This window comes from Monodelphis domestica, chromosome 2, assembly GCF_027887165.1.
Source record: "Monodelphis domestica isolate mMonDom1 chromosome 2, mMonDom1.pri, whole genome shotgun sequence".
NCBI lineage: Eukaryota > Metazoa > Chordata > Mammalia > Didelphimorphia > Didelphidae > Monodelphis > Monodelphis domestica.
In genome coordinates, this window is record NC_077228.1 from 39,166,147 (window position 1) to 39,238,235 (window position 72,089).

Here is a 72,089-nt window from a genome sequence, read left to right on the forward strand (position 1 = left end):
CAGGAAAAGTAATAAATCTCATAATTTGCTAGGAGGTAGATGCCACTATTATCCCTGTTTTACAGATGAGGAAACTGAGACAGGTAGAGGTTGAATCACTTGCTCAGGGTCACACGACCAGGAAGTGTCTCAGGCAGGATTTGAACTCATCTACCAGATTCCAAGTCTAGTGATCTATTGACTGCACCACCTAACTGGCTATGGATATGCTTATGCCTGGAGAAATACAGATACTCTGTACTGCCTTTACCAGACATACAAAAATGAGAGAGACAGACAGACAGAGACAGAGAGACAGAGACAGCTGTATAAACCTCAGCAGTAGTTATGAGGAAAGCATTTTGCAAACTCCTAAGTGTTAACAGTAACCAGATCTAGTTATTGTTTTCATTAGCAATGAAAAATTCTTCTGCCAGAGATTCCCTCTTGATGCAAAGGGACTGAGTGAATTTTGAGGGATCTATCAATTTTCTACTGTGGAGAAGAGAGAAATTATAAGAAAATGCATGCAAAGGACAGAAGCTGGTGATGGGTCATCTGTCAGTCAAATGAAGATTCCATTTGGAATGTGACTGGGAAAGAGTTGGAGGCAAGAGTTAACTGCTTGACTGAAGCTGAAGGTCTTTGGTCTTTGCCTGATGGTGGTGACTGAAGCAAGAAGCTGATTTTATCTCTGGGACTAGGGATAATCAAGTTGGAAGTGGCCTGGCTGATTTGAAGGCAGAAAAGAAAAGGACAATAGTTCTGATATCTCTATCTGACTGGCTCTGTTTGATGCTAGTGACTAGATTGCCATTTCTCTCAATATCCTCCAACCTAACACTCATTGTAGATAACAAGGAAAACCCTATCCCTCTTACCTCCATCCTCCACCCTTGTCCTGTCTTCCCCAAATAAACCCCTTGTTTGACAAGATGTAGAACTATTTCACTGAAACCTCACAGCTCACACTGAGTGACTTAAAGGAGACTGAAGAAGGGTGAAGGGGAGGCTTAAAAGCTTCTGAAGAGGGAGGTACAGAAGGGAGGAGGTTAGGCAAAAAGAAGATAACTACCTGATCCATTAGTTATCTAGTATCCATCAAAATACACCCTCAAAATATCAGCTATTACACTACTTTATATTCCCCATTTGGATAATGGGACTATTCATTCATGGAGCTGTCCAGTGTGGCGACTAGCACCTCTTATAATCACACAAATTCAGCTGGCTTGAGTTATAAACAATTTCATTTGCAAAGTTAATAAAAAGGGAGTTCAAACCTGAGTCCATCAAAAGTATCCCTCCACTGCCTTTTCTTGCTCTGTATATTATATCTGTAACTTATATTATCTGGGCAGGCTCTGAGCAGGTCCATTCTGCTTGTCCCACACCACCTTGAGCAGGGCTTCTTCTATTCCACCTGACTCCCATTGCCTGCCCTCCTGTACTTCTCAGCTGGAGGCAGATGTCTTTGGTTATTACTTTTCATCAGTGTTTAAGTCAGCTGATCTGCATTCTTCTCTGTAGTTGCCTCTGTTCCCAGGTGGGGCAGCCTCCTTAACACAATCACTACACATCATCTCAGCACTCAGCATCACGGTTCTCTATAAATGGTATCTGTCACCCTTTCCTACTAAACCAGGATCTTCCATCTCCAGAGACAAACTTTTCATCTCATTTGAAAGAGACCAGCTCAATAACTTGGCCCAAGAGTCACAACTTCTGGAGGTTTCTTTTTACACCCCTAAAAATGATTATTCAACATAGCCTTCAGCTTTTCCTTATACCTGCCTGACCTCTGGTACTACAAGGCTCATCTATTTAGCCTATGGAGATGTTGGATTGGGAGCTTTTCCTTGCACTTCAAAACTGTCTATGTCTCCAATCACTATGTAAAGCTTTGCTGAGTTCCACCCACTTGGCTCTTCCCTTCTCAGCGGTAAAACAGCTGCCACTGTCTCCTGCAGAGTCTTGGGATTAAAAGAAATTCCAACTCTTTACAATCATCTTTCATCTCCTGGGACAGGTAATTTATCTCTTGTTAATCAGTCAATGAATATTTGTTAAGAACCTACTATGTGCTAGGCATTGTGCTAAGCTCTAAGGACAGTAAAAAACCATTTCGAGCTCACTATCTGATGGAGGAAATAATGAGCAAGTTTTGTTTAACCCTTATCTTCTGGTATTGGAACCAGTACACAGTATTGGTTCCAAGAAAGAAGAGCAGTAAGGGCTACACAATGGGGATTAAGTGACTTGCTCAGGCTCACACATCTGGGAAGTGTCTGACCCCAGATTTGAACCTAGGACCTCCCATCTCTAGACCTGAGTCTCAATCCACTGAGCCACCCAGCTGCCCCCTTTTTTCCTAGTTTTAAATAGCAGTATGGTATAGTAGTAAGAGGCTCCCATCCCTTGCAAGCACTGAAGGTAAAAATGTACTTTAAATACAAGACTTCTAATACACTATATACTGAGAATATAATATCCAGAGAGGATTCCCAGTTATCCATAAACCATCTGTAGTTAGAACATACCACCACCACCCTCAAGCTACTCCTACAACTTACTCTAGAATTCACAGAGAACCCACTGGCTTACCTAGGATTTAAGCCATAACCTGAAGAGGTATCTCTTCCTACTACTATAGCTCATGAGCATTCTTTTATGCTTCTCATTAACAATTATGCTAATGTATGCAAATGCATTTTATCTTCCTATCAAATGCATTTATCTTACTTATCAAATGCATTTACCTTAAAAGCATAGTAAAAAGAGTTTCAAAATATTCCTCATATAAATATGAGGCATATTTTCCCACAATTATACAAAACATTTAGTTCTTAGGAACTAAAATGAAAAGCACGCTGGGAAGGAGTGAATAAACATCCACATAATGTCTCCTATGTGCCATACATTGTGCTAGAAATTTTACAAATATTATTTCTTTTGATTTTCACAACAACACCAAGAGGTGGTTGCTATTAATTATCTCCTTTTTACAATTGGGAAAACAGTTGTTTTTTACTTCATTTTAGCAATTGTTAATATATTGAGTTACTTAGAATTGGTTATCTGGGTTCCATTAATAAGTGGAGTTAATTTCAAAATATTGTCACATTAAAATCAGCACTGAATGTGGTCTTATTAAGGAGTTGACTTTCATTTTCAAAGTCATATTAGGTCACTATAATTATAGAATATTTATTTGATTTGTTTTTTTATTCTTTCTATTTACATTGTAGGAGCTATTGTATATATTGTTCTCTAGCTCAGTTTACTTGACTCTAAATCAGATAAATAGATATCTAAATTATATATCATTTTTCAAGAAATTACCAAAGAAAACTACCCCAATATCTTAGAATGAGAGAGAATAGAAATTGAAATAATCTCCCAATCACATCCTAAAAGAGACTGAAAAACTGAAAAAAAAAAAGCAGGAATTTTATAGTCAATTTTGATAGCTCCCAGATCAAGGAGAAAATGTCACGAACAGAAAAAAACCATTCAAATCCTGAGTCACAGTTAGGACCACAAAATATTTTAGTGGATACTACATTAAAGGAGCAGAGGACTTGGAACATGATATTCTGGTAGACAAACATGCTAAGATTACAACTGAAAATCGGCAGTCCTGGTATAATCCTCTTTTTTTTTTATTGGGGGAGGGAGGGAAGAATATTTAATAGTATAGGACTTTCAAGTATTCCTGATGAAAAGATCAGAGTTCAAAAAATGACATTCAAACCCAAGACTCAGTAGGAGAATAAAAAAGTAAAACCAAAGACGAAATCATGAAGAAATTAATGAGGCTATACTGTTTATACTCATGGAAGGAAAGATGATACATGTATCCTAAAAACTCTATCAATACCAGGGCAGTTGAAAGAGTCTATACAGACATGGGGCACATATGTGAATCAGTTATGTTGGAGTTATCTCCAAAATTAAGGGAGGAAAGGGATGAAAAGAGGAATGCACTGGGAGTAGGGGAAAATTAGAAAAAGAATGGGGGAAACTAATATAAAAGAAGCATGCAAGGTAAATCTTTTATAAAGGAGTGGAAAATGAATGGAAAGTGATGTGGAGAATACTTAAACCTGACTCTCATCTGAACTGGTTCAAAGATGGAAAACGATATTTGTGTGTATGTGTTTCTATATCAATTGATATAGAAATCAATCTCACTCAACAGAAAAGTGGGAGAGAAAGAAGAAAAAGAGAAAAAGGGGAATGATAAGAAGGAGGACAGATTAAGGTCAGACTCTCAAAAGTAGACATTTGACAATAGACAGAGAAAAAAAAGAGAAGGCAAACAGAAGAAAATAGGATGCAGGGAAAGTCACAGTTAGTAATCACACTGTAAAGGTGAATGGAATGAATTCACGCATAAAACAGAAAAGGTTAGCATAATGGATTAGAAACCAGAATTCAACAAAATATTATTTAGATGAAACACACAGAATTAGGATGAGGTAACAGAGTAGAATCTATTGTACTTCAACTAAAAAAATTTTTTAACGATAGAGATCACAATCATGATCTCAGACATGAGATCTCAGAAAATGAATAGAATCTTAGAAAAGCTAACTATAATAGACCTCTAGAGAAAATGAAATGGTAATAGAAAGGAGACCTTTTTATTAGTGGTACATAGTACTTTCACAAAAATTGACCATGTTATAGGGCATTAAAATCTTCACAGCCAAATGCAGAAGAGTAGAAATATGTAATGTACTCCTTTCAAATAATAACATAATAAAATTCAATTTAATAAAGCGGTGTGGCAACATAGATGAAAGTTAATTGGAAACTAAATAATCTAGTCATAAAGAATGAAGGGGTCAGAGAAAAAACCATAGAAATTATCAATAATTTTATAAAAGAGAATGGCAAAAATGAGATGACATTCCAAAATTTGTGAGATGCATCCAAGGCTATATGTGGAGAAAAATCTATATTTTTAAATATGTACATTGATTAAACATATTCCCCAATAAAAGTGAGAAGGCAGAGATAGAGGAATTGGGCGTGCAACTGAAAAAAATATAAAAAGAATAACTTAAAAATCCCCAATTAAAAACCAGAATGGAAATACTGAAAATCAAAGGAGACATTAATAAAATTGAAAGTAAGAAAAGCATTAAGCTAATAAATAAGACTAGGAAATGGTCTGATATTAAAAATAAAACAGTAAAATAGATAAAACATTATTTGATTTTCTTTTTTAAAAGAAAGAAAAAATGTATGTATAGGTATATGATTTGGGGTTTAGGCTTTAAAAGATCACTCTATAGCAAAAATGAATATGGAAATGGGTATCAAGTGGATAGCATTTGTACAACCAAGTGGAATTGCTTATTGCCTTTGAAAGGTGGGAGGGAAGAGAGGAGGGGAAAGAAAATGAATCATGTAAACATGGGGAAATATTTAAAAAGAAAAGAAAGAAAAAATCAATTTACTAACATCAAAACTAAGAAAGGTGAATGCATGATGAGTGAAGATGGAATTTAAAAATTATGAGGAAATATTTTGCTCAATTATATGCCAATACAACTGAAAATCTAAGTGAAGTGAATGAATATTTATAAAAATTGGAAATTGGTTAGATTAACAGAATACGAAAGGGAATTCTTCAATAACACTATCTTTAAAAAAAGAAAGAAAAGTTAAACAAGGTACAAATGAGCTCCCTAAGAAAAAATACCTAGGATGAAATGGATTTACCAGTGAATTCTTCCAAATATCTAAAAAAATTATCCCAATACTACATAAACTATTTGAAAAAATAGGTAAAGGGAATCTATTTTATAATACAAATATAGTTTTGATGTCTAAACCCTGGAAAACAAAAACTCAGAAAGAAAACTATAGCAAGTATCCCTAATGAGTTGATATAAAAATTTTAAATAAATTCTAGCAAAGACATTGCAATATATTACAATGTCAAGCATGATACCAAGTTAAGATTTCTACCAGGAACATAGAGCTAGTTCAGTATTGGGAAACCTATGACTATAATTGTTTATATCAATAACAAAAAAACAAGAAAAATCATAAGATTATATCAATACATGCATTAAAAGCTCTTGACAAACTGAAACACCTATGTGCATATATGCAGTTTTCAGGATAGCTTTGTAAATTGTGAAGTGGTGAAAAATCCTTAGAAATAATAATTGCATTTACAAATGATCTGTATTAGAATATAATAAATCTCTTGTATAGTCAACTACTAACCATGTTGTACAACAGATATTTTCTAGTTAAGTTGCTAATCAAGGGCTATACAACTCAAAAAAAATAAAAACAAAATCATGGAACATAACATAAAACTCCTCGGAGTCTACCAACCAAACAAACCTAGGGACTATATGAGCCCAATTACAAAACACTTTTCTCACAGATAATGACAAATATACAAAGCAACTAGAGAAATATTCATTGCTTGCCAGGAAACATCAAAGACCATGCTGTTTGACAAAGTCCACATGGAAACCATGGACTGCAAAGCAGCCCCCAGGAAGGATGGAAACTCCCACTGAAACCCCCTAAGTGACTTTCCTTATTAACATCCCCTTATTATTAGAATTGCTATGATTATTATTCTTACTTAGCCCCAGGAAAAATAGATGGGAGCAACATGCTTACAGGGTTAATACAGATGTCCCAGATATTACCAGGAGATCCCACTTATAAAATTAAACCTAAACATTCTTATATACCCACTTAGATAGAATTCTCTTTTCTAGGCATGAAAACTTCTGGCAAATCTGTGCTCTGAATTCCCTAACCTATGTCTGAGTCATGTTGATTCTACCCTCTTGATCCTGCAACAATGTTTTGTTGACTTTCTCTCTAGGCTTCCTGTCTGTTGTTAGGATCCATGGAAACTGTATGTTGAGAATGAAACTGTGTGCCAAGTAGATGTGTGATCATGAGAGTATAAAATAAAGCCAGGCCTCCGCTAAGACAGAGCAGTTTATCCTGTGAAACCTGTACTGTGGATTGAATGTGAAATCTGTGTCCCATCCATCATTTTGCCAACACGGTCCCACCTCCAAGACCCCATCCCCTGTGGGAGACTGGCCCATCCCACAACTCATAGGTAGGCTCATTGCTCATAGGTAGGCTAAGCCAACATGATTTTTAAAATGACAACTCTGCCCAAATTCATATATTTAGTCAATATCATACCAAAGTATCAGAAAATTATTTTATGGAATTGGAAAAATAATAGCAAAATTCTTTTTTAAAAAATGTAAAGAATATAAAGGAAATTAATGGGGGAAATATTAAAGAAGGAAGCCTAGTAGCAGTGAATTTCAAACTATATTATCATGCACTAATCGCCAAAATGATCTAAGAAATAGAGTATTGAATTACTGGAATAGATTAGGTACATAATACAAGGTAGAAAATTAATAAAATAATCTAACATTTTAAAAACCTAAAATACAAACTTTAGAGGCAAGAGCTTACCATCTGACAAATATTTCTGAAATGGAAAGCAGTTTGGAAGAAACTAGGTATAGATTAACATCTCACATTGTGTATCAAAATAATGTCAAAATAGGGGCATGATTTAGACCAAAAGGGTAATATCATAAGTAAATTAGAGGAGCATGTAAAAATTTAAATGCCAGATCTATAGATAAACAAGGAATTTGAAACCAAACAAGGCATAGAGAGGCTCACAGGAAGTAAAATGCATAATTTTGATTACATGAAATTAAAACATTTCTACAAACAATACCCATACATCCAAAATTAAAAGGAAAGTGGGAAACTGGGGAAAAAATGTTTACAGCAAGTTCCCCTTTAAAGGTCTCATTTTGGGGGGCAGCTGGGTAGCTCAGTGGATTGAGAGCCAGGCCTAGAGACCGTAGGGCCTAGGTTCAAATCTGGCCTCAGACACTTCCCAGCTGTGTGACCCTGGGCAAGTCACTTGACCCCCATTGCCTAGCCCTTACCACTCTTCAGGCTTGGAGCCAATACACAGTATTGACTCCAAGATGGAAGGGAAGGGTTTAAAAAGAAAAGGAAAGAAAAGAAAAACCTATGAAGACTTTCATGGATACTTCAAAGTGAAGTGAGCAAAATCAAGAGAATACTATACACATTAACAGTAATATCCTATTGTTCTCTGTTGTTAAAGACTAGCTATTCTGATCAATGCAATGATTCAAGACAATTCCAAAGGACTCATGTAAAATGCTGTCCACCTCCAAAAAGAGAACCTATGAATTCTAAATACAAAAGGAAACATATTTTTTCCTTTTTTTTCTTGCCTTTTTTGCAACATGGATAATATAGCCATTGTTGTTATTCAGTCATTTCATTTGTGTCTGACTCTTAATAGGTCTTGTGACCCCATCTGTGATTTTTTGGCAAAGATACAAGAGTGGTTTGCCACTTCCTTCTCTAGCTCATTTTTCAGATGAGAAAATTGAGGCAAATAGGGTTATGTGTCTTGCCCAGTGTTTCACAGCTAATAAGTAATTGACACAGGATTTGAACTCAAGTCTTCCTGACTCCAGGCCCAGTGCTCTATACCCTGTGCTACCTGCCTACCCAATATGGAAATATGTTTTGCATAATTGCATATATTATTATCTTACTTGAATTCCTAATGGGTAGGGTAGAGACTAGGGGGAAACCAAGAATTTAAAAGTCAAACTATTCTTTAAAGTATGTTAAAAATAAAAATAAAAATATTATTTTTCTCTAAAAAGAATAATTTGGGAGCAGCTGGGTGGTTCAGTGGATCAAGGGCCAGATCTGGAGACAGGAAGTCCTAGGTTCAAAACTGGTATCAGACACTTTCTAGCTATGTGACCCTTGGCAAGTCACTTAACCTCTCTTCTGCCTTGGAGCCAGAATATAGTATTGATTCTAAGGTGGAAGGTAAGGGTTGTAAAAAATAAAATAAAAAGAACAATTTATTCATAAATGTTGTCTAATTTTTTAAATTAGGAATTGGCCCTTGGCAATACATATTTGTGTTAGTTCTCTATATATCTTCATCAGCTATATAAAGACTTTATCAGAGAATTTTGTAGCAAGGTCTTCTTCCCCATTTAAAATCTTTACTTTTTCTGCTAACTGTATTGATTTTATAGATGAAAAATTTTCATTTCAGGAAAATTAAATTATTTCTTTTACCCGTTGTTATCACTGTAGCACTTAATGGGGTATGAATGTTTCCCATCACTTCCAATTTATTTTCCTTGCTCATCTCCATTTTTCCTTATTGGAGAAAAAAGTCCAAGGCGTCAACCTAAATTGGGCCTATTCTTAGCTCTGGGGCACTTCCCTTTCTCTGACTGGACAAATCTTCAGAGAAGACTCCCTGTTCCCCTTTAGGGGCTTCTGGAACACAGCAGATGATTAATACATTCCAAAGGACTGTCTAAGGGACCCTGTGAAGGAGGGCTGGTTGGGAGGCTTGAAGCATCAGAAAGAGGAGCCCTCTTGGCTGGAGAATAAGCAAACACTTGCCTCATTTCTCAAACAGCAAACCCACAGATCTGCATGAGTGTCCAATTTTAGACCAAGGGAGTTAGAAACAGCGAGAGTTGCTTTTGGTTTCAGTTTCTCTTGTCCCTCCCACCCCTGCCTTTTTACTATAAGTAAGAGAAACATATTGAAAAACGACCCAGAAAAGCAAGGAGAAGAGAAAGAAGAGGGAAGAGAAAGGGAACCTGGGAGAACATCCCTGAACTGTTTAGGTTGAAGCCTCGGGAAACAGGTATGAGCTATTTCCAAGTTTTCTTTTTTCCTTCCTACATCTTTCCCCCGGGGTTCTAAGTTGTTTCTCAGGATTAAAGCCCAGGGGGAAGAGATAAGGAATTGGCTTGAACAAAACATGCTCATTTTCCTGGGTTTATCCAAACCCCTCCCTCTGGTCTCACGTAATTATTTGGAAGCCCAACATTGGCCCTTGGTTGTGTGTTCTGGACGTAGCATGACTCGCCCTCCTTCAGGAAGAGGAATTGCTGAGGTTGACAGGTTATTCTATTGAATATGGTGCCATTCCTCAGAAGACAGAGGACAAGCTTCTAAAAAGGACTTGACTCTGGGGAGCCATATGGGAGAACTGGTTCTGGTTCTGGTCCCTCCTCTTCTAATTGTCTGATCCTTTCCCCATTTTCTCTTCAATAAAAGGATAGACAATACATTAGTGGTGTCCAGGCGGGGGATGAAATCACATGATCTCTTAAGGTTTCATATAGATGTTAAGTTAGTGATTCTCAGCTGAGTGATGCAGAAACCACATGTGAATTAGATTTCCTGCATTCGGGCTCTGTTCTTCTATCACCGGGCAATCATAGTGGCAGGGAGATCAGTTGATGCTCAGAGAAGGCAGAAACTATGAAGGCTGCAAAGGTGCCTGAGTTTATATCACCTGGGAATCAGGAGCAGCACAGCTTGAGTTCCCAGATCACACTAGGTGGGCTGTAGATGGGACAGGAGCAGAGGGAGTGCCAGCAAATCCTCTTTAGCCCCAATGCTGGAAGGACCACTGGGAGGCTGGCCCTGCTCCTTCCTGGAGACTCTTTGGGGCATGGGCAGCAGAGATGCCCCTTGGACTCTGTGGATTCAGCCTTGTTCAGCAGGGTGCTGGGAGAATGCTGGGAGAATTGCCAGAGCACAAGGTTGGATTCCACATGGGAAAATGTCTGGCTAAGGCAGAGTAGATTAAGCTAATGCCAGCAGCAGCTGAATGACCTTTCAGGCTTGCTAAGTGCTTTAGAGAAATTATCTCATTTGAGCCTCACAGCAACCCAGTGAAGGAGATGCTTTGCTCTTGTGCCCACTGCACAGGAACCTGAGGGTCAGAGATGTTAAGTCCATTGACACAGAGCTGACAGGCTCTGAGTCCAGCTTCTCCAGACTCCAAGTCTACTCCTACATCCAAGCGGCCACATGGCCACGAGTCCCATTTTAGGGGATGGCATGTCTTGTCACTTTTCCTTGTCCTTTGATGGCCCAGAATGTGCAGATTCTATTTCAAGAGACAGGCAAAAAGTCTCCTTGCACTTTCCCCCATCATCTAACATGAGCTCTATCTAAGAAGGTTAGGGTTCACACAGAGAACAGTCTGTCCTCCAGGGTTGACAGTTTTGGCTGCCATGTACGGGTTGTGGGATGTCCCCAGCAGTAAAGCTCCACTTTGGACCAAAAGTCCTGGGTAAACAGCTACAAACCAGGCAGGAAGAATCCCTGGTCACCTGGGGAGCAGGGAGGATGACCATCGCCATTCTTGGCCTCATTTCCTCACTCCCAGAAAGATTTCAAAAGGTCTTCACAGGTCAACCATTTATGTAAGGTTTGGATTCAACTGGGGCTCTGGGCCTGGAGTCTGGCTGCACAGGCCCAGAGCCCTCACGCAGAGGGAAGAGGGGTGGCCTGAGTCTCAGTTATTATCAGATCAGTCACTAAGGGGATGTTTCTGGATTCCTCCCATGAGATTCTTGTTCTCTACTGGGAAAGGTATGAGGGGCAGCCAAGTATCACAGTGGATAGAGCACAAGGTCTGGAATCAGGAGGACATGGGTTCAAATCTGGCTCCAGACACTTCTTAGCTTTGTGACCCTAGTGAGTCTCTTAACCCCTAGCCCTTATCACTCTTCTCCCTTAGGACAGATATTTCATAATGATAGTCATATTAATACTTAGTATCAGTTCTAAAGCAGAAGGTAAGTGTTTAAAGAAAAGTATGACATCCACCAATTGTTATTATGTATGTTTGGAATGTTATTATGTATGTATGGAATGTTTCGGTAAGGATCTGATTCTTTTGGAGTAATAATATTCTAGGAATGAAAATCCTCCCCTATCAATGTAGATCTAAAATTGTTCTGCATTGAATAGTTTAGAGAGATGCATTGGTCATTGGCAGGGTAAGGGACTTCCCTAGGGTCCCACAGCCAGTTGGAGTCAAAGATAGTATTTAATCTGTGTCTTCCTAACTCTCAAACCAACTCTCTATCTACTCTACCATGGTGCCAATGATTAAGGACAGTACAGTGCCAGAAACAAACCCAAGAGCTTCTTGGTGCTGACACATTCTGAGACAAAGTAGCGGTCAGAAAACAGGAACTCGAGCAGTGCTCAGAAACTTCAGGGTGGGATCGACGGATGTATCATCTCAAAGTCATTCAGGCAACATTAAGAAGAGACTAGAACCAGACACTAAAAAAAACAAAACTTAAAATAAAATTCTCTCTCAAAGGATTTGCCCCAGACAGTGTCCCATATTACCCATCCTTCCTACCTACTCATGGCCACGGTCACTGTGGCCTTCTACCAGCATATGCAAGGGTATATGATTGTGATTACTGCCAGGTAGAAATTTCAAGGGTGGGACATTCGAGATTGGCACTAAGGATCAAGAATGAAGTGATGGGAGAGCTACTCAAGGCAGCCAAGAGATAAAATGGTTAGAGTGTTGGGCCAGGAGTCAGAAGGACTTTCGTTTAAATCCTAGAAATTGTCTGCCTCAGTTTTAGCATGTGTAAGAATGGATATTATTTATGATGTGCTTTGTAACTCTTAATGTACTATATACAAGTTATTATTATCATCATCATAATTATCTGCCATTGCCAGTTCTTTGTTCCTCAAAAAAAGAATTCTACAAATGCAGAGCATCCTCTCTTCTGCTATTATTAATTTCTCACTCACCCAGGCAGCCCCAATTGGGAATTAAGTGAATTCTTCATTTTGCCTTTTGTCTAAATGGCTCCTCTACATTTATAGGTGACCATGCCATCAGCTGAATCCATGCAGGCACCCGTATGTCTGGTAGAAAACAGCAATGGAGAGCTGATAGTAAACCAGGAAGCCCTACGGATTCTTACTTCCATCACCAAGCCCGTGGTGGTGGTAGCTATTGTTGGCCTATATCGTACTGGAAAATCCTACCTGATGAACAGACTAGCAGGAAAGAACAAAGGTGAGTGGAGCCTCTGGCCTCTGGGAGTCTGCTTTTGGAGGATTTTGTGCCACAAGTTACAGTTGCAACATGGCATGTCCAAGACCTAATGAAGGTTTAAAAGTTGGCTCTTGGTTTACTGTTGCCTTCCAGTCGATAAGTATTTATTAAGTGATTACTGTGTACTAGAATGGCAGCTATGTGTTCAGTAGATGGAGTACTGGGCTTGGAATCAAGAAGACTCATCTTCATTAGTTCAAGTCTGGCCTCAGATATTTAATATCTGTGTGACCCTATGTATGTCATTTAACCCTGTTTGACTCAGTTCTGTACCAGTTAAAAAAATGAGTTGAAAAAAGAAATGACAAACCACTCCAATAACTTTGCCAAGAAAACACCAAAATGAGGTCACAGGGAATCAAACATGAGTCTAACAATTGAACTACAATAATTGTGCTGGAAACTATGCTATGTGCAGAAGATACAGAGAGAGTAAAATTCATTCCCTTCTCTCAAGGAACTCATAGTCTAATCAGGGACACAATGTTCAAAGAAAACTATACAACAGAGATAAATATGAGGCAGATTAGAGATGATCATTAGAGGAATGGCATTAGCATTCAAATGATCAAGAAAGGTTTCTCATTTCATTCTAGCTGGAAACTGAACGAAGCCAAAGAAGCCAAAAGGCTGAGATGAAGAAGGGAAATATTCCAGACAAGAGAGATAGATTTGGGAAATTTATGGTCTCCCAAAGATTTAGAACTTATACTGTAATATCTCTGAATTAAATTTCCATAGAATGAATATTTTTGTGGCACAGAGACTCAAATGGTCTGGCCTTAAAAATCTATGAATTTATTTAAAAATCAAAAAGTGTCCCTGGTTGCCATCCCTGGCCACTTTTCTCCTAGTGGCTGTCTATCTTGCCTACTTGTTATCCCTACTTTCACTCAGGATTATTGCCTCCACTTTATATTATGTTAATCTAAGAATCTGATTGTCATTTACTCTCATGATGAATCAGACCATCCAAATTACAAGAAACACTTTCATCCTATTGATTGTTCTCATAAGATCATCAGCTTAGAACTGGGAGGGACCCTAGAGGACCTCTAATTCAACTCCTCTTTTTTTACAGTTAAGGAAACACAGGGAGATGTGGTGATCTGTCCAATACCATACAGGTAGTAAACAATACCAGAAAGATTTAAATCTAGGTCCTGTTGCTCTAGAGTCAAGGCTTTCTGTACTATTCTGCACTATTTCTGCACATGGTAGATTAAATGCTAAAAGATACTTGGAACTGATTTAATTTGATGCTCCATACAAAGTGAGCCCTGAACAATATCAACAAGTTTACCATCAGAATTTTCCCACCTTCCCTTTCTTCACATTAATGAATGAGTTTATTAAGCACTACATAAAAAGTACTGTGCTAAGCACTAATGATACCACTATAAAATCAAGATAGCATCTACTCTCAAGGAGCTTGTATTCTAATGAGGAAACAACACCCAGAAGGATTCAGCTACAAATCACATGGAAAAATTCATTGGTACGAAGAATTCTGCAGAAAATCAGAGTAATTCATCTTTATTATTTTTCCATTAATTAAAACTACCTTTGAAGAATTATTGGTCAGTACCAAGGATTTGAATGATGCAAATATTTCTTTATGGGTCTTAAATTTCTGTAGTTATTGAAGAAATGGGGGTTTCAGCATCTGTAGAATTAGTAGCCAGATGTGAAGGGTTGTTCTCCTGGATCTTGCCTGATTGGGGTGGGCTGGATGCAGCAATAGTGGCCAGGGTGAGGGGGAGGATGCTGTTTTCAGGACTTCAGGCTTGCCTGATGCCAACAGGTGGTACCAATAAGTGGCTCAGCTTGTTGTTCAGCTAGTGATGGTGGTGGTAGTGAGGGCTGACCCCTTCCCCAAAGGGGCTACTCCCCAGGATAATGACTGCAAGGCCATCTCATTGACATTGGTTAAAATACTTTGCATTTTATCAAAATGTTATTCATAGTTTACCCCATCATTTCCTTTAATATATGGTTGATAAAGAACTTTTTTAATGTCCAAAGCTATGAAGAAATAGCCTTAAATCAATTATTAATTCTTTTATGGTACAAGTTTTTAATCTATTTAAATCAATGATCTCACTATAAATGAGTATGGTATATAATAAAATGACATATATCTTCGATTATCTCCAAATTAGTATCCCTTTCTGGTAAGACTCCATTTCTACCAAGACTCCCCATGAAAAGAGAAAGAAAGCACTCAGGGTTACTCCCTGGTCAAGCAGCCCTCCCTCTCAAGGGAATCCTAGGACATTCACACCCCATCAAGTTTGGGTTCATTTTGCACTGAACTTTTTCAGTGCCAGGATGGCGTTAACCTCTCACTTCTTCAACCTAGGTAGCAAGAATTTAATCATTTCTTCCTGGGCAGACTCTGTACAAATCTCTACCACTAACACCCACAACAAAAAATGTAACATCCCAGGAAATTATATCAGAGCGCCTTCAGACATGCCAGCCGGCTTTTTCCTGCCTTGATTTCTCTCCAGAGAATCAGGCAAAGATCCTTATTGTCAGGAAGCTCTCTTAGAATATCAGCTGCATTATTTCCTTCCTGAAAATTCTTCTAATATCTCACATCCCTCTAAAATTCTCACATTGAGTGTAAAGACCTTTCAATGGTGCCTCCACACATTGGTATTTTTAGTGCTTACTCTCAAATCTAACAGATAATTGTGCAGGGCTTCTTTACGCTCACCCTTGCTTTGCTGTTGACAAAGGTCAGGGCAAACGTGGCTACTCAACATATGGACCATATAGATCTCAAACTAAAACAATATTTAAAAGCACAACCTATAAAAAATTAAATACCAGGAAAGAGATAATTTCCCTTGAGGGAAAGGTATTTGGAGTTATAAGAGAGTCAAGGTCAAGGCCCCTCTTTCTATAGACTGGTGGTGCATGGGTATTCAGGCCAAGCCCTCAATCAGGAATTCTTAAATTGAAATCTAGAGGTTGATTCTTATCAGTGATGTGTCCCTAGTGGGCAAGTCCCTTGATCTCTGTTTCCCTCCTATATAAAATGGGTGTAACAAAATGTCGCAAAGTTGTGAGGATCAAATAAGATAATATTTGTGAAATGCTTAGCACTGTGCCTGGCACCTAGCAGGCCTGTTTCCTTTCATAACATCTCCCTATTTGAGAAAGACCTTGCCTGTAAGAACAGTTTTTCTTGGCTAACAACACTTTGAATTAGATTGAAGCTGAAACTGACTTACTTCTAGGAAATCACCACATTTCTATGCTGTGTATGTTTATGGAACTTGCCTGGGATTCCTACAGTTTAGAGATTTTCTCTCCCCTGGCAGATAAGCGATTTCCCTGTTAGTTTAGGTATTAGAAAGTTTCTGGGGTGCTACTGCCTTTACCCTCAATCTTACCCCACAAACCTAATCTCATGTTGCTCTGGTTGAACTTAATGCCTGCTTTTCTCTGTCCCTAGGAAAGGGCTATTGGCTAATGGAGGACTAGGAACCTGGAAGATCTGAGTTTAAAATTTGCCTCAGCTACTTACTGGCTAGGTGATCCAGGGCTAATAATTGACCCTTCCCAGTCTCAGTTTTCTCTTCTGTGAAATGGAGATAGAAAGTAATAACTATTTCATGGGATTACTGTGAATACTGAATGAGATAACATGTAAAGTGTACTATATAAATGCCAACTGTTATGCTTGTTATTATTCTTTCCCCATGGACAAGTTTGCCATCTTCTCACTTTAGGACCTGTGACTTTGGCTGATGAAACTTTTGGCTTCCTGCCTCCCCTGGGTGCTCAAGTCTCATTCTTCCCTTGCAGGCTTCTCCCTGGGCTCCACTGTGCAGTCTCACACAAAGGGAATCTGGATGTGGTGTGTCCCTCACCCCAGGAGATCTGACCATACCTTAGTTCTGCTTGACACTGAGGGCCTTGGAGATGTGGAAAAGGTAAATCAAAACCGTGAAATTCTGCTCCCTTGATTGCCCTCCTTGGCTCTGCCTGACCTATGAAGGAATGACCTTTTACATCAGGCCAGCCTCTTTGTATATGAAAGAATATTGCCAAGCAATGCTTCCTAGTAATGTGTCTGTCAGGTGATCAGTCTGAAATGGGTCCCTAGGCTGAGGCCAGGGTTCTGAGACATTATCATCACTTGGGGAAGAAGGCCATCCCACAGTAACTTAAAAGACCCAGAGCAAAGTCTTAAACTCTTGTTGTATCAATGACTTCCCCAGTGTTCTAACACTAAAAACAGAGAAGTCAAAAAAGGAACTTGACCAAAACCCCAGGATGAGGCTGGTATTGGATCTCGGGACTGATGGGTTGTCTGGCTATCCCATTTTCTATAGGAGGTTCCCATTTCTTTTTTAAAAAATAATAAAACATGAAAACCCACTTCTGAACCTGTTCCTCCATGCTATAAATTCACCAATGAATGGGGGAAAAAAACCAATCTACCAAGTATGAAGTATTTCTTAAGATCCTACTCCCTACTAGGCTCAGGGAACAAAAATACCCAACTCACTCAGTCCCTGCCTTCAAGGAGCAATCAGGTGGTAGTGGATAGAGTGCTGGACATAGAATCAGAAACATCCGAATTCTGCCTCAGACATTTAGGTGCTTGTTCTTGAGCAAGTCATTTAAACTCACTCTACTTGTTTCCTCATTTTACAAATGATGAAAATAATAGCACCTACATCCTATGGCAGAAGAGAGAGAGATACACACAGAGACAGAGACAGAGAGAGAATCGTTTTAGACCCAGTTGCCAGACAATATTTTAGACTACAACCTCCAGCCCCAACAATAAAACCCCAAATCATAAACAGATGACCATTTCCTGACTTCAGTGGAAATGACCCTGACTCTTAGGATCAGACACTCTTATGGATGAAGGATTGAGTCATAGGCCCACTGACAAATTCTGTTTTGTAGGGTGACACCAAGAATGACTCCTGGATCTTTGCCCTGGCCATCCTGCTCAGCAGCACTTTTGTCTACAATAGCATGAACACTATCAACCACCAGGCCTTGGAACAGATGCAATATCCTTTCAGAACTCCCTCACCAGGAAGATGATAAGCTATCTACACTTTAGAAAATCATCAAGAGGAATCTCCCTAGAAATACCATCACTAGGTGATCAAGCCTCTCAGAGTCAATGTTCCCAAAGCAGACTGGCTAATCCTAGCATGACAATTGGTCACCAGGATCTAACTGAAGCCTTGGGTGGACCTTGGTTGAGATTTGCATTCCACATAAAAATCCCTCTATATGATATCCTTCACCCCTGTCTCATATGAAGAGATCCCTCTCCTTGCCAAGGCAAACCCCTCTACATGCTCCCTTGGTTCCATCTCAAACTGTCTTTCCCAATGGGTTATCCTTTCTCTCACCCCTGCTCTTTCACTAATCTTGAATCTCTCACTATCTACTGTCTATATCCTTATCACCTACAAATTAGCCATGTCTCCTGCACCTTTAAAAACCTTCACTTAATCCTCCTATCTTACCAGGTACAATCCTATATTTCTTACGCTCCTTCATATTGAAACTCATTGAGAAGTTTGTTTATAATCTGTGCCTCTACTTCTAATGGCCTGTAGCTGATGTCCTCAAGCTGAACATATCCAAAATAGAATTCGTTAATGTTTTCCCAAAACTCTTCCTTCATCACTCCTGATGAACACCGCCATCCCCCACAGTACTCCAGACTCTCAACTTAAGTGTCAGCCTCAACTCTTTACTCTTTCTCATTCCCTATATCCAGTCTGTTTTCATGAGTTTTCATTTCTACTTTTATAACAGCTCTCCCATCCATCCCTTTCATTCCTCTCATATTGCTACCATTCTGATACTGATTCTCATCACTTCATACCTAGACTATTGCAATGGATGCTAATTGATCTTTTCAACTCAAGTCTCGCCCCTCTCCAGTCCATCCTCTATTCAGATACAAATGTAATTTTCATAATGCAAAGATCAGAAAATATCACTCCAATCTAATTTACTACATTCAAGTGGATTCCTGTTATGTCCAGGATCAAATACCAAGTTTTCTGTTTAGTGTTTAAAGACCTTTATAAACAATCCCTTTCCTATATTTTCAGTTTTCTTATATGTTATTTCCTCTTCAAACGCTGCCATCAAACCACAATGGTTTTCTTGCTCTTCCTTTTACTTGACATTCCATCTCTTCACTCAGTGCCTTTTGACTGATGATGTCCTTCATGCCTAGAATTCCCTTCCTCCTCCCTCCACTTTCTACCTTCCCTTGTTTACTCCAAGACTCTTATTCTCCCCGTACATCTGGGATTACCTGACATTTGTAATATGTATTTATATCAATAACCATATTGATATCAGTAAAGATATACAAACACAAATAGATCTGCATATGTATATGTGCACATATGTTTATATAGTGTACATAACTACTCACACATTATCTACCCCAATAGAATGTTGGGATCAGGGAGCATGTTTTTGCCTTTATTTGTATGCCCAGCATGTAGGACAGTGTCTGATACATAGAAAGCACTTTATAAATGCTTTTTGACTGGCTGGTTCAGGACAAGAGCTTGTATTCTAATGTTATATCAATCCAGAGCCATGACAAGTCCTGGAATCTCATTAGGTTGAATGAAGAATACATTGGGTTGATCAGGGAATCCTCTGAAAAGTTCTTCCTTTCCCCTTTTACAACTGTGATTGAAAGTTCAGGAGTACAGAAGGGCGGGTGGCAGAAGAACATTTGTGACTCAATAGAGGAAAAGGAAGAGCCCACAAGTAGAACTGGAAATTGATAATGTGAGTGAATGTTTCTTTTTCCTTATCTAAGATCTTAGATATGTGACAGAGCTGACTGATCTAATCAAGGTCAAATCTTCACCTAAACTTGTTGGGGAAGACTCAGCAGACTTTGTGGGCTTCTTCCCAGACTTTGTATGGACTGTGCGGGATTTTACCCTGGAGCTTAAGCTAGATGGACATCCCATCACCTCAGATCAGTACCTGGAAAATGCCTTGAAACTCAGTGAAGGTATACTTTTTCAAGAACTAAGCTTGGGCATATGGGTGGCCCTGGGAAGAGCAGGAGGAAATGATGCCAAATGTTTTTTGTTTGGGGGTGGGGTGGGGCTTAGCTATTTATTCTTAAGACATTATTTTATCTTTCATGGACTATAAAAATGGCAACTGAAAGCTGTCATGGCTCTCATGGGTCTGTGGAGGGTCAGTTGAACTCTTTCTTTGTAGCTCCAGAATGTCCATAATCTAATGAACTCTCCCAAGAAGAGAAGCAGTAATCTCTGAGAAAACCAATTCTGCCAAATTCTGTGGTGGATTTATATTTTATGAATTTACAGAAGGAGGCAGATGTTTCTATATATCTTGACATTCTTTGGTGAGCATGAGATTTCAATTAAATGGAATATGACCTGATTTTTAAGGGTGATTTCATTCAGTCCATTGCTCAGCCTGAAGAATTCTTCCTCTATAGTAACAGCATAGACCTTCTCAATAACAAGAGACAGCCATGTCCTTGAGAGACCATGTTGTCCATCAAAAGGGAAATGGCATTTGGAGTCAGAGAGCTCTTAGGTTCATATTCCTCTGGCACTTGCTGCTTATGTGACTTTGGACAAGTCATGGAATCACTCTGAGCCTGTTTCCTCATCTGTAAAAAGAGGAGTTTGGCCTCCAAGATCTCTAAAATCCCTCTAACTCAAAGTGTAAGAGCTTGTGAAGAAAGAGAAATCCTTTCCTGGAGAATTCTAAAGATATACTGACTATACTTCTCCCAAATAGATCTTGCTTGTCCTAAAGAGTTCTGACTAACCATCACATATCCCATTTGCTCTATCATTACTCTAGGACCTTTCTCCTAACATGTTTCACATTGTGTTAAAAATCTAAATGTATAGATGTTTTATTATGCGACGTTTTGATTTTAGGCTGGTAACTGGTAACATACAGACAGGGATACTGATCTTACTGGAAATAGCTCTGATTCATATTTTACAATGAGTTCCTTCAATTCCAATCAAAAGGCATTAATTATATATCTATCCTTACTGAAAGACTATGCTCAGTGCTGGGCATACAGAGACAAAAATGCTTTTCTTCAAAAAGATTTCTTATTGGTAGGATGGGGGGAGAATGTAAAAGACAAGAGGATGAAAAATATACAAAATAAATATGGGGGACAAGGGAGGTTGGTTGTCATGTTGTGTACTCAAAGAGAACCAAAATGACATCACTATACCAGGGTCAATGTACAAGTGTCTGACTGTGCCTGATATACCAGTAATAGCTCAGAAGGCTCTACCATAGGTCAAGTACAAATAACCCCTATGAACATTTGGATTGTAGATATTTCTAAGCTTGTTGATCTCATTTTTCTTTAGAATTCCTGCAATTCTGCTCAGGGTCCTCCTTTGATGCAGGCATGCCATGCTGGACAATCCTGTGCCAGTGTTGCCCATGACCCACAACTGATACCAAAGGTTTTCAGAGAGATTTAGAGTGTCCTTCTGATTTCTAAGTGGGCAATTGCTTTGTAGGAGTTCTCCATCAAATAGTCTTTTATGTTTATACGTTTAGCATTAGGGTGGGAAAGTGACTACCCTTTTGGAGTTGAACTCTATGAAACAGAGTTTTAATACTTGGTAGTTGAGCTCAAGAAAGGACCTCAGTGTCGGGTACCTTATCCTATTAAGTGGCCTTCAGAATCTTCATGAGAAAATTCAAATGGAAGAAATTCAATCTCATAGCATGGTCTGCTATATTATTCTGGTTTCACGGGCATACAACAATATACAATGGCTCTGTAGATCCTCAGTTCAGTAGGCATCATAACTAACACCTCTTCTATCCCACACTTTCTTTGAGAGCCTCCCAAACACTTAGGTAGCTCTGGTAATGTGTGCATCAACCTCTTCATCTATGTGTACATGCCTAGAAAGAATACTGCCAAGGGAATTAAACTTATCCACAGCATTCAGAATTGCTCCATTTGCTGTAACCAATGGTTTGGTGCTGGTTGGTGGAGAACCTGGTTTTTTTCTCATGTTAATTATCAGGTCACAGTTAGCACAAGCAGCAGAGAATTAATCAATGCTCTATTGCATCTTACTCTCAGAGGCTGCACTGGGTTCACAATCCTCTGCAAACTGAAAGTCATAAACCAACTCTCTCTTGTCTAAATAATTTTCCATCAATCTGTTAGCTGACCTTAATATCTTTTTTCCTCTCATCAAATGTGGCATCACTAAAAAGCAGGAGAGGAAGCACATAGCCCTGCTTTATTCCTCTGGTAACGGGGAATCACAAGACTATCGTCCATTATCCAAAACCTGTGTACATGTGCTGTCATGGAGATGGCATACAATCCTGATGAACTTCTCAGGGAAACCAAATATTTTTGCCATAATCTTCTATAAGCCCTCTCAACTGACAATATCAAAGGCCTTGGTTAGACAGACAAATGTTGTAAATAGATTTCGGTCCTCTTCCTGGCATTTTTCCTTGAGTTTTTGTGCAGCAAACACCATGTCAACCATTGTCAGGCTTTTCTGAAGCCACCCTGGCTCTTGGGTAGATGGCCATCTTACCAACGAAGGATCAGTCTATTAAGGAAGACTCTGGCAAGAAATACACAGATGGGAAATGGAATATCATATACACGGAATAGGAAGCAGGCCAATGTGCTGGAAATACAGGATGGAGAGAAAGCAATGTGTATTCAAACTAGAAGGGATTTGAAACAGACTGACCATTGTGTTTGTCTTTGGTCCCAGACACATTAAGGAACACTGTAACTAGATCCTTGAGCCAGGCAATAGCCCAGGCAGACTGATTCATTTGGTAAATCAATTTAGTAATATGTGTAGGATAAGTACAAGAGAGGAGGAAAAGGAAGCTGGAAGACCAGTTAGGAGGCTATAGCAAGAGTCCAGATGGGAGGAAATGAAGATCTGAACTCATGATTGTGGGAGTAAGTAGATAGAAGACAAAAAATGCAAGAGTTTGCGGGAGGGGTAAAATTAGCAACTGATTGGTTATAGGTTTGGGTTAGAATGAAGTGTTAAGGATGATTTCTAAGACAATTTCCTCTCAAAAGCTAATTCTGGTTGTAGGATTATTGTTCAATTCGATCAAGGGACATTTCCTTTTACTAACCTGGGAGTCTGTCTTCTTCCAGTCTGTCTTCATCTCCTGGGTCTTTTTCATTTTATGGAACCACAATTCTTAAATTATATTCTTATATTAAAAACAGAAATTCACCAAGCTCTACTTAGTTTTTACTTCAAATGTGAATCTGTGAGAGGTTCCATCCAGATTTGGGTTAGTCTATTTTCTTTGCACGTATCTAGGTGTCTTCTCTGAATAACACAATACAATATCCTTGCAAGAAGTTGGTAATTGTCTAATTTCTAACATCTCACTAAATCTCTTCTAGTTTTAAAATGATATGTCTGATTCTCTCTTGTGACTGGATGCATGAAAATTTCAATAAACTAATTCACAGTCTTAAGCATCTTCATCATGCTCTTTCTCACGTGTGCCTTACCATAATCTGTTTTCCTTTTCCATAGGCAAACACCCCAGAATTCAAAGGGCCAACCTTCCACGAGAGTGCATCAGAAAATTTTTTCCAAAACGAAAGTGTTTTACTTTTGATCGTCCAACAAATGATAAGTCACTCTTATCTCATCTTGAAGATGTCCATGACAGCCAGCTGGAGCCCATTTTCAAGGAACAAGCAAATGAGTTCTGCTCTTACATCTTTTCCAACACAAAACCCAAGACCCTTAGTGGGGGAATCATGATCAATGGAAATCGTGAGTTTTCTTTGCCTCAATGCATCTATCATGGGAATTGAATGTGTATTCCTTGTTTCTTTATATGTTTACAGATACTGCAAGATTTTTGTATCAATCTCCAAATGAACATGGATTTTCTTCATTCTTGTTTCTCTTTCAGTTTATAAACTTCTAGAACTGTGCACTCCGAGAAAATGTTAGTGATATTTGATGGCTATTAAATCTCCATTAGATTAATGCCAAAGGAGTCAAGAAAGGGAATGCCTTAATTTTTTCAAGGAGGAAGCAAATAGAGTTATGAAACTATAAGACAATGACTTTGACCTATTTCTGACAAAATTCTAGAGGACATCTTTAAGGACACAGTTTATGAGCACTAAGAAAGTGAATCAGTTGCACAAAAAACCTACCAATTAAGCAGATTTCTTGTTTGGAACTATAAAGGGATTTATGCAGATTAGAGAAATAGTGTTAACATAGCATAGCTAGATTTCAATGGAATATTTGTGTGTCATGCTTGAATATGAAAAAGAGAGGAGATATAAAATAGAAGATTATACTTTTATATAGATTTAGAACTTATTGAATGACAAGACCTCAAAATAAACCTTAATAGCTTGAGGTCAATGTGAAGGGAAGCATATTATGCCATGCCTCAGGACTTTGAACCTTTCTCAATAACAAGGACAAAATTAGAGAAGATGCCATTGGAATGGTAATCCGGTGTGAAAACGGATGGAACTCAGAACTAAGACACTGAATGAAAAAAACAAGATACTGTGTTGTCCTGAGAGGCAAAAACAATGAGTCTAAATTGTGCAAATAGAAAATTTTATTCGCCTTGAACTACAGTTCCCCAGCATCCTTTGAAGTTATATGCTCATTTTATCTACAGAAGCTGGGGAGATAAATTTTGCCCACACTGGGCTCTTTTTGAGCTTGTGCTTTGGTAAAGCATGGCAGGTGTGGGTCACTCTGGCTCTGTGCTCTGCTCACTTGGCTGAATTAATCTCTCTCACTTGGTGATTATTTTTAAAAATCACAAATATTTATTTAAAATACTTGGAGTATTATTAATTTTTACTCTCAAAAAATGAATACTGAAACCTGATGAGAATAAATTTAAAGGTCTCTATTTGGGCAAAAAATAATCAGCTTAAATAGAAAAGAGGGGAGATATGGATAAACAATAGCTCTAGGAGGAAAGATCTGGGGAATTTCATGGAGTACAAGCTCAATATGAGTCAGTAGTCTCAAATGCCGTTATTCAAGCCTTCATTGTTGAGAATGAATAAAGTAGTAACTCCTCTGGCTTTATTTGACTCTACAGGCTGCCTCTGGTGTTCTGTGTTCTAGTTCTGCACATCACACATTAGGAAAGACATAGACATGGTCAAATGTTTCCAGAACAGTACAACAAGGATCAGTGAAAGGACTGGAGTTCACACACAAGAATGAACTCATAGAAGAAGGCTAGATCCCTTCTTCTTGACTTCAGAGGTGAAAACTAGAAGCAATGGATAGGATTTGTCAGGAGATATATTTGGGCTTGATAAAAATTAAGACTTTCTGATCTTTGAATTGTGGAAACATAAACTGAGTCACCTTGAGTGATCATGGGCTGGCTCCCTCCAAGTTAAAACTATCTAGTTGTAATTGAAATTCATTTGCTAAGAATATTGTCAGAGATCCTTGACCAGGCATGAATTCTACTAGATAATTAACACTTGGATCAAATTGAATGACAGATTCTTTTTGCTTCATCTTTCATTGCATTCTATATATCAGGGCTGGGAATGCTGCTGCAGACCTATGTGAAGACCATCTCTAGTGGGGATATTCCCTGCCTGGAGAATGCAGTGTTGACATTGGCTGAGATTGAGAACTCGGCTGCTGTGCAAAGAGCTACTGACCATTATTTGGAACAGATGGCCTGCAAGGTGGACTTCCCCACAGACACTCTCCAGGACCTGCTGAACCTACATGCAGACTGTGAGAAAGAAGCCATCTCCATTTTCATGAAGTATTCTTTCAAGGATGATACACACAAGTTCCAGAAGAAACTGGTGGTATGTCCTTCCTCTTGTCTTTCTTTCCTGATTGAACCTAGAGACAGATCAACTGTGATCTAAATTTTTTAGCCTTGGATGTATATCCCCAACTCATGAGAGAAGAACCTGGACCATCAAGAGAGCAAAAAATATGAAGGCCCAAATCTCATTTGCCTTGAAGAGATGCTTCCTCCTTATGACATACTGAAATAAGTTACTTCTTAGAGAACCAAATACCACCCACTTGAATATTTGTTGAATGGATGGTAGCCCACTGCAGTTTTGTTCAAGATCACAGATTCATTTATCTCTAAACAACTTCCCCCAACCCCAGCACCCTCAGTTTCTTTCTAGGAGCATCTCCTGCCGGTCCAAATGTCTGTCCAGTCTCACCTAGACTTGTAGCTCTCACATTTGTCCAGCCTAAAGGGAGAATCATTATTGTAGGATCTCAGGACAGGTGGGGACATGAGAGATTATTTGATGTAATCACCTCATTTTGAGAGTGATGACTTTAAATCCTCAAGAGGATAGGAGACTGGTCCATGGGGACCTCGCCAAGGAGTAACAGATTTTGAAACTAAAAGTCATCTCGCAGTTCTCAGACCAGGATTTTGAGTTTTATTCTATCATACTATATATCTTTCCTGAGAAAAAGAAAGCAAGTAGACCTTCTCTCAATGGTTTCTTTAGAATTTCACTCACTCACCAATGAAATAGGGCATACAAAACACTTTTAAGGCATCATGTCAATCATTAGCTGTTTTTATTATTGTTACTATTTAATTCTTTCCTTTTCCTTGATTTTCTTTCCCTCCATCTCACTGGCAGCAAGACTTAGAAACAAAGAAGAATGATTTCATACATCAGAATGAGAAGGAATCAACTAAATATTGTCAAACTAAACTTGACTACTTCTCTCAGACCCTGATGGAAGCCATTTCTCAAGGCACCTTCTCTGTGCCAGGGGGTTACAAACACTACAGAGAAGAGAGAGAAAAAATACTGAATAATTATGATCAACTGCCCAAGAAAGGGGTGAAGGTAAGCAAAGAACTGGGAGGCCAGAAGTGGTCACACTATGAGGAGGGTTCCATTGATCCCACTGGGTATTTGAGCATTGACCTTCTCCCACAAATATTCATCCAAGACGAGAAGGTCTAGACATGTTTGGCTTTTCAGTTCCCACCTCAGTTGGAAGTTCATGGCAGAAATCTTTTTCCTGACCTGAGAACCTACTGTGGGATTTAGAAAGCTGGGCCATATAAGAGACATACCAGGCCAGGCCTTATATAGGCTGGCCCAGAACCTCAGGTTGGAGCTTGGAATGAAATGAGATGCTCATAGCTGTAATTCCTTGTGCCCTGGCTTTTTGGTCACTGACTAGTGGGTCACATCAATGGTGGCTGTGTTCAGTCTCTCAAGCCAATCATGGCCCAAAAATATTTTTTTTTACGGAAATGATAGACCAGCCTATGTATCTGATATTGCTTCTACTAACTCTGAGGGTATATCCTCAGCATCTAACTGGGTCTGGGGGAAATGATGTGTGTCTGTATTGTGTTCAGGCCCATGAGGTCCTCCAAAAGTTTCTACAGTCTCTTGCAATGACAGAAGAATCCATCCTGCAGACAGATCAAGCACTCACTGACCAGCAGAAAGCTTTGGAAGGTACGGGGGACTGGAATGGGATACATGAAAGGGACTTGGTGGATTTGAAACAAAATCCCCCCTAAGGGCTTCAGTGTGACATGAAGATTGTCCTGAAACACTCGGGACTCCTTCTCTACAGTCCCAGTCATGCTGGTTATATAAACAGCAACTCTGATCCTAACTGTAAATCCAGCAACTCAGCAAAGGCTACTCCTCCAGACTTTTGCACCTCTGCCTATCTGGGTCTAATCAAGAAAAGAGAAATTTAGGAATTTCCATTCTCCTTCTCATAGTCAGTTTGGGTCTAGGCTCAGGAGAAAATGTATGTGTCACTCCCACTCTGTGACCTCCAGTGACTCCCTATTACCTCCAGCATCATATATAAATGCCTCCATTTAACATGTACAGCCCTCTATAACTTAGCCTCTTCCTACCTTTCCTGTCTTATAGTTTACTCTCCTTTTTGCATTCTGTAATTCAGCAACACTGACTTACTTGCAGTTCCTCAGACACAAGGAGTCATCTCTGGTCTCCACAACGTTCCATTATTTGTCCCCAAATGCCATTAATCCTGTGCTTCCTCTACTTCTTGGTTCCCTGATAGGCTTGGCTAAAACCCTACCATCTTCAAAAGGTCCAAACAGCTTTTAACACCTCCTGCCCCATTCCTGCTGCTCTTACTCACTCTGATCTATTTCTTGCACCTACATAATTACGTCAGCTTCCTGTGGACAGTCATTGTTTTTACCCCTTCTTTTGGCTCTCAAGTCCTCAGCTGTGTCTGACACTGAGTTAGCATATTAAGAAGGGCTTGTTGACTGATGATAGGAGATGAAAACTAGCCTCACTTGATTGAATCTTCTCATGTTTTCTCTTCCATCAAACACTTGAACAGTTGAACAAGTCAAAAGAGAAGCAGCTGAAAAGGAGAAGGTGTTATTGGAACAGCAACAGAAGGAAATGGAGCAGAAGATGGAAGCTCAGCAGAGAACTTATGAAGAAAATATAAAGCAATTGAAAATTAAGATGGAGGAAGAGAGGGAACAGATCATGAGAGAACAGGAAAAGATGCTGGAACATAAGCTAAAGGTACATGGAGATGAGGGTCATGTCTGTTTAGCAAGTGACAACAGCACTATGAAGGGAAAGGAATGGGCAAATAATAGGGAAGAAAAATTAACCTAAATGTGAATCAATGTCAAGGAGAGCAAAGGGACCTGGACTTTTCATCAGAAGGTCTAGGTTTGAGCCTCTCCCTCCCCATCCTCAGTTTTCTCACCTGTGAATTAGGGGCAATCATATCTGTCTCACTGAGTGCACAGAATTATTATACAGATGAAATTATTTTTGTGCCATTCGTGGAGCATTCCCCCAGATCTCACAATGAGCTGCCCAGGCAAGTCTGCCCCAAGTTCAAGTTACTCTGTGGGTCTTCACCCCATGAAATTCAAAATCCCCAAAGACTACTTTTCTAGTCCATTAGAGGACAGTTCAAAACAAAAACCTGATGCCCAGAGGCTTTTCTGCTGCTGCAGCCCTTTGATACAAAGCAGACTCCTTAACATACAGTCATCAGTGTAGGGAATATCCCTGAATGGTTTTTCTCCCTTGAAAGACAGATATATTCAATTGAAATTGACCCTTTCTCTCCATTAAGAAAAGCCAGGCACCACGTTCTTTGGAAGAAAGATCCAGGGCCATCCCAACTAACTTGTACATTCAGGCTTAGCCTTTTTTAATTCTATTCCTAATCAACAATCTTTGCTGTTATCTCTGTCTGGATTCACTCTGTCTTCAGGTCAGAAAGTCTTGGCTTAACTTCCATTGCTAAATTTATCCTAGGTAGCATCTGTTATGGTTATGCTTTCTGAAATCTATAAAAATTTAAATTCAGTGCCCCCCACCATTGTGAATCCCCAAATCCTTTACTCTCTCCTGTAAATGTAAGAGTGACATCATTGATGGAGATAACTACACTGAAAAGACTCCCACTACCACTGCACCCAGGACCACCCTGCTATGATGCCAGAAATGTGTTTCTTATTGTCCAGGAATGCCCCATTGAGGGGAAACCATTTGCATCTTTTTTCTCCTTTGCTAATCTACTTAAGACTCACACATGATTCAGGAGAAATACACAGAAGTGCCTGGTTCCTAGTGGAGTGGGGAATAACCAAGTGCCATGCTGACGTGCTTTTGTCTTCTCTTAGGAACAAAGGCAGCTCATGGAAGAAGGGTTTAATGAGAAAGCTGAACAGATGAACAAAGAGATGGATGACCTACGAACAAACATTTCTAAGAGTCAAAAGTCCTCTTGGTGGTCCTCAGTTTTAGATGCTGTTAGCACTGGTTTGATGGTCATATTACCTGGTGCAGGAAAACTTGTTGGCCTTGGGATGAAGTCAATTGGCAATTTGTTCAAGTAATCAAATGGGTTTCAGTTTCTCAAAAGAAAGTTTTAGAATATGATTGTCTTGCTATTAAAAAAAAAAAACACATATGGTATTAGTGGGACAGATAGGAGACTTGGTGGATTGAGAGCTAGTCCTAGAGACAGGAGGTCCTGGGTTCAAATCTGGTTTCAGATACTTCCTAGATGTGGGACCCTGAATAATTCACTTAACCCCCAAAACCTAGTCCTTACCACTTTTCTGCCTGTAACCCAGTATTGATTCTAATACAGAAGGTAGGGGTTTTATTAACAAAAACATGACACCAAGACCTCCTTGTGTGTGTTTGTATGTTTTCTGCTTCTAATACACTTCTAAAAGTATTAAGAAGGAAAGCTGATGCTTCACCAGAAAAGATAAAAAAAAAAACCCTGGAAAAAGTTCCCATGAAGTACATCCATCTTCTCAGTGTTAGTTAGATGACTTCATCCCCCTAAGTGAAAGGCTTCTTTCCTTTAAGCTAAATGGTCTGAAAAGCAGAAAGCTTGAATTTTCCCCTTTCTTTTAATGGCTTCAGAGGTAGAAGGAGGCTGGACAAGTCATAGAATCTAACTGCCTCATTTTACACATGGCTCCTTGGTGGTGCTATAAGGAGAGAGACTTAAAGTCAGGAAGACCTGAGTTCCAATCTGGCATCAGACACTTATAAGCTGCAGGACCCTAAGAAAGTCACTGAAACTCTCTAAGTCTCAGTTTCTTCATCCATGAAATAGCCCCTACACCTCACAGGCTAACTGTGAGGATCAGATGAGTTAAAGTTCCTTGGAAACCATAAAGTGCTATATGAATGTGAGTTATTCACAGTATAAACATGAAGCCCAGAGATACTCTGTAGTCTACCCCAAGTCGCACAGGAGACAGACAGGGCTTAAACTGAAGCCTCTTGACTCCAAATATGTTATGGTAATCATGGAGGACCAATCCCTTGGTCTCTCTTCAGAGATGACAACACAAATTTGTCCCTGGGCTTCTTCAGATTCTTAGAAGTTCAAGTGGAATCTCCCCTGATTTCAGAACTCCCAACTATAGGCCGAAGTAGCAAGATTTATGTGTGATCAACAGAAAGTGTATTGAATTTGTTATCAGAATACCTGAGCTCAGCCAACCCTGACACTTATTGCCTGCCAGACCTTAGATGAATAACTTTATTTTCTCCAGTTTGTTTCTGCATCTGTAAAATGAGGAGGCTCAACTAAATGATCTCTTGGGTTCTTTCCAGCTCTAAATCCTATTTCTTTTGAATAGGGGTCTCAGAATCCCTTTTCTATGCTTGTCCAGAAGATGTCCAACATTAGTGAGTTTCCTAATCCTATTAACTGTGTAACTTGTGTCCTTATAACATCCAAGCTCTGTGTTAACTAATAAATTAAGAAGTCAGTCTAGTTATATACTTTGTGACAAACCTAAATATGGCTCTTTGCAACTTCTAACTCAGAGGTTCCTAAACTTTTTTAGTTCCTCATTTCTATTTCCTTCACTACTACCTTCAAACTAATTGTTTTGCATTTAAAGGTCTGTTTTATAGTCCTCCTTTTCAAAATAAGACTTCCTTCTAGAACATTGTGAAATGTGTCTTCATGTAAATCAGATATAGAATCCCCACATGTTGTACATATCTAACATATAAGAAGCATAAAATATGAACTCGAATTCTCATGTGTATTTCAAGAGAGAAATTTATGGCCATGCATGGCATTATGGATAACAGAGAGCTTGCTTTGGTGCCAAGGAGACCTTATCATACCCATACTGTTTGTGTGACTCTGAGTAAGTCATTTATTTGTACTTGAATTCAACAACTATTTATGACTATAAATTATAGAGAATATGTGGACCCTCTTTGCAAGAGAAACATCTTCATACAGATGATCCTAGTACTAATTTAGTCCTAGTCCCTATATTCAATGGTGTTATAGGGAGGGTTCAAAGGAAGGGTTAAACAAGCTCTCTCTCTCTCTCTCTCTCTCTCTCTCTCTCTCTCTCTCTCTCTCTCTCTCTCTCTCTCTCTCTCTCTCTCTCTCTCTCTCTCTCTCTCTCTCTCTCTCTCTCTCTCTCTCTCTCTCTCTCTCTCTCTCTCTCTCTATATATATATATATATATATATATATATATATATATATATATATATATATGTTTATTTAACTAAAAGGAGGAGAAAAGGGAAGGGAATCAGGGACTACCTTACTTCTAACCCCACCAGAAATATTAAAACCTTAAACTTTCTAAAATTATATTAACCTAACTAATTAAAGAAGTAGTTAAAGATAAAGAGGGGTTTGTAGGGACAAAAACAACAGGGGCCCAAAGAAATCTCACAACTAAGAGTCTTTCTTTACTCCAGACAGCAGAGGATGAAGAGTCCTCACAGGATTCAGGAGGGAATGAGGATTAACACACACACACACACACACACACACACACTGTCCACTAGTGTGGGATAATCTCTCATTCAACTACTCCTTCAAGATGGTTCAATTTCTTGGCAATTCCAAAGTCATTTCTCTTCAGAGAGAGACACCTCCACTCCTCTGTATTCTTATAGGGGGGGCAACTGTCAGTCCCCAACTGTCTCTGAGCTACTCAGAGCTTGAGAATGTTGACCCAGTTTTGCTCTGTGGAATCTGAATGCAGAATAAGAGAAATTAATGAAGAATATAAACTAAATAATAATGAAATTGTAAATGGGAACAATGATACTAGCATGGAGAATTTAAGGACCAATGAGAGTAATATAAAAGGTAATGGTACAAAATCCTGGGAAAGTCATTTAATTTAAATAGATGTAGACTTGGATGGACAGTAAATGACTGAGCTTTGTACTGATGGTAGTGTGCTTCCACCAATTCTTGAAACCTTCTAATCTCCAAATAATACAGAACCCTATGTTTCTGTAACTATAGGGTATCAGATAGATATATGATTCTTTGGTGGATACTGGAGCCAATAAATCAGTTTTGCAAAGTCTTCCTAAAGATTGTAAAACTGTTGGTACTATGAAAGTGATTGGAGCTACTGGAAAACCAGAGAGAGTAGCAATCATGTACAATGGGTAGCACGGAGCAGCTATCAGATGCAAAATAGTCCCAGTTTAGAGCTCTTCAGTACAGAGTATTTATATAATTCAATTAAAGAAGTAATAATAGTTCAATTAAACAGTGATTACCACATGTCGGGTTTTATTTTTTTTTAATTTCTTAAAGATCACTTTAAAGAATTTCAGAAGCAAGCTTTTCGTGGTATTTTAGAAAACTTATTTTCTGATATATCAGCTATTACTTGAACCATTTGCTAACATATTATAGGGCAGTTATAAACAGTAATACTGAAGTCTTTCCCCTTAGGAGGAAAATTTTATTTTAGAGGAAAATATAACCCATTGAATATTTAATAGGCTTTCAAACAATCTTACTATATTAAAAGACAGCAATTTATTTTAGCCAAATAGCATTAAAGTAACCATTCATTGTTTTACATATTACCAATATAAGTTCCTACGCATGGTCAATGAGGTATTATAATTTGCCAACCTAAGTACAGATGCAAATTTAGGTTACCACTCTGGTTGTAAGGAGGAAGGATCCTCAACCCTCCTAATAAGTTATAAGAATTCTACATTTTAAAGGAAGAGATATTAATTGTTATAATTTTTCAGACTTACCACAAGTATCTTCATAACTCAATAGGGAAGTTGCCTCCCTAACAGAATTTCACAATAACTTAGAAAAAAAAATTTTAACATTATGTAATCAAAAGCAAATCCAAGCAAATATTAGGAGATATTTTGCTTAATTATGTGCCAATAACACTGAAACTCTAAGTAAAATGGATAAATATTTATAAAAATATAAATTACCTAGATTAACAAAAGAAGAAACAGAATACTTCAAAAACATCCACTTATAGAAAAAAACTGGACCAAGCAAAAATAAGCTCCCTAAGATCAGATGGAGTTACAAGTAAATTCCTCGAGAAACAGTGTCAGTAATATGAAAACTTTTAAAAAACAGATAACAATAAAGATCTACCAAATTCCTTTATGGCATAAATATGGTAGTGATGACTAAACCAGGAAGAACACAAACAGAAAGAAAACTGTATGACAATTTCCCCCAAAGAATATGGATATAAATTTTTTACATAAAATACTAACAAGATTACAGCAATATATCACAATGATCAAACACAATGAGCAGGTAGGATTTATACCAGGAATGCAGGAATGACTCGATATTAGGACCATTATAAGGATAAAATAATTATATAAGAAAAGAAAAATCAAATTATTATATAAATACATACAGGAAAAACTTTTGACAAAATAAAACACCTGTTCCTATTTAAAAAAATACTAGATATCATGAGTGGATTCTTTCTTAAAACAATTAGTACAGTTCTAAAATAAAAAATGAGCATAATCTGAATTGAGAAAAAATGTAAAGCTTTCCCTTTGAGATCAGGTGTGAAGCAAGGATGTTCATTACAACACTATCCTTCAATATTGTATTAGAAATGCTAGCTATAGCAATAAGAAAAGAAAAAGGAATTGAAAGAACAAGAATAGATGAGGAAACAAAACTATCATTCTTTGCCAATGATATGATGGTATACTTAAAGAACACTGGAGAATCAACTAAAAAACTGTTGAACACTTTTGCAAAGTTGTAGGATATTTTTTAAAAAGCATAAAAATCATCAGCATTTCTATGATATTACCCACATAGTCTAGCAAAGAACAATAGAGAAATTACATTTAAAGTCATGGAAACCATTTCCTCCTGGAATAGTTCTATGGTAGCTCACCACCTCCCTGAACTGTCTCTGCAGCTACAACCAATGCTACCCCCTCCTCATACATCTAATACATGTCCCAGAGGCAACAGAGGTTCTAAAATATCCAAGCAAGTGATATTTTTGGAAGACTCTCATGCCAGAAGCTGGCACAACCTTAAATCCTCAACTGTGAAAAAAATTTTGCTTCAATCTGTATTCAGAATCCATCAACTCTTTCTATAGAGGTGGATAGCATTTTTCATCATGAGTCCTATGAATGTGAAATCCCATTCCCCCTATAAATTCTTTAATATTTTATAGATTCTATAATTCTTCAATACTTTATACTATTCCGATATTGCACCCTCTCCCCCAGGCTTTAAACTTTTACTCATCCTAAGCCAAAAAACAGTGCATCTTTGACATTCTGCTTTGTTATAGTTCTGTGTTTCTTGACCAAGGCTACACCCTAGGTTAATGTACAGGGCTGATGTTTTGTTTTGTTTTGTTTTTATCTAGGGCTAATATTAATTGTATGTATCTTTAGTAAAAGAAATGAGAAAAAAGGACAAAAATAAAATATTCTAATCAAAATAAAAGAAAACCAATAATAAAAATAAGGGGCAAAAATCAGGAATTCAATGTGTTCTCAAAAAACATCATCCACTTGTCAATGGATTATTATCTCCAATGCATGTGATAGAATACACTCAATCAGTCTCAACAAAAGATGCTTATTTTACATGTGAGCAATGTGAGGAATAATCTCTTTTAAAAGTACCTTATCAACAAAAGCCACTGTGGCTCGGGTTGCAGGAAATGCTTGTGGCCATCTGGTCAGTTGATCTAATATGACTACACAAAATTTATAATGTTCAGCCTTTGGCATTGTTATGAAATTTATCTGTAGGTGCTCAAAAGGTGTGTAAGCCCGAGGACGCCCACCAAAGGCTTTGCCACAAAAGGCATATCTTGAATCTGTATAAAGTGTTGTTTTTTTAACGTTGGCAATTATACAGGCATGTTTTAGAGGTATGAGTTCTGCACCTTGAGTGCTAATATTAGAGGGCAGTGAAGCTGACCACTCAGTGGCAACTTCTGTGACTACAGCAGCTCCAGTGTAGCATATGCCATCCCTCATAAAAGAAGAACCATCAGTAAATAAGACCAGATCTGGATTGTCTAAGGGAGTGTCCAAGAGAATATCTCAAGGCTTATTTGCCATGGACACTAGAATTTCACAACTGTGTAATGGTTCTCCTGAGGTTGCTAAATCTGGAAGCAAGGTGGCAGGGTTAAGGGTTGTACAGCATTTCAAGGTAATGTTTTCACAGTTTAACAAGGTTATTTCATACCCTGTAATTCGCTGATCCAAGAATACCTGTGTTCTATGCCTTAGCAACAATGCTTCTACCTCATATGGGCCCATAATTGTTAATGGGAATCCCAATACTAGATCAACAATTTTTGTCACTAGTAAGGATGAAGCAGATACTCTTCTAAGACCTGGTGGTGCTCCTGATGCTACTGGGTCCAGTTGGGCAAAATAATAAGCATTTGGGCACTGAGAAGGTCCCAAAGTCTGAGTTAAAACACCTGAAGCTACCCCCTCTTCACTCATGTACATACAAAGTAAATGGCTTATTGTAATCTGGGATGCCTAGAGCAGGGGCAGGCAGGATAGCCTGTCTTAGATCTGATAGAGCTGACAGGTGTTCTGGCTCCAATTGGAGGTGTTCTGGGACCAAATCCCTTGTTAGTGCTATAAGGGGTTTAGTAATTTCCCCATAGCAAGGAATCCATTGTCTGCAAAACCCTGTTGCTCCTAAATTTGCTCTCAATTGCTTCTTAGTGGTAGGAGCACTTAAATTTTGAATATTTTCAATTCGTTTGGGAGAAATAGAGTAGGCACCCACAATCAGGATGAACCCCAAATATTCTACTTTAGGGAGACACCACTGAACTTTATTCTTTGAGATATTATGCCCTCTTTTGTGTAGTATCAAAAGAAGGCATTTACTATCTTCCTCACATGCTTCTTCATCTGTTGAGGCCAAGAGTAGATCATCAACATATTTGATTAATTTACTGTTTTAAATGTTATATTATCAGTGTCTTGGCTCAAAATTTGTGCAAATAAACTTGAGTTTTCCACAAACCTTGTGGAAGACGACTCCATGTATATTGTGAGCCTTTCCAGGTAAAAGCAAAGATATACTTGGAGTTCTCATGTATGGATATGGAAAAGAAGACTGAGCACAAATCCACTACTGTAAAGTATGTAGCTGTGCTAGGAATAGAGGAAATAATCATATGTATGTTGAAAACTACAGAGTGTCTCTTTATAGCATGATTGTTCATAGCCCTCAAATCATGTACGAATCTATAGAGATGCTCGCATCAGGCCCTAATTTTTGTTTTTTAATGGGCAGGATGGGCGAATTGTATTCATATTTACAAGGGATTATTATTCCCTGGTCTATTAATGAGATTATTACTGGGGTAATACCCTCAATTGCCTCTTTTGAGAGGGATGGAAGGAGGTGGGCTAGATTTAGTTTTTATCTACACAGGAACAACCGACTTAAGTAAGCCTACATCAGAAGAAGATGTGGCCCAAAGAGACTCCAGTATATCTTCAGGAATTACAAAGCTGGGATGCCCTTTCCTCTCCTGACTCTCTGAGAGAAGTACAAAGAGTAAATTTAAAGTTTCCTCAGGTACTTCCAATGATAAGGAACCATCTGGGGAGCAAGTTATTGTGGCTCTGAGTTTGCATAGAAGGTCCCAGCAAATTTAAAGGGGAGTCAGGCATCAAAAGGAAGGAATGTTGTATTCTAGGGGTCCTACAGACACCATTCTAGGGGAAAGCTTTTTAACTCTTTGGGGTATCCCTGACACTCCCACTACATTCCCTGAGCCAATAGAATAGCAGTGTAAATCAGGTGTACTCTTTAATACAGACCTGGGAGCTCCAGTGTCTAAAAGACAATCATAATAGGTGTTACCCACCTTTAAGGTAACATGGGGCTCATCAGTTTGGGGACGGCAGTGGATAGGGACAACGGGTAGTAAGACATCAGGGTTTGGGAAAGCAAAGGTTGTATCCTCTGATTCCTGTGCCCCAGCTGCCCCCCCCCCCAACACCTTCATAGTATTTGGGAAGTTTCTTGGGCATCCCTTTGAAGGGCAACCCCCTGAGGGGCATTAGCAACCCAAGTATTTTTTGGACGAGCAACCCTTAAGTTATATTGTTGTGGAGTCATTTGTTTTGAGTTATCATTTTCCCAATATCTATTCCTATAGTTATCATTCCTAAAGTTCTGGTTTCCATTATCATTATTATAATTATTTCTATAATTATCATTTCTGTAGTTGTTATTAAACTGCATATTCCTTCTGATTGCCTTGAATAAAGTTCTACACTCTATCATTCTCTGGCTCTTCCTCTCACAGAATTGGCAGGTAATGGGTTGATAATTAGATTCCTGGAAAGGGGCAAGTGCCATTGGTTGAGTATCATGCCCTCTTTCCAGTTTAGCAATCTTATCTTTTAAATATGTCAATTGTTTCCCAAGTTCCTCCATGAGATCAGTATTCTCTTCCTCCTTTTCTTTGTTTCCCTTTGAAACATATAGAGCCATTTTCCACAATTCTTCAAAGTCCATTTGCAGCCATCTTGGGCAATGTGTTCTAAAATAATCCCTAATCACTTTGCAAGAGTTATTGACAAAGTGCCTTCTAATTTGTCTTATGCAATTTTTCTTTAGAAAGGTCAAAATCCAGGTATCGACTCCCAAACTCAATTATTCTGTCCATAAATCTGAAGGGTGTCTCTTCCTCATTTTGCTTAATTCTTTCAAATTCTGTCCACTTATCTGTACTGTCTCTACTCCCTTTCATAACTGTTAAGATGGCCTCATTACAACGGTATAGTTGTAAATCATCCTCAGAGTTGTTATAGTTCCATATAGATCCTGAGATGGCCAGTGTGCTGCATTGCACCCCTGGGTTTTATTGACAAGAGAAATTATTTTATTTTTCTCACGTCTAGTTAAAAAAGCCTGTAGCAAGTTTTTAATGTTTTTGTAAGACGGATTATACTGAAAAAATATGTCTGTCATCTTTATCCTTTCCAGAAAGGTATCTTGTTCATATGTGGAAACATTTCATGTGAATTCATTTGTTTTTGGGGGAGTAAATGGTATGCTGTGCCTTAGAGTCACCACATCCCCATTGCATCCTATTTCATGTACTTCTCTTAGAGGAAAAAGACCTCTAGTTGAATTTGGTACCTGTGGGTCAGTTTGACTAGGAGTTTCCTTAGAAGGATGAGATTATGTTGGGGCTGGAATTGCTTTTTGAGTAGGAGAAGGAACAGGAGAAACTGGGATTTCAGAAGTTTGGGTTTCAGTAGAAGGGTCTTGGGGATTAAGTTCAGCCAAGATTTGCAGAACATGAGAAAACAAGTCTGTTAGCTGAGCTATATGAAAGGTGTTTTCCATCTCCATTTTGGGGGAGCGAATTTCCTCATTTAGAGGTTCAGAAACAGGTTTGTCAGGTTCAGACCTGTTTTTTGTGGGGTCAAAATTTGCCAGTTTTTCCTGTAAGAAGCATTTTAAATTATCCGATTGGGTTTGCATGTTCTCCTGTATTTTAGCTTCAAATTTTTTTGTGTTTTCCTGTATTTTAGTTTCAGATCTTTTTATGTTTTTCTGTATTTTAGCTTCAGATTTTTGCATAATTTCCTGTATTTTAGCTTTAGATTTTTACATAATTTCCTGTATTGTAGCTCCAGATTTTTTCATGGTTCCCTACATTTTAGCTTTGGATGTTTGTGTGTTTTTCTGCATTTTAGCTTCAAATTTTTTCAAGTTAGCATTTCTTATCAGAATTTAGGAATATAAAAATGAAATGACCTAATAACGTAAGAAATTGGAGGTATTCTGAAATCTTTAATGTCCCTAATTCTACAACCACCATATAAATGTCGGAGAATGTAGTACTCATTTATATATATATATATGTATATATATATATTAGTAGTAGTAGTGGTAGTCTCTCTGTGACCAAGAATGACTATTGTCTTTGTGCAGTTTCATCTAAGGTGTACCCTCATGTGGCTTTGCAGTCCAAAGGCTGAGGCACAAAGTTTGTGGCACATGGGGCATGGAACGCCAGTTGTTACGGGAGGTGCGGTTGTGGCCTGGTGTCGGCGTTCACGCGCAGCGGCAAGATGTTGACGTCGCTCATCTTCAAAGGTGGTGGCAGCATGGTTAATGTGGGTTTGCCAGCTGCTTCTGTCAGAGGCAGCAAGTTCTAGTTGCTTTGGTGTAATGCCAGCCCACTTCAAGTTTGACTTTACCTGATCCTTGAATCTTTTCTTTGGTCAGGCTTGTTTCCTGAGTCCAGCTGACAGTTCACCATAGAATACCTGTCTTGGTATTCGCTGTGGGTCCATGCGGATGACGTGTCCAGACCATTGTAGCTGGGTTTTGATATAGATATATAGATATAGATATATATAGATATATATATAATAGTTATTTTCCTAGAGGGCCTCGCAAGACACGTGGGGAGCAGGACAAGGCCAAAACTTCCTCCAGGTTACCCTCACTGCTAATTAAGAGTAATTTGGCCATATTGTCAGTGAGGGTTGCCTCATTGGGTTGTTTGTTCCCTAAAGGAAAGGGGATTCATAGGTAAACAGCTTTCCCTGTCCTGCTGATTTTAGGTTTAAAAAATTAAAAGCTGTGTTCAATTCAAATTAAGGAAAAAAGATTTTAAAAATTATATATATGTATATATATATATATATATTTTAATATTCATCTGATCTCACAGCTGTGTTTCAAACTGCTTAAAAGCTGACTTCAGGAAGTAATAAAGAGAGAATTGAAAGAGATTTCACAGAAATATGAGGTTCCTGGGCCACCCTTCCTGGATTAGCCAGACTGTAAGGATAATTTTAGTATTGTGACCTAATCTAAATTAATTTTGGTCACCAGGGAATATCCCAAATAAAATGCCCAAGTCAGCTTGGAAATTTATGGTGGTTTAATTAATATAGAGGGAAAGAATTAAGGAGAAGAGAGAGGGAAAGGAATAGGATTTCTCCTGCTTGGCCTGTGCCAGGGGGAGTTCAAAGTTCTCTGCCAAAGGTTTTTGAAGATTAGAGGCTTTTTCTAAGAGGATAGTGTTTGGAAGGTAAAGGAGGAAAGAATCAGCCTTAACTCCGAGAGACCTCAGAGAAGACATCTCACCTGAACTAGGTTACTAGGCTTCTTCAAGTATGGTGTCAAGGAATACTCACTGCTAACCCAGACAATAGCTTCCACCATGACAAAATGCTAAAAAGTTCAGCACACTGCCACCAGCCACCTCTCCACCACCAAAGAGGTCAGAAAGAGGAAGAGACACAAAAATATATAGACCAATGGTTCTCAACCTTTCTAATGTCATGACCCTGCAATACAGTTCCTCATGTTGCAGTGACCCCAAACCAAAAAAACTATTTTGGTGACTACTTCAAAACTGTAATTTTGCTACAGTTATGATTCTGAATGTAAATACCTGATATGCATTATGTATTCTCATTGCTACAAATTGAAAGGTTGAGAACCTCTGATATAGATGACTTTTACATCAAAGTCCTGTGTCTTTGTAAAACTTAAAATTTCTCAGACTTGTGAATGTTAAAAATTTCCACATTGAGGAATCCTCCATTGGAACAAAATTCCCTACTGGAAACATTCCCCATTTTGAGGAGAAAACTCCTTGCTATGGGAGGACCTCTACTCCATCCATACTTAAGACTGCTTTAGGGGAGAAAACTCCTTGCTAAACAATGAAAGTACTTAAAAACGATACTTATAATAAGGCAAGGAGTTCTTTGAGCTATGCCTGTTTTTAGAATTGATACAATGGGATGCTACGTACCTATAAAGGTCAGGCAACTTGTAAACTTTCCAAGAGCAAAGAGGTGAAAACTTACTCAGAGGTTTTCTCTTGATGAGATTAGTCGACCCAGCAGTGTCTTTGCTGGTTCAAACTTACTAAAAAGGATTAATCTACTCAGCTGTGAATTGAGAATGGACTGTCTTTTGGAAAACATCTAGGATGATTGGTAGATGGAAGAACTTAAGGGAGGTGACATAGGAGATTTTGCCCTTAAAAATAAAAGCTCAGAGAGGAGCTGGGAGAACTCATTCTGAAACATTCAGATTGAGGAGGGAGCTGGTGAAAGCAGCTGAGATGATGCTGGCCTGGTGTCACTAGAATCCTTGCTTAGACAGATCTTGTGGTGAGTGATAAAAGACTGACTGATTCTCTCTCTCTTAAGACTCAGGTCTGGGCCATGTTGGCTTAAGGCCCTTCATACTTATACCTTTTTCTCTCTCTCTTTCTTTCTTTGATTACTTGTTGTATTATTAATTAAATTCTCTATAAAACCAGTTGACTTGGGCATATTCATAATTTGGGAATATATTCCCTGGCGACCACCTTATATTTGATTTAAAACAAGACCCTGTAGTGAAATATATTTTTCAGCGGTCAAACTTACTCACCCACTCATATTTATCATAATTGTTTCCCTTTCCTTGGCTCCCACTATTTTAATTGTTACAGTTTATGGCTCCCACTCTTTTATCTACAACAATTTAAGGCCATCAACCATTTTTAATTATAACAGTCTTACATGTACCAATGGTAGCTTAAGCTTGACTTAAGACAGTCCAGGGGTTGGTCAGTTGTTTCTGATTTGTCATTTGCTAGCACATGTCTATCATAGGCCATCCTCCAAAATACTTAATCCTAAAGTATGGGTGTAGACATTCCTGTTTTTGTTAGACTAAGTAGGGTGGAGTAATCTAGCATTCACAATATAACTCAGACTGAGTCATATACAGTCCTCCCTGAGCCCCAAACTGCTGGGTCCTCAGACAAGAACATATCCAATGGCTGACTTGGTTCCCTTAGGACCAGTATCAAGAAACCCAAACCCAAAGAGCCACGGAAGAGAGCAAGCTCTGCCTAAACTCATGGAATCTGACCCAAATCAGCCAAGGCTAGTAGCAGACCATTGTTTATTTATACTCCTTCCAGGGTTGATCAGAGGCCCAAACCACTTTGAAGTTCACTTGAGTCCATTGTGAGTCACTCTCTATATAGTACTTTATGCTTTTCAAAAAAAATATGTGTATGTGCACCACTGAAATAGTAACTGAAAATAATGATGAACATTATAGCTGGCATGTTACATGTCACTCTAAGGTTACACATTTCATTTTTATCTTCACAACAATCTGTGGAGGTAGGTACTAGTGATATCCCCGTTAAAAATACGAGGAAACTAAGGCAGAGAGGTTAAGGAACACCAGTCAGAACTGGTAAGAGTGAATGGCAGAATTCAAACTCTGGTCTCTTCCTGACTGCAACTCTTTAGCCTGGTAGTAAATTACTTTCATCTTGGTCTTGGTCACACACACACACACACACACACACACACACACACACACACACACACACACATTGGTGAGGATATCTCTTCAAAGAATTCAAAACAATTTCCCAACACTTTTTTCATTCCATCCTTCTCAATAGATGTTCTCATTACAGGTGTAGCAGAAATGTGAACATGAAACACCAGTAATAATAGCATTAAGCCCCAAAGGTAGCATGTATATATAAGCTCCCATATATACGCCAAACCAAATCAAATCCACAAGGATTTGGATTATCTTCTGTTTCAGAGGATGAAAGGAAAATTCTTTTAATTGCTTTATATTATTGATCATAAACCAAGTGATCACATATAATTCTTTAAGTAGATAACAGCAACTGTGATTTTTAGAAAAAGTTAACCACAGTTAGTAAATTGTGTATAAGATGCCAATTATAACAAAATATTAACCATAGTAGTAGAAAGAATTTATTTTGGTATATTAGAATATTACAGACACTAATTCGATTAAGAGTTTCTTTTGGAAGAATAAAAACTTCAGATATGCGTAGTTATCTAGGGAAGCTGAAACTCATGCAATAGGAAATCAGCTGGGCTCATCTGGAATGGTGAGGGCCCAACTGGCCTGATAAGATCATAGGAAAACAACCAAGGAACATTCAGGCATTGTTTGATCTGGTGAAGATTTAAACTCACTACAGGCACCCCAAAGTATTATGACTGAGACCAGTTACTTTAAGCTTATACAAGAATTCCTTACTTCTTATCAAATGTTGCAAAACCTCATTACCAAACGTTATAGCAAGTTTCTTAACATACTATGTCCCTTTTGCCTTGTTAATGACTTATGCTAGTTAACTGTCCAAAACCTATGAAACACGCTATAGAAAATCTAATGGGGTCTTTGCCACAGGCTGTGGGTGGTGAAACCCTCCGCTTTAATTGACCATAATTAAAGTTTGGATCTTCGACCAAGAATACGATCCAGAGATTTCTTCGTTACAATAATCCAGAGCCTCTCCTCCATTGGTGGAAAGCAACAGAAGCTAATATCACCCCAAATGGTCCCCACCCAAAGCCCTCTGACATCACCATCAGGCATTTCCATTTTTTTTTACAACACGAAGAAGTCTTTTGAAAAGTAGAAAACTTCCAAATTCAGTGATCAGAGAGCTTAAGGAAACAAACTGGGAGAGAAGTAAAGGATCATAAGAGAAAAAAAATAAAGGAGTCATCAAATCTGTTGAACTGGAAGGCACGGTCATGGGGAAGTGAAGATGTGGTAGGGCTACTCTGAATTTTTTCTCCTATCAGCTTCTTAGGAATTCTAAAGCACTTCTGCTCCCTGAGTTACAACCTTTGCTGGGAGGTTGAGGGGGTGAGAATGGTGGGTCAGCCACTTTCCCTACCTCAGGAATCAACAAAGTCTAAATCTGGGTCTGGTCGGCCACTTCATTCACAACATTTGCTGTGTCCACTCCAGGGGGAGCACCATTCTAGACCCTGAGGTCAGGGGAACAGGTAACTGTTTGCAAAGAATGCATCTGGGAAGTTGATTTATTTTAAGATTTTCGGTGATGTGGATTCCTAAAATTGTATACATTACATGTTGAAAATCTTGTGATTTTGTTGAGAAAAAAAAAAGATCAAGGCAAAGACCTGAGCATTGATCAATAGCCTACTGTCATTGCTGGGGCTTCTTGCCCAAAATCTCATTCTGTAAAGCAAGTTTTCACATTGATTATAATTAGCCACTGTGGGCCGGTCACCTCTGGATCCTCTCCAATTTTCAAACCACGGAGTCGTTTAGTGTCCATGTATCTATCGTGGTTCTCTGATCACTCTAAGAACTGGAAACTTCTGAAACTAACACAAGCCTAGACTTTCATGTACCCAAAATACTAAGAGAGCTCATTTATAATTATAATCTATAATTCTGTAATACTTTATAATGTTCTGATATTATACCCTATCCCCCATGTTTTAAACTTTTTATTCATCCTAAGCCAATAAAAGTGTACATCTTTGACATTCTGCTTTCTTAGGGTTCTGTGTTTCTTGACCGAGGCTACACGCCAGGTTAATGCACAGAGCTGATATTTTGTTTTGGTTTTTATCTAGGGCTAAAAGGAGACTGGGCTGTATTCACAGGATATACAGGATTGATACACAACCTACATGCATCATATGAGATTAGATATCTTGTATTCATCACACAAGGACAAAGGTCCTGGGCCAGAGGACCCATTCCAACAGGCATGGGTCAAAGTGGTCAAATTATTTCAGTTCAATCTCATTGTATTTCTGACAATCACTACTGTATCTCTAACTCAAACTGTACTATATAAAGGGGACGCTCATAAGGCTTGAGGTGTTTGGTTGCTAACTGGAATCCAGCTTTATTGAGAGACTGGATCCCTCTCTCAATAATCATATATATATATATATATGTATATATATATAATACATATATATATATATATATGTATTATATATATATGTATTATATATATATATATATTTTTTTTTTTGCTTAGAGACTTGGTTTTTATTTTTTGTATCTCAGATAATTAATTTTTTTTTTGGCTAGGGTGGAAGGAGGGGAAGGAAAGAACATGAATCATGTAACCATGGAAAAATATTCTGAATTAATTAATTAATTAAACTTTTTTTTTTTTAGCTAAAAAAAAGAAGGAATGAAAGATTTAACTAGTTCTGAGAGGGGAAAATTGAGGTCCCACACTAGTAAATTTTCCATGTGTTTTCTCCAACAACTCATTTGATTTCTACTTTAAATAACTGGATGCTCTAGCATTTGGTGCATATATTTTTAGTATTAATATGAATTCATTTAAATTCTATTTGCCTCCATTCCTCATTTGTAAAATAAGCTGGAGGGGAAAAAATGGCAATCTTGTTCGCTATCCTTGCCAGGAAAACGCCAAATGGGGTCACAAAGAGTAACACGTGACTGAAAATGACTGAACACCAAGTTCTCTTCTTTATCTCTTTTAATTAGATTTATTTTTGCTTTTGCTTTATCTAAGATTATGATTGCTACTCTTGTTTTTTTTTTCTTTTTACTTCATCTGAAGCATATTATGCTCTAGTCCCTTACTTTTACTCTATGTATATCTCTGCTTTAAATGTGTTTCTTATAAACAACATATTTTAGGATTCTGATTTTTCATTCATTCTCAATTTTTTTTTCCTTTATTATCCAATTTTTAAAAATACTTTTTGAGTTCTTCCAGGAGTTCTTTTTCAGTCTGATACCAATTAAATAATTTTTGTGAGGCTTTGTATATGCCCCTTTGACATTGTTGGACATTTCTGAGTTTGTGTTTTGATGCTCCTCATCAATACAGTAACTTTCTATGTTCAGGTTCTCCCCCTCCCCCCTCATTTTTCCACTCCATTTTATGTTTTTTATCTTTATGTTAAAGTTGGGCTCTGTTCCGGAAATTGAAGGAACTGTCACAAGCCATTTATGCCAGGCCAAGGGGCCTTGCTGCTGGCCTTTGCTGGCACTGTAGAACTTCACTGCTTGATTGCTGGGGCATAGCTTCCTGATTATTTGCCTAGTCACCACCTGTGCTAAACTATATTGTTCTTTTTCCCCAGAGAGACAGGCCTTTCTTGAGGACCTTCTTCTTTGACTTCCCCAGGAAATCTCTTTCACTCCATCCTTTTGTTGATTCTATCATGCCCTCATTTGTTTGGCATTTTTGAGTAGTTATTTGGACATGACTTTGAGAGAATGTGGGTGATATTCCTGCCTTATTCTGCCATCTTGGGTCCACCCTCCCAATCCCATAATTTTTAGCAATTACTTGAAGAAATATAACACAATATCTGAAAGGCATCCCATTGGGGTTTTGCTAAATGCTGCCTCAGAACTTCAGAAAAATGGAATCAATTTGAACACATGGAGGAGGCTAAATGACTTGTTTTAGGTCACAGAGCCAGGATATTTCCAATGTAGGCCTTTAATTGGGTCTTTCTGATCCTAAGATGTTCTCTCTGTCTCTGTCTCTGTCTCTGTCTCTCTCTGTCTCTCACTCCCTCGCTCTGTCTGTCTGTCTGTCTGTTTCTCTCTCTCTCTCTCTCTCTCTCTCTCTCTCTCTCTCTCTCTCTCTCTCTCTCTCTCTCTCTCTCTCTCTCTCTCTCTCTCTGTCTTTTTCCCTCCCTCCTCTCTCCTACCATGATGCTGCATCACACAAATGAGAGGGGACCAAGAAATAAGTAGGACCAAATGTAAGGCCAGGGATCAACAGTTCTGTGTTCTGTACCCAGCCACATTCTTAGCCTTTTGTGTATAATTGTGGCAGCAAGAAGCTTACCTAACTTTAAAAAAAAAACAGCTTTTGAAAATCACATTAAGGTCCTGTGATTAATACTTCTAACACCATAATACACGCAGAGAATTGAATGTTCTTTGCCACTGCTCCACCAGCTTCTGGATGAACCCCCTGAATTCAGATCAAAGTCTTTGTCCTCAACCAAGACCCTAAAAAGTCCAAGCTGACTATGGAGTCATCTGTAATCCTAAGGACTCCATGAAGTGTACAAATTCATTCCAGAGTCCCCTGGAGTTTAGGGCTTCTAGAATGATGTCATGTAGCCCAGATGGAGTCTTATGTATAGTCCTCCCGGAGCCCCAAACTGCTGGGTCCTCAGACAAGAACATATCCAGTGGCTGACTTGGTTCCCTTAGGACCAGTATCAAGAAACCCAAACCCAAAGAGCCACGGAAGAGAGCACGCTCTGCCTAAACTCGTGGAATCTGACCCAAATCAGCCAAGGCTAGTAGCAGACCATTGTTTATTTATACTCCTTCCAGGGTTGATCAGAGGCCCAAACCACTTTGAAGTTCACTTGAGTCCATTGTGAGTCACTCTCTATATAGTACTTTATGCTTTTCAAAAAATATGTGTATGTGCGCCACTGAAATAGTAACTGAAAATAATGATGAACATTATAGCTGGCATATTACATGTCACTCTAAGGTTACACATTTCATTTTTACCTTCACAACAATCTGTGGAGGTAGGTACTAGTGATATCCCCATTAAAAATAGGAGGAAACTAAGGCAGAGAGGTTAAGGAACACCAGTCAGAACTGGTAAGAGTGAATGGCAGAATTCAAACTCTGGTCTCTTCCTGACTCCAAATCCAGCACTGAACCCCTCATTTCCCCATTTTTAAGTCCATGATTCCAGCCAAATTGTCCTCATGTTCAGCTGTGGTAGTTTTAGGATTAGCTCCAAAGCTTACGTTCTTGTGAATGTAGTGAGTGACAAAGTACTGACTTATTGCAGAAAAGGTCTAAACTGGAGACAGCTTTTCTCCCTGTTCAGGAATGTCCCTTGAGGATAAATTGCCTGGACCATCCCCCCTCCTTTCCTCATCTACTTGGGGCTTGTGCTTTCTATGGGAGAAATACATAGAGGTGGCTGGCTTTTGGAGGAATGGAGACTAGCCAAGGTAAAAGGCTGACATGCTTTTGTCCTCTCAGGAATAGAAGAAAGTGATGGAGGAAGGATTTCAGAAGCAAGCTGACTGGATGACCAAAGAGATAAACGACCTAAAAGAAAAAATTAAATCTAGATACTTTAGGCACTGTAATGATGATTGCTTTACCTGGTGCAGGAAAGTGGTTGGCTTGGGGTTTAAGATAATGGGCCACGGCATGGCAAAAGAATCCCAATGAGACCTCCTTACATGTACGTGTGTATATTTGTGTTTCCTGCTTCTAATTCTCCCAAAGCTGATGCTACCAGAAAAATTGCTATAAAAAGCATTCAACTCTCCAATATTAGTTAAATGAGACTTCATTCCACTAAATGAATTAAGGTAAAGAGTTTGGGAGAAAGAAAACCCCCATTCCTTTCCATGACTTCAGTTAGGAGGCTGGAGAGTCATGGAATCTAACTGCCTCATTTAATCACCCCTCCTTGATGCCATGCATGGGGTAGAATTTGAAATCAAGGAGACCTGAGTTCAAATCTGCCATTAGACATGTAGATGTTATAGAACTCTAAGAAAGTCACTAAACTTCTCTGGGTTTCAGTTTCCTCTTCCATGCAATGGGGTGATATAATAGCACCAACCTGAAAAGTTTGTTGCAGGGATTAAATGAGCAAAGCTCTTTGGAAACTTTAAAGTGCTATATGGATGTGAACTACTAATAGTAAGAAACCACAAGGCCCAGATATACACTGTAATCTCCCCCCAATCACTCATAAAATGGGGCTTCAATGGAGGCCTCTTGACTTTGATATGTTCTGACAACCATGGAGAACAAGGCCCTTTACCTCTCTTCAGAGATAACCACACTCAGATTTATCCTTGTGATTCGTTAGACTCCAAGAAGTTCAAGTGAAATGGTCTCTGATTTTAGAACCCCCAATTAATCTCTGAAGTATCAAGATTTTATGTGATCAATGGAAAAAGGTATTGAAGTTACAGTCAGAAGTCCTGAGCTCAAATGCCAATTCTAATACTTATTGTCTGTGTGACCTTGGATAAATCACTTAGCCTTCCCCAGCCTCAGTGTTTATAACTGTAAAATCAGGAAGCTCAGTTAGATGATCTCTTGGGTCCTTTCCAGCTTTAATCTTATTTCTTTTGAGTGGGTAGTAGATAGAGGTCCCAGAATCCCCTTGTCCACTGTTGTCCATGAGATGGCCAACTGAGAGTTTCCTTATCCTCTAAACTGACTTTGTAAGCTTTGCTCTTACAATCTCCAAACAAAGAGAGCCATCTGTTAACGACTTTTTGAGTGAGTATATATATATATATATATATACTCACTATATATACTATAGTATTTTTAAGTGAGTTATACTCACTTTTTAAGTGAGTATAGCTTTAACAGGCAGAGAGAAGGAGCAGAGTCCAGCCAGTTAGCCTCAGTTGATAGACTAATCAGATTCCAACAGCCTTTGGGCCATTCCCTAAGTTTTTATTCTATATCATCCCCAAAAGCAACGTGTAAGAAGGGAGAACAGCATAGACATCACTCTTACTAGTCTATCTCCTCTCTGCCTTCTCTTCATCTACAAATTTTGGTCTAGATGAATCCTCTCACATCCTTCTCATCAGGGTTCTCCTTCATGTTCAGATCACTAGTATAATGTTCTATTAACTCTAAATAAAAGTCTCCTTGGTTGCCCTAAATACTTCTAGAATATTGAGTTCCTTTGGGTTACAATCTATGTATGTATAATACATCTATGTATGTATGTAATCTTATGATATATATGATGTCTCTGGAGCCAACTGTGCTTTCTCACTTGCCTCTACTGCCCAGGGAGATGGTGTAGAGGGAGCAGTACAGGGGAAGATCACTCAGCCCTGTCTGGAGATATTCTTGCCTCACTGCTACCTTTTTCTGGCTGCTATTCTATCCTCTTGACCAAATCTACCCAGTGAATTCCCTCATGCAGTCCCCACTGCAGGAACATGGAGTGGAAAGTGGGAAGGACAAATGTTCTTTTCACAACTTGTCCTAGAGACCTCAACTGCCAAAAAAGTAACAAGCTAGCTTTTATAAGCTAAATGCTCATTCTGAGAATGGCACACTCAATTCTGTCCCAAACAATCCCCGCCTTTTTTATTTTCAAAGATGTGCTAGTCTCACTTGCCTCAGCCTCCCCTTCTACGTAAAACACATAGCAAACAATACAAATTAAAATGTCTAAAAGTCCACAAATTCCCAGTCCAAATACAATCAGTCTGATCTCATCACCAAGCACTAGCATCCTCTACATGTCACCTTCAGGGCTACCCCTCCAAAGCCTCAGCTGTCCAGGAGACAAGTGGAATTGGTGGCCCCTTTACTCCTACGTTGTGGGTCCATCCTTCCTCAAGTCATCCTCACAGCTGCATCTTGCTAGAACCTGGAAGAGCATCTCTCAGACAGGGGTCAATCCATTGTCCTTATCAGGCCCCAGTCCTCTTAGCCAGAGTCCCCTTTTTCTCCCACTAGCTTCAGGACCACATTCTGTGGATGCATGTAAGCCACCCTCTGGTCACTGGATTCAGGATCTTAGACAGGGAAGTCACTGACCTCTTTTGTCTTCCAAACATCCCCCAATATAAATAAAGGGGGAAAGAGGCAAGCCTAAAATCACTTAAAACACATAAAATAGGCCTGCAGCACTGGACTTACAAAAACAAACCAACCCTAGTTACACCAAGATCTCAAGCTTACCAGCCAAAGCCATCCTGTGGACCATGCAGGGTGTTTCAACCTTGCAAAATCTCAAAAGATTTGGGATAGGGGCACAAAACCCCAAATTCTTATTGCAAATCTCTCCCCTCCCCACCTGGGCCTTTTTTACTCTCATCTTCTTGTCCCTTTGGGCTTAGAAGCTGGCAGATGCTCACTTGATCATTCATCCCCTGGAGAGGACACCAGAAGGACTGCTAGAACATCCTGCCAATCATGGTTTTGTATCAGAAAAATGAAAAGATGAAATGATTCAAAGGTGAAATACTAAGAGAACACAATTTAGGTACCAGTCCGTCAAACAGCAGAGGAGAAACAAATCGGTTGCCTGTCCTCTTTTCTTTTCTCCTCTTCTCCCTTGGATAAAAGGAACCAGAGAGTAATGGGCCATGCTTCATCTGGAGTTATGGGCTTGAAATTCCCTCTAATGGGCAAAAGGAAGAAGAAATGCGTACAGCTGCTTAGTCTCTCTTGACAGACCAATCAGACTCCAACGGTCTCTGTCTTACTCCTTAAACTCTTGTTATCCATCACCCTAACAGAAATCTTCATGATGGCATTGGTGGACAAGGGCCAAAGCACAGGGGACCTAATGGGCAGGACAACATGTACATCACTCTGACTCCAGGCTATCTTCTCCCTATCAGTCTGAAAAAAATTATATTAGAACAAGTCTTTACTCAAGACGAGGAAGGCAAAAATCACAGAGCTCACCACCCTGGGACAAGCACAATCTCAGGAAGGACACCATGCCTAGGAATTTCCAATAAACTGTAGAATTCAAGCCTCTGTATATACTTTAGGGACTATAGAAAAGGAAGGACAACAGATTGATTATGTCAACCCTTGGGACAGAGGATGTAGCCAAAGGCCAGGGTACCCTAGATACAATAGGAAAAACTAAGAAGACAAAAAAGATACTTAAGATTAGATTATATCAGGGGCCTAGAGATGGAGGTCTTGGGTTCAAATTTGATCTCAGACACTTCATAGCTGGGTAGCTCTGGACAAGTCACTTAACCCACATTGCCTTTACCACTCTTTTGCCTTAGAACCAAAACTTAGTACTGATTCTAAGATGGAAGGTAAGGGTTTAAAAAAAGATTAGATCAGTTCAGCTACAATGTCTACAGTGATTAAGAGGTATTCGGGAATTAAGTACCTCCTCATGAATTCAATTCTTCAGAACAGAAGTAGTTTCCAGGAGCTAGGTAAATCCTATTTATTGTTAATTCAGACTGGGACAAGAGTCAGTCTAGGAGTTTCAGGAGACGATGATCTCACCTAATGTTGGACCAGATGAATCTTCTTCTAGCCTTCTTCTTACCAGAGTTCTCCTTAATGCTCAGGTCAGTATGTATATATGTGTAAATTTGATTATATATATATGTATATATATATATAAAATCTCGATTTTATATATATATATATATACATACATATATAATCAAATTTACACATATATACAAATTTACACACACCACATATATATATATATATACATATATATATATATACATATATATATATATATATATATATATATATATATAAGCTAAAGTCTGCTTGGTAACCCCAGACACTTCTAGAATAAAGTCTCCTTGGACTGAAGAAGGTAAAAAGGGAAAATTTGTGCTCTCAAACCCTCATTTTACCAAAAATGTAGACTGTCTCCAGAAGCCTGGTGATAGAGAGTCAAGAGGAGAACATTAGACATCACGGCCAAGTGAGCAGAGTTAGTAAGGAAGAATTGACTTCTGATATATACTGGCTGTGTACCCCTTGGCAAGTCACTTACTCTCTTAGTGTCCCCGAGAAACATTCTAAGACTCAGGAAAAGGGAAATTATTGATCTACATGGGAAGAGAAATTTTTTATACTGCAGAAACCACACCACACCACACCACAGAAATGGGCTGATTTTCTGGAATCCAACCAGCTTTAGTTTCAGTCTGCTTAGAAGTTGGCAGGAAGTTCAGATAGTTGTAAACTGTCCTTAAATTGAACTCAAAACGTCTTTCTCTCTGGAGAGAGAGGGGCCCTGTACAGGAATTTAGGCAAGGATATAGAAACAAGGATATAGTAAAAAATTGAGAGAGACAGAGAGAGATCACATGGTTGCTTCCATGCTGCCCTGACTCTTTTGGCAATCATCTCCAGTCTGGAAAGGGAAAGAATGACTACTCAGTCCTCTGTCTTATAAGGCCATTGATTTCATTCATTCTGCATCTCTCTGGTTGGATAGGCTGTTTCAATCTGCGTCAGAGACAAGTCTTCCAGATGAAGTCATGCAGAACCTGGATCAGCCTTTTCCTTGAGCCAGGGAGTCACAAAACCTCTGGCATCCTGCTATAGTATGCATGCATAGTCGGTCAAAGGATAGGGCTAATATGAACCAGGAGTGGATTTTTAAACAGAATAAGGGAGTACAATTTATTTTAAATTCATAAAATTCTCCCTCTGATTCTCTGGGATATTAAAATGCTATAATCTCCCTAATGAATTATCCTATGTATGATGTCTATACATTTTATGATTATCTAACCTGTGTGCATAAGGGCACAAAGATATACTTTTCTTGGAGGGTCTAACTATAACTTTAATATTCCTTAACATATTAAAAAATTATTGATAGGCACATTGATAAGGAGCTATTAGGAGGTATATCCATTTGGGCACAAGTGTTTTACAATCAGGTTAAAATAACAGCATTTGGGAAGAACAAAAGTGAATAGAGGGTTCAGTCCCCCATGATTCAGTTCCTTGTATCCAAAGGTTCACTCAGTCTTATGATGTAATGTTTGATTTCTATGAATATCCTCTATTGCCATCATCTTTTTAGTCCATTTGGAATCATGATGGTCCTTACAGTATCTACTCTAGAAGATTTGCTTTCTTGGTCCATATTATTGGCAATATCTTTTCCTAAAATTGCTTTAAAAAGATCTTATGTGATAGACTTTTTAGGATAACTTCACAATCCCCCCTCAGGAGGATAATACTGCCCAGGATCTAATCCTAACATAACCTGAGATTAATACAAAATAATAATGAGAACACTAAATAGTCTCTGTTGGCTTTACCTAAAAGATGTGTTCTAATTCATGATATAACATGTTAGGGAAAAGACAACAAAATATTAATAAGACTTTGATTAGCTTGCTCACCCTGCCTTCTTGCCCGCTCCCCAACTGCTAGTTCTTTCCCCACTAAGGCTACCTTGTCTCTCTTCTAGAGATATCTTTAGAAGATATCTTCAACCTAACTTATTTCTTATATTATACCTTATTTCTTATACTAACATATATTTACTGTCTTCCTTATTATGAGCTCCTTAATGGCAAGGATTGATTTTGTTTTTTCTGTGTATACCCAGTGTTCCACATAGTACCTGTTATTGCTGGTGTTCAGTCATTTCAGACTTGTCCAACTCTTCATGACCCCATCAGGGGTTTTTTTGGCCAGAGTAATTTGCCATTTCCTTCTCAGCTCATTTTACAAATGAGGAAACTGAGGCAAAGAGGTTTAAGTAATTTCCCTAAGGCCACACAGTTAATGAGTGTTCTAGGTCAGATTTGAACTCAGAAGATGAGTCTTTCTGATTCTCAGTCCAATGTTCTATCCACTCTGCCACCTAGCTGCCCTCCACATAGTACCAATATATAGCAAAAAAAAAAATTAATGATAAATATAGATTCTTTAGTTAAAGATTCAGTCCAACTTGTCTTTAAACAGTAATACCCTCAGAAATAACTAGCATAGGAAAAATTAGGCTTTGTCTCAGGAAACAAACATTGTTCCCAGGAGAAGTGTAGCTTCCTTCCTATGAAGTCATGACTCCCCTACCTGATCACCCTAATTCCCTCCCCTTGTTCCCAAAATCCAAGTTTTTGTCAGATGTAGTCTCCCCGAGGCCATCCCCCCAACTTCATTCCCATGGCACCCTCCTCTTGAGAGACCTGCTTCACTTCTCTTTCAAGGCCTCAGTTTGCCTATCTGAAAAATATGGGAGCTGAACTAGGTGATCTCTACTGTCCTTCCCCTCCCCAGATCTGGATTTTAATCCTCTATTCTCTGAACTCCAGAATCACCCCAAGTGAGCTCAGACTGCCAATGAATCACAGATATCTTTACACCTATATTCTGTACCTCTAGTACCTCTATCTCTAGCCTAGTTGTAAGCAGGGAATAGTCTGACTATTACAGCCCTATATGCACAGAAGGTACTCAATAAATACTTATTGAATCAATAATTCTTGATCCTCCCCTCTTTGTTGTCCAGAAGAACCATCATTCTGACTTATCCTAAATTAAACTTGGGACTAGAGAAGGAAAAGAAGGAAACTTTGCTTTCTCAGGCACTCATTTTACTCATTTAAATACCAGCTATGTGACTCTGGACAAGTCATTTACTCTCTTAAAGTCCCCAGGAAACATTTTAAGACTCAAGAATGGGGAAATTATTGATCTAGATGGGAAGAGAAATTGTCTACACTGTAGGCACTCTAGGTTAGTAACTTACACAACACAGCACAGAAATAGACTGATTTCCTAGAATCCAACCAGCTTTAGTTTCAGTCTGCTCAGAGTTGTCAAGAAGTGCAGTTAGTTGTAAACAGTCCTCAACTTGAACTCAAAAAGTCTTTCTCTCTGGAGGGAGCCCTGCCTTCTACGGGCATTCTGGTGAAGATGCCATGGGTGAAGAGGGTATTTGGATGTAATTCAGATCACAGACAAGGAGGAATTTCAAGCACTTTGCCTGGTTTTCTAACAGGATGGCTGAGACTGATTCTAAACTGTTAGCACTCTGACAAAAAGACAGAATAGGGGCAGAGGCAGACAAAGAGAGCTGCCAGATGCTCACTGCTGAGGCCAGTATTAAGAAGCATTATATGGGGTCAGTCCTCATGAACCTAAATAAAACCCAACCCTAGGAAGTGACAAAGAAAACGGAAACCTCCATATCTCCAATACATGCTTTCATCTTCATCACAGCTGACATTTATTTCAGTTTCCAAAATATTTTATTTAGATTATCATGTTTGATCCTCACCACATCCCTGTGAACAAGGTATTCTTCTTATCCCCATTTGATAGATAGGGAAAGTGAGGCTAAGAGAGGTTAATGACTGGCCCTGAGTCACACAGCTAGTAAGTTTCAACCTAATAAGCAAGGATTATCTTGGATGTCCCAGATGTATATACACACTAGGTACTCAATAAATATCCTCAATCCCCTCTAGGAGAGGGGATGTTGTCCGGAAGAGCCAAAACTCTGGGTTATGTTTAAAAAAACTTTGAAACAGAGATAAAAAGGGGGAAACTTTGCTTCCTCACAATCCAATATTATATAAACTTTAGACTGTCTTCAGAAGCCTGGTGATAGAAAATCAATAGGAGACCACAGGAATGCCTGAGCTTCTGAAGTAGGATTTGAACGCAGATCTTCCTGTTTCTAAGCTGAGAACTATCACCAATCACTTTGACACCTAGCTACTTTAAAAATTAAATAATCAAATATTTTGGAATAAATTAAATAACTTTAAAAACTAAATATTCTTCAGTGCTATAATAAACATGACCATTATTATAGCTAGCATTAGTTTACAAAATACAGGAAATATGTTCTCTCATTTGGTCCTCACAAGAAGCCTGTGTAGCAGTCCACCCCTATCTAGGGACAAGGGAAACAGTTAGAATGCACAGAGTGGCTTAGAAGAGAACATGCTCAGTCTTGGCTAGGAAAGCCTCTGACCTTTGATCCCAGCTTCCCCCAGGTTAGGCGGGAAAAACAGGTTTCTTTGTGTTCACCTGGCTAAGATAAACCACACCTATACCTTGTTGTTAACCAATGATAATCATCCCTATGTATTGTGTATATTTGCATATCAAAGAGATTAAAAGGAGAGCCACAGCAATCTCCTCTCTCTCTCTCTCTTGGATCTTAGCTCTCACCGATGTCTGTCTTTGCTGGAGCTTGGCCAGAGGCCAATTCCTTTCCTTCTCTATCTCTCTCACCTGGGACCTGGCCTTCGGACAGGCACTTTCTTTTCTCTATCATGTCTCTGACCTGTGTGGTATTAAATTTGGATCATTGAATGGAATTAGCCGTTTGAGAGGTCCACTGATCGGAGTTCTGCTGTGGCTCATTTGTAATCAATACGGCCTGGTTTCTGACTCATTTCTGCCATCTCACATCTCGAACTTGGCTCCCTCACACCCTTCACGGAATCCTAAAATTCTATCCTTTCTCTATCTTTCATACTGTGTGGCTTCTTGCTGGCAAGAGGCTACAGCCTGGAAAGTAGATGCTATTATTAAACCTCTTTTAGAAAGGAAGAAATTGAGGCTGAGAGAAAGGGACTTGTCCAGGGTCACACAGTTGGTAATACTCTGAAGTAGGACTTGAAATCACTTCTTCTACACTCCCAGACCAGGGCTCTTATTCATTGTGCTGCCTAGTTGCCTTTAGGCTTGATAAGCCTAATAGATGAGAGGCAGTAAAGGGAAAGGGAGTTGGGTTTGGATCCATGGGACCTGAATTCAAGTCCAATTCTGTCATGCAATTTCTGTGTGACTTTAAAAGAGACACCTAACTACTCTATTTCTTTATCTTCACAATAAGGGAGTTGGTCTAGGTGACCTCTGAGGTCTCTTCCTGGGATAAATCTACAACAACAACAAAATTAATGAAAAAAAGAATTTCTTTTTCAACAAAATCTTTAAGAAGACTGGATAATAATTTGGTGATTAACAGAGACAGTATCCATTCTATATGTTGTAATAATTTCCAAATGGATCAATGATCTAAATATTTTTCTCTTAAATCATACTGTACAACAATTAATAGTAATAGAGGGTTCCATTTTTCTAAGACTCAGGACAGGAAAACTAGGGACAGGAAATCAATTCTGAATGAAACATGTCTTCAAGGCAATTGTGAAGTCAGGTCACCAACCAGATTAACGATTAGACATTTTCTCTGACCTGTCAAACATCTCCAAAACAGAAATTATGCATCACAGATAAAGTAATTTCCCATGTCTCCAAGGTCTCTCAAAAAAGGTAAAAACAAAAGTCCATGAACTGACACTTACCCTGAGCTCACTCAGCACCCGCCCCCATGGTCTATTCTGCTGCCAACAGTGAATCTACACTAGCCTTCCCCAGGACCCAACACAGAGTCTCACCACAAAACCCAACCCACACCCCAGACCCCCTTCCCTCCTTCATGTGCCATGAAGATCCTGGCTCCAGGACGTGGCAGCCAATGCTGGACAGTGTCCTAAGCTATGGAAGCTTTGTGGGACCAAGCAGACAGATAGACAGAAAACCAAGAGGGCCCTTTATCTTAAGGTGCTCACATTTCTAATGAGAGAGACAAGATAGATGGAAGGGTTTAGCTTCAAAAATATGGAAAAGTCCCATGGGCAGCATCTGAGCCAAACAAATCTAGGCAATACACCAAGCCTAATCCCTATGGGGAAATTCAGGGGGGAAAAATCGCAGTGAGTCATTTGTCAAGTCTAGTTCACATAGGGAGAGAGACCATAAGGACTGCGGACCCTGGGAATGGGGGTACTACAACACCCAGAGAAAGATTTTTCCCTAGAGTAAAGGAGGATCAGGTCCCAGCTGAGAAGGTAGTGATAAAGGAGAAGTTTCAGGGTGAATGAACTCCACCTGCCCCAGAATTCACTGCTACTCAACTGGAGGTGGCTGATTAGTCTGGGGAAGTGCAGGTGCGATCTGTACCCATTCAGCAATCCCCCACTGGAGTGCTCAGCCAGATATAGAGGACTGATTTACAGCTCCTACCACTAAAACCACTGAGTGAGTAGGAACTACCACTGAGTGGTCCTAAGGTCCCAGATGCTCTCATGGTATTCAAAAAATAACAGAAAATAAACATCAGTTTCTTAGGCAGAAAAAACCCAGATGGGGTCACCACAAGACCCACACCAACATCAATAAGGACAGATACAAAATGGTACATTTGTCACCTAATAAATACCCAGTTCTGGGTCACAGATTCAAAGGGGCTGAGGAGGGAAAGTATGCAGGGGAGTGGTATAATCCCACATATAAGGAGGACCTCGAAAGTTTCTGGGAGAGGAAGTTCAGAAGCCAACAGCAGCAATGGTGTGGCTCAGACCCCAAGTTCAGAATAGTCAAGCATCTAGTTCAGCCTACAGGGGTATAACCAAGACAGGAATCCTAGACCAAATGGGAAAATACAATTCTACCACTTGGAACAAATAAGGTTTTCTGGTGGGCTGATAGAGGTGAAATCCAGCAGCAGTCTACTCTTTCATAGAACCACATTCAAGTCAAATAGGTCTGGAACTTGAAGGTGTCAAGGCAGGGAAATGGTTCAGGCAAAGGGCTGAGAAACAAAGGGGGAAGCATGTAGCAAAGAGACTTTGCCTTGGATCAGATCACTTTGGGAGCACTAGAAGCTTTCAGGCCCCCAGCCAAGACCTGAACTCCTAGAATAACACAACACTCAATACCCCGGGAGAACAGCAATAGGACAAGCCCAGACCTTCCCTCCACAAGTGTGGCAGAAGCTAAGTCTAACATCACATTCTTTAAAGTCAAGAAGAAGCCATGTGGAGAAACACGTGGTCAGTGAGGTTGGATTAGGCTCAAATCTCTTTATGTCTGCTTTCTCTATTTCAAGTGATTAATAATCAACTCTGTGGAAAATGAGAACCTGGAGTTATTAATTTGAATCTAATGGTTAGAAGAATGGGCAAACAAGAAAAAAAGAACCCTATCATGAGGAGCAGGGATCATGGCAGAGACACCATCATATGGCAGCTAGGAGAGCTGGGCTGAAAGCAGTAATAGTAATAGTGACCATATTTGGGCTTATCTTCCTCTTGATGACTGTTGGTCAGCAGTTATTGCTGCTGTTGAGAAGGTGATCTTCCACAACACAAGATTTTTCCTTTCAGTGATGGCATGGGGCCTGGGCTGGAAGCAGGTATAATGGTTTGGGAAGCGCTGCTATTCACAATGCTTTGGGGTTGGAGTTGAGTTCTGGGCTCCTCTGTTAGAGTCAGTGGGTGTGTCGGGGTTAAAAGTGGTGGAAGCAGTTTGAATTGTCTGGCACATGCTGCCTCCTGTCTCTCCCTAAAGATGTCTTACTGATTGAGCTGAAGATCACACTTTTTAATTTGATCCTCTCTTCTCTCTTGGTTTTGTTACATTGCTCTCTCCTGGTTTTCCTCTTATTTATCTGACCATTTCTTCTTAGTTTGACTTACTGAATCTTCAGCCAGGTTTGGTCTTCTGACAATGGGTAAATCCCAAAGTAAAGCCTGGACTCTGTTCTCTTCTCCCTCTATGCTGTTTGTCTTAGTGATCTCAATAGCTCTCATGGATTCAATTATCATCAAATTTGCATCTGGATCGAATCTAAGCTCCTCTGACTCCTAAATAGAACACTACAGCCCAGTTCTCCATCCCTCTTTAGGGAAAAAATTTTTGGCCCATGTAGTGGTTTATATTTTGTTCCCTGCAAGCTTTGAGCTAGACAGAAACTGAAACTGGTTTGATTCTAGGAAATCAGCCCAGTTGCTGGATGATTTGTACAATGATTATGCAAGTCATTCTCAGATGGAATCTGGCCTTCGTATAATTAAAAATTTTGGACTCCATCTCCCAGAATTCTTTCCTCATCCCAAAATTCTTTTTCCCTTTCTGTTTACGTGCATTCTTAGATTATTGTTTATATGTTTTTGTAACTACTCCCCCCCACCCCCCCACCCCCACTTTTCTCCACGTTTGTGGCTGGGAAAGTGGTTTTTCTTTACTGAGATCTTTTCTTCCCTTGCTTCAAGTTTATTATTAAATATTATAAATATAATATTGGAGTATCTGGATATTAATTTAAAAATCTATACCTTAATATCTCTCCTGACTTCTAGGTTCACATGTCCAACTCATGTTGAACTTCTTGAATTAAATCTCCCACAGACATCATAAATGTAACATATCCAAAATTAAATTGTCTTTTCTCCAAAACCCTCCCCTTTCTCTAATTTTCCTTTTACTGTTGAGGGTGCTACCATTCTTCCAGTCACCCTCAACTCCTCACTATCTCTCATTACCCCATGTCCAAACAATTGCCAAGATCAAATTATTCTACTTTACAACATCGCTCAAGCATGTTATGTTCTCTGACATTACTATTCTATTTTTTTTTCTGGTGTAGGTTCTCATCACCACATGCATGAACTATTGAAATACCTTTAGCTTTTTCTGATTCTTCCCTGATTCTTCTCCCTGTCTCATGTTTCTTCTTGCTCTAACTCATCCTACTTCAGCTATTAAAATCTTTTTTCTATGTGCAATCTGACTATGTCATTTATCTATTCTTTAATCTCCAGGATTCTAGGATCAAATATAGAAACCCCGGCAATTGGGCTGATTTCCTAGAATCAAATTAGTTTCAGTTTCAGTCTAGCTCAAAGTTTATAAGGAACAAAATCTACGTCATTACATGAGTCAAAAATCATTTTCCTAAAGAGGAATGGGGAATCAGAGGAGCTTAGATTTGATCTGAATGGAAAGGGACCATACAGAGCTGGGAACAATTTCTGCCATTGTTTCTGGTTTTCTGAGTAGAGAGCAATGTGAAATGTTTTTGTTTTTTTCAAATTTCATTTCTTTTCAATTAAAAAGTGAGGATAATAATATCGCCTTCCCTGCATTGTTGTGAGGCTCAAATGAGATGATAGTTTTTATAAAGGGCTATAAAACTTTAAGGTGCTATATAAATGCTAATAATTATAATGATTATTATTATCATTTTCTCTCCCTCCTACCTGTCATCATTTGGGGGGGAAATGAAAGAAAAGCTAAACCCATGTAACTAATAAGCAAAAAAAAAAATCCCACATTGGATATCTCTAAAAATATATTTCTAATTCTGTACCTTGAATTCATCACCTCTTTTGCAAAAGGTCAGTTGCTGATTTCATTATCAGTCCCCTGATTGGCGAGTTAAATAATTTTTTTAACAGTTTTGGACAGTTTTTCTATCTATTTTATGTAGCTCACCATGTTTTTGTTTTTGTTTTTTTACAGTTTTGATGGCATATAACTGAGGAAATTAGTTGCTTATAATTTTTTCTCTACTTCAGTTGTTGAAATTTTCTTCTTTTTTTAATAGTGATAATTTGGTTTCCTCTCTTTTATCAGATTAACTAATATTATACATTCATTAGTTTTTATAACAGCTTTTTGTTTTATTTATCAATCCATTACAGTTTTGCTTTTAATTTGATTTATTTTTTCTTTAATTTTCAGAATTTCTATTTTAATAATTAATTGGGATTTTCTACTTTAAGATTTTTTTTTCATTTTGTGCTCAATTCAAAGATTTTTATTCTCTCTTATATTGATGAAAGTATTGAGAGGTATGAATGTGTCCCTAAGAACACTTTGTGGTTACATGACCAATAAGGTAGAGGATAAAACATTTTCTTTGATCTTCGCAACTTCTCAGACTTCCCCAAAACACAAATTAAGCACCAAAGATAAACTTCAGATGTCTCCCTAATCTAAGAAAGCAGGAATTCAAAAGGCAGTTTTAAAAAATCTTCCATGAATCAACACTTACTTTGCTCTTACTGAGCATTCCTTCACCCACTGGTCATTCAGCTATCAGAAGAGAGGTGTGTCCCTGGGCAAGTCACTTAACCCTCATTGCTTAGCCCTTACCACTCTTCTACCTTGGAGCCAATACATAGTATTGATTCTATGACAAAAGGTAAGGAGGGGGGGCAGAAGGAGGGAAGGAGAGAGAGGGAGGGAGAGAGGGAGGGAGGGAGAAAGAGAGTCTGTCCAGATCTAATAAATTATTTCTGGTATCTATGAATTAATATTACAAAACAAAGGAAAATAACAATACTTTAATGAGACAGAGTACGCTATTGAGTTTATAGAGAGAATATGGAACCACAATACTCTACTACTGAGTGATTTAAAAGAAAAATGAGAGTGATAAGAACATATATACAACAGAAATAATTGAATGAATACAACATTTGAATCTTCATTGGCAAGTCTCACCAAAGAAACAAGAAAGGGCAATTGACTGGGAATGAAAGTATAAATAAATGGTCGACACGGAAGCCAAAAAAGCAAAAAGTAGTAATATTAAAGGAAAATATTCCAGCAAAACATATTAATCTTACAGACAAGTTGAACAGGGACAACTTGTGAACAATAGATCTCCCAGAAGAATATAAGAAAACAACCCTAAACACCATAATGGAAGAAGTCATTCAAGAGAATTGTCCAAAACTTCAGAACACAGAAGGGAAATCCCCAATGAAAGAATATATAGATGGCCTCCAAAGGAAAAAATTAACACTCCAAGACAAATAGTGGTTAAATTTTAAAATTCAGTTCAGAAACATTATAAAGGTGACCAGGAATAAGATCTTCAAATACAAAGGAAAAGCAATTCAAATAATTTAAGACGTTTCTGAATCCATAAAAAAAAAATGGAATAATACATTCTGAAGAATAGTGGAGCTCAGGTTTAGCCCAGGATAACTTACATTGCAAGGCTAAGTTTAAACATAAATGAAAAAAGATGGACACTCCATTGAAAAGGTAGACATTCAATGAAAAAAAAAAGCTTGAAACATTGTTATAAAGAAAACCAAACCCAAAGAGATTATTTGCTTTTCAAATACCTCAGACAACTGAAATGAGAGAAGAGTAAATGAATACAACAACAAACAATTGCAACAGAGTGACAACAGAGAGATCAATAAGAAACATCTTCATATTTTTATAAGGGCACAGGAAAAAGGGGCACAAAAATCCTTTATATTTTTATATAGACCACAATACAATGAAAATAATCATTGGTTTGGGATCTACAAATAAAAGACACAGACCAAAATAGAGATGTAATCATGAAATACTTAATAATGGATGCATCTGACAATTGGGGGTACAACTAGTGCATTCCTCAGAAGAAAAAATAAATTTCTCCATAAATATACATTATAAAATTAAAAATAAATCATTAATAAATTGACTATACATTTTATAAACCAGAAACCCAAATGAACAAATCTAATATAAACACAAAAGGGAAGCTATGTAAAAATTATAGGAGAAACAGAAATTGGACAAAAAAATATACTAATGATAAAGAAAAAGAAAAATTTCTTCCTTGAAAAGAAGAATAAAATTGGTAAATATGCAGCTAATCTGATTAAAAAGAAGAGGGGAGAAAATCAAATCAATAAAATAGTTAACAAACAAGGCAAAATCACAAGGAAAACAAGAAGAAATAAAAAGAATAGCCAAATATATTGTGTACAGTTATATGCTATGAAAGCTGAGAATACAAAAGAATAGAATACCTTCAAAAATATAAAATAGCGAAACTGTTAGGATCTTAAATAACTCAATCTTTAAAAAAAGAAATTGGCCTAGTTATAAAGGAACTGCCCAAGAAAAAAAAAATCTCTTTTTTTGATAGATTCATAGGAGCATTCTATCACACTTCTAACAAAAAATGAATACCCAAGCCTCACAAATTACTCTCAAAAACAGAGGAAGAAAGCACCCTATTAGAATCATTTTGTGAGATATATACATTTTAATGCTGAAGCAAGAGAAGAATAAAACATAGGAAGAAAATTATAGGTATGTAATTATTGAATATTGATTTTAAATGTTAAAGAAAATCTTGCCCCAAAAGGTTATAATGATGTATTTATTAAAGAAACAATTCATTGTGACAAAGTAGAATTTAAATAAACCAGGGATGCAAGAATGTTTGAACATTAGGAAAACAATCAACATAATTAATCATATTAAAAACCAAAGCATCCACAACTACACAATTGTTTCAGTAGATGCCCCAAAAGCCTTTAACAAAGTTCAATACTTATTTATGGTGAAAAACAGAAAAACTAAAAAAATATAGGCACATAAGTAGCTGTTTTTAATAGCAGCAATTAGGTGCACAGTGCAGAGAGCTCTGTGGAATCATGAAGATCTGAGTTCAAATCTAATCTCAGAAACTTATCAGCTGTGTGATCCTGGACAAATCACAACCTCTGAGCATCTCAGTTTGCTCTTCTTTAAAAAGGCAGTTAAAATAGCACCTACCTCCCAGGTTGTGAGGCTCATCTGAGTGAAGTGCTTACCACATAGTAAGCACTATAAATGTTAGCTATTATTATTAAATCATAAAAAACAGCTGCCTAAACCCAAAGGCAAGTATCATATGTGATGGTAATGCACTAGAAACTTTTCAAATAAATTCAGAAATGAAAGAATATTCACTCTTCTCATTATTATTTGATACAATTCTGGAAATGAAAGAGATAGAACTAAGACAAGAAAAAATAAAGGCATACGACATCTGGGTTGTTGTTGTTTATCCATTTCTAAGTCTTCATGAGCCTATTTGGGGTTTTCTTGGCAGAGATACTGGGTGGTTTGCCATTTCCTTCTCCAGGTCATTTGGCAGAGGAGGAAACTGAGGCCAGTAGGGTTAAGTGAATTGCTGGGGTCACATAGCTATTAAGTGTCTGAGTCCAGATTTGAACTCTGGAAGATGTCTCCTGACTCCAGGTCTGGTGCTTTATCCACTGTGCCACCTAGTTGCCCTAAAACTCTGGTTGGTGGGTAGACACATACTTTATTTCAATATAACTAGGACAGAGAAGGTCCATATTATAGCTATAAAAGCTGCAAGTTATCTAGAAACATTCTCCTATAGTTCTGAAAGCAGGATGGGAAGGGGTCTCAAGAATCTTCTAGTGATTCAAAACATCAGCTCCCCTCTGTTATTGCAAATAACTGAAAATCAGCTTAATACTCTCCCCCAAGTCAGCCTCTCTCAGCATTACCATTAGACAATTCCTTTTATGATTTCTCTAAGATACTGAGTCACTGAGTTATGCAATAAAGGACTTTCCTTTCAGTTTGCCCTACTTCCTTGACAAAGTTATTTGGTTCATATTTATGGGTGAAGGTTTCGTTGTTTTTTATGGAACCCTGGAAATTCCCAGGGCTTAAAAGCAGAGACAGGAATAGAAAATCTCTCTGAACGATGAAAAAATAAAAATAATTAAGGAAGAGTAACCAAAAACCAAGGGAAGACCACATTGCTGGGGCACAGAAGCATTCACTACGAAGGGCAAGAACCAGTAAGAACTTCTGTATATTTTTTCTTCCAAAACTGTTTTCTCATCTTCTATGTTGATACTGTTTTAGAGCCTTAGGTTAAAAGGAAAAGGGTGAATAAAAACCTGCCTTGGTCATGAAAAGGCTTAGAGAAATTAGATATATGTGGAATGTTTCACCTGCTTTCTGTTATGGTCCTTGTAATGATCTGTTTTATGGAACTGTTTTTCCCCTCTCTCTATTTTTAAACCTTTAAAATTATATAACCCACTTTTCCTGAACACAGTCAGCTGTATGTCCAACTCAGGGTTCTAGGTAGGTCTCTGAGCCACTCTGATGTGGGTCCTCTACTGCTAGTCTCTAATGACTAGGACTCTAGTTTCATTTAATCCATTTTCTTTTTTCTTTTTTTAATTTCATATAAAAACAAATTTTGACAATTGTTATTTGATATTTTGATTCAGATTTTCTCCCTTCCTCTCTCCCCGCCTACTCTAGATGGTAAATAGTCTGATATAGATTATACCAGGGCTGCTATGCAATATGTACTTCCATATTCCTTATGCCATGAAAGAAGACTCATATCACACATGCAATAAAAATTTCATGAAGGAAATAAAGTGAAAAAAATGCCATGCTTTGATCTTCAATCAGACTTCAACAGTTCTTTCTTTGGCTATGAATAGCATTTTTCATCCTAAATCCCATGGGGTTATCTTGAAACCTAGCTTTGCTAAGAAGACTTTCAACCTTCACAGTTGATAATCATATAATATTTCTGTTACTATATACAATATTCTCCTAGTTCTGCTTACTTCACTTTGTATCAAATCATAGGTCTTTCCAGATTTTTCTGAAATCATCTTGTTCATCATTTCTTTTGGCACAATAGTGTGCCATTACAACTATAAACTACAACTCATTCAGTCATTCCCCAATTGATGGATATCCCCTTGGTTTCCAGTTCTTTGTCACAACAAAAAGAGATGCAAAAAATATTTTTTGTACAAGTAGGTCCTTTCCCCTGCTCTCTGATCTCTTTGGAATACAGACCCAGTAGTGGTATTTCTGTGTCAAAGGTATGCACACTTTTATGGTCCTTTGGGAATGGTCCCAGATTGCTCTCTAGAATGGTTGTATCAATTCACAGTTGCTCAGCAGTATATTGGTGTCCCAATTTTCCCATATTCCCTCAAATTTTATCATATTTCTTTTTGGTCATGTTAGCCAATTCAACAGGTGTGAGATGTTATTAGTTCTTTTAATTTGAGTTATGAATGACTATAGTTTCCTTTTTAATTTCTTTATGAATTATCTGTTCATATCCTTTGACCATTTATCAATTAGGAAATGATTTGTATTCTCGTAATTTTCATCAATTCTCTATATATTTGAGAAATGAGGTCTTTAGCAGAGATACTTGCTATAAAATTTTCCCCCAAATGTGTTGTTTACCTTCTAATCTTGGTTGCATTTGGTTTTGTTTGCACAAACCCTTTTTAATTTAATGTAATCAAAATTATCCATTTCATTTTTCATAATGTTCTCTATGTTGTTTGATCATAAATTCTTTCCTTGTCCACAGGTCTAAGTAAACTATTCTATGTTCTGTGAACTTTAGATTACTCTACCCTGCTTAGTCTAACAAAATCAGGAATTACTACACCCATACTTAAGGATTAAGTATTTAGGAGGATGGCCTATGACAGACATGTGCTAACAAATGACAAATCATAAACAACTGACAGACCTCTGGGCTATCCTAAGTCAAACCTAAGATATCATTGGTACATGTATGATGAAGGAAAGTGATGTAAAACCGTCTATATATTTGGCATCACTTCCTCTCTCAGGTCTCTTTCCCTGGAAAGGTGGCTCTGGCTGGCAGCGCGCTAAGTGTTCCAGCATCTTGGCATGGTGGCAGCTATTGTCCGATTTGGTGGTAAGTTTTCCTTGATACTATACTGGGAGAAGCTGAGTAACTAGTTCAGGTTCAGGCATCTTAGCTGAGCTCTCTTAGGCTGATACTTTTTCCTTTACCTTTCAAACACTATCCTCTTAGAGAAAGCCTCTAATCTTTCCCCTGGCACAGGCCAGACGGGAGAAATCCTACACCTTTTCCCCTCTCCCTTCTCCTTAATTTCTTTCCTGTATACTAATTAAAATCACCATAAATTTCCAGCTGACTTGGGTATTTTATTTGAGATATTCCCTGGTGACCAAAATTAATTTAGATTAGGTCACAACCCTAAAATTATCCTTACATTTCTCCTAATTTGTTTATGGAATCACCTTTTATTTCTAGATCCATTTTGTATCCATTTTGACTTTATTTTGGTATATGTTATAAGCTGCTGGTCTATGCCTAGTTTCTGTCATACTATTTTTCCAGTTTTCCTATCAGTTTTGTCATATAGTAAGTTCTTCCCCCCAAAGCTTGGATCTCTGGGTTTTTCAAACACTAGAATATTCTGATCATTAGCTACTGTGTATTGGTTGCCTAACCTATTCTTTTGATCTATCACTCTATTTCTTCTAGTACTAGATTGTTTTGATGATAATCATTTTGTAATATAGTTGGAGATTGGGTATGGCAAGACCTCTTTTTTTTCATATTTTTCCCATTAATTCTCTTGCTATTCTTGACCTTTTGTTCTTCCAGATGAATTTTGTTTTGTTTTTTCTAATTCTATGAAATAATTTTGGGGAAATTTGATTGATATGGCACTGACTAGGTGAATTAATTTAGTTAGAATTGTCATTTTAATTATATTGACCCAGCTTTGCCATGAGCAATTAATATTTTACCAATTATTTAGGTCTCATTTTATTTGTGTGAAAAGTGTTTTATAACTATCTTCATATAATTACTGGGTTTGTTTTGGTAAGTATGCATTTTATGTTCACTATAGTTATTTTAAATGGAATTTCCATTTCTATCTCTGGCTATTAGACTTTACTGGTGATAAATAGAATTACTAGTGATTTATGTGGGCTTATTTCTTACCCTGAAATTTTGCTAAAGTTAATTGTTTCTATTAGTTTTTTGGTTGATTCTCTAGGATTCTTTATGTATACCACTATATCATCAATAAAAATAATTTTATTTCCTCATTGCCTATCCTAATTCCTTCAATTTCTTTTTCTGGTCTTATCACTATAGCTAGCATTTCTATTACAATATTAAATAGTAGTGGTGATAATTAGCAACCTTTTGTGCTTCTATTGAATACTGAATTTTCCCATTAAATTTCTTTTTCACCTCTGTTGGGGGTTTTTTTTGGGGGGGAAGGGCAGTATTTGTTTATCAAAAATACCTGGAAGTCCTTTATTTTATTAAATAAGATTTTTTTTCTCTTAGAGGGTTATACTCCATTTTGCTGGGCTCATGAATCTTGGATGTAATATTAGATCCTTTGCCTTTGGGAATATCATGGTCCATGCCATCTAGCCCTTTAATGGGGAAGCTACTATGTCCTGTGTAATCCTGACTATGGTTCCATAATATTTGAATTGTTTCCTCCTGGCTGATTACAGTACTTTTTCATTGGTCTGGGAGTTTTTTTTTTTTTAATTTGGCCATAATAGTCCTGGGAAATTTTATTTTAGAGTTTCTTTCAGGAGAATTCTTTCATTTCTATTTTCTGCTCTTGTTCAATGATACCAAGACAGTTTCCTAGGATGATTTCTTGTAATGTGGTGTTTGGAGTTGTTGGGGTTTTTTTTCCAATCATAGCTTTCAGGTAATCAGCTGATTCTTAAATTGTATTACCTGGATCTATTTTCTAGGTCATTGTTTTTCCAGTGAAGTATTTCAGATTTTCTTTTATTCTTTAATTTTTTTTATTGTTGCTTGATGTCTTGTGGAGTCATTAGCTTTCATTTGCTCAACTCTAACTTTTAGAGAATTATTTTCTTTCTTGATCTCTTTTGTTTCCTTTTCCATTTGGCCAATTCTATTCTTTAAGAAGATGTTTTCTTCAGCAATTGTTTTTGCCTCCATTTCCATTTGGCCCATTCTGGTTTTTAAGAAATTGCTTTCTTCAGTGAGTTTTCCCCAACTTCTTGAATTTTTCTATCATTCCTTTTATTATTGGATTTTTAAACTTCTTTTCAAGTTCTTCTAAGAGTTCTTTTGGGGCCTAATTTTTCACACGTTCCTTTAGGACTTCACACGTTTCCTTTTTTGTTATTGTTTTCCTCTTCTGAGTTTGTATTTTGATCATCCATATCACTAAATAACTTTCTATGGTTAGGGTTTTTTTTTTCCTCTGTCTTCTGTTCATTTTTATGGTTATTAATTTTTTTTATCTTAGCTATCTGTTGGGGTTCTACTCTGTTCCTGTGATAGAGGAGGCATTGTTCCAAGCTTGCAGTATAGCCTTTTCTAGTGCTTGGTGTAGGCCCAACTGTCTTTGGGTCCCACAGTATAAACTTTGAAAGGGGTAGACTGACTGGCTTCTTGTGGAGCAACTAGAAGCAGTTTTGTGCAGCTGGATTCCATTCCTCCTATTATAGACTCTCCTGTTATTTTGTGGGCTAGGTTGTTTCCCACTTTTCCATTTCACTTTTCCATTTCATTGCCTCAGGCCATGTGCAGTGTCTTGTGCTGACCCATGTTCTTCCAGTTCCCCAGTGCCACACTCATTTGGCTACTATCCCTTTTCGTCCCAATGAGATATGTCCTGCCTGTGTTCCCTTTTTTGTGGTGATTTGTTTTCTATTTTTATATGTATGAAGGGTTTGGAAAGCAAAGCCTCCCTTATTCTACCATCATAGCTCCCATCATGCAACTCTCTTCCATTTAACTTATTTTTAAAATTAGATCTGACAAAACAATATTTACATTAAAGACATTTTACTCCACCCACAATATTTTAGGTCCACAATCTCCCATATGCCACCTCGATCTTTGAAGAGTAGTCTCAGACTTTGCATCATTACTACAAAGCATTGGTCTTGCCAAGTTCATGTCCAAATGTGGAATGGTTGCTAGATAAGTTATTTTCTAAGCTACTATGAGGCTGAGCCCTGAAGATCACTCCTCACTCCTATTGGACAAGCTGCCTGTTGACCCCAGGATGGACTCAATACCTAGACATCCTCAGTTTCCTGCCTTTTGGAAATTCACAGCATCATAATTTCCTGTATCTTTCACCTAAGATAAAATTACACATGTAGAAGCAAAGACCCAAGACCTAAGTTCCTGGATCACATGCAGGTCTCCTAAGGGCAGGGCCTCAGGCTCTTCCCTTATAGTATTTTCTCTTGCCTCTTCAGGGATCACCACAAAGCAGGAAGAACACCATCCCTCCCCAAATTAGAACCAGTTCTGTTATATCAGTACATTCTGAAGGCCCTAGTTACAGCACCCCTTCCTGCTTCCAGAAAGCAGAGGATTCTGGCATAGATGAGATTACCTTGAATCCAGAGAAGGAGGAGACATAGAAGAGATGACACAAAAGGTGTGCTCCAGAACC

The 72,089-nt window shown here is 38.3% G+C and overlaps 1 protein-coding gene across 2 annotated transcripts; it reads left to right on the forward strand.

Annotated features, from left to right (window-relative positions):
• Nucleotides 1-1,609: 1,609 nt before the first annotated feature.
• Nucleotides 1,610-33,407, forward strand: LOC100027604 (guanylate-binding protein 4-like). Of its 2 annotated transcripts, none has more exons than XM_056815380.1 (11): nt 1,610-2,008; nt 12,751-12,946; nt 16,805-16,932; nt 17,921-18,030; nt 19,834-20,027; nt 23,584-23,829; nt 25,600-25,880; nt 26,694-26,906; nt 27,431-27,533; nt 28,411-28,604; nt 29,726-33,407. In XM_056815380.1, the coding sequence occupies exons 2-11, from the start codon at nt 12,757-12,759 to the stop codon at nt 29,939-29,941; spliced, it is 1,875 nt and encodes a 624-aa protein (XP_056671358.1). In that variant the 5' UTR covers nt 1,610-2,008; nt 12,751-12,756; the 3' UTR covers nt 29,942-33,407. The 2 variants fall into 2 exon arrangements, with proteins under 2 accessions (XP_056671358.1, XP_007480426.2); XM_007480364.2 differs by lacking the exon at nt 1,610-2,008 and adding an exon at nt 9,462-9,736.
• Nucleotides 33,408-72,089: the final 38,682 nt, after the last annotated feature.

Excerpts from the sequence above, each read along its gene's own strand:
- LOC100027604 (XM_056815380.1), top strand. The coding sequence starts at position 12,757 with ATGCCATCAGCTGAATCCATGCAGGCACCCGTATGTCTGGTAGAAAAC. Across the intron at positions 18,031-19,833 it reads CAGGCCTTGGAACAGATGCA|ATATGTGACAGAGCTGACTG; the intron begins ATATCCTTTCAG and ends CTAAGATCTTAG. Across the intron at positions 27,534-28,410 it reads CCAGCAGAAAGCTTTGGAAG|TTGAACAAGTCAAAAGAGAA; the intron begins GTACGGGGGACT and ends ACACTTGAACAG.